A 64,355-nucleotide genomic window follows, 5' to 3' on the forward strand; every position below is an offset into this window, starting at 1 on the left:
GAGCTTCTCCACCCTCCCCACCCCGGCCCTCGCGGGGATGAGGGGTGGTGGGGGTCCCTCTGACCCCCGGGAGCGGGGAGTCCTGAATGTCACCGCCGCCGGCACCCAGAAATTTCTGCGTGACAAGGAGTCTTTACCCCCCCCCGGCCTTATCTCGGCTCCCCCGCCCGGTCCGGGTTCAGAGTCCAGCCCCGACGCCCCATGGACCGGGTACCACGGGGCAACCCCACGGCGGGGGCACAGCCAGGGGGGTGACACCGGTACGAAGACCGGGATCAACCCCGGCCCGTCCTGGCACCCCCGAGCCAGGACATGACCCCTCCAAACCCCGGCGGAGCGTTCCCTTTGCCCTTGCCGGTTCCTGAGCCACAGGGAAGTCTCCCCCCCAGCCCTGCCACCCCCTCCCGGCGCTGTCCCTGGCAGGGGATCCCGGTGTCCCGGCTGATGCTGATCCTGGGATAACCCTGGGAGGGCGGCCAAGCCCCGGTGCTGGCGACCACCGCGGCACCGGTACCCGCTGCACCGGTAACTGCGGCACCGAGAGACAACCACGGCACCGAGAGACAACCACGGCACCGAGAGACAACCACGGCACCGAGAGGCGACCGCGGCTCCGCGCCCCCCGGCCCGCAGGGGAGGACACCGGGGGTCTCCCCCGCAGCTCCATCCCCTCCCCTGCCCAGCCCCGCAGGTGCTGCGGGAGCTCAGCACCGACCCCTCGCACCGCACCGGGGCTGTGCCGGTGCCCCCGGGGGTCTCCATCCCCGGTGCCGCCCCCCCGGGGGCGGCGGGGGCCGGGGGTGGCGGGTCGCCGGTCCCCGGTGCTCACCTGGGCGGGCGGCGGGCGGGCGGCGGGGGACGGTCGCATCCTGCCGGTGGCAGCAGGAAGCGGAACACGGAGGGCGGTGCGGAGCCGCTCGGCTCTGCCCCCTGCTCCGTGGAGGACCGGAGCCGCCGGGATCGCCGGGAGGAGCCGGGATCGCCGGGAGCCGCCGGGAGCCGCCGGGATCGCCGGGACACCGAGCGCGGGCGGAGCCGCGGTCCCCGCACGGCACCGGGGCGGTTCCGCTCGCGGACCCCCGGAGTCCCCACCCGGGACCAGCCCGCGGGAAAAGGGACGGCCCAGGAGGGGTGGGGGGATTCCCGCGAGAGGCAGCACCTCGGGGGTCTCAGGGGGTCACCACCCCACGGGGGTCCCGGGGCTGAGCATCCCTCGGGGGTCTCAGGGGGTCACCACCCCACGGGGGTCTCCGGGCTGAGCATCCCTCGGGGGTCTCAGGGGGTCACCACCCCACGGGGGTCTTGGGGCTGATCATTCCACGGGAATCTCATTCCAGCCCATGGAGGTCTCGGGACTGACCACCAATCCAAGGGGGTCCCAGGGCATTCCCACCCCAGGATTTCCCTCACCCACCCCCCAGCTCTGTTTCCCTCTGCTCCATCAGACCCCCCCAAGCAGCCCCGGCCTCCCCCCCACGCTCTCGAGGAGCAGGACCCCCCTCCACACCCCCCAAAATCCCAGAGAGGCTTCGGCATCTCCACACGGACACTTTAATGGACACTGGATCAGTGTTACAGCAAATTCCCCCTCATCCTCATTCCAGGGGGCTTGGAGTGCTCAAAACTCTCCTGTGGCCCCCCCCCCATGCTCTTCCTGCTCCTCCTCCTCTGGCCAATCCCTGAGACCTTCCATCTCACCTTTAGAATATTCCCAGGAATATTCCTCAGGGGAAGGGCCAGGGCTCCCTGCTGGGGCTGGGGGGCTGCAGGACCCTCAGTCCTGCCCCAGTACCAAAATTCCAACCCCTGATCCCCCCCTCCTGCACAGCCAGGGAAGGAGCCGATTCCCAGGGCCCAGAGTCAGTGATTCCCTGTGTCCTGCAGCTGGAGGAGCAGATTCCCAGGGCCTGGAGTCAGTGATTCCCTGTGTCCTGCAGCTGGAGGAGCCAATTCCCAGGGCCTGGAGTCAGTGATTCCCTGTGTCCTGCAGCTGGAGGAGCCGATTCCTGGGGTCCAGCATCAGTGATTCCCTGTGTCCCAGTCTGGGGGGGTCTCCCTGGGATCCCCCATGCCCCACAGCTGGGGAAGGAGCCAATTCCCACAGTCTGAACTCCCACATTCCAGGCCGGGGGGTGCTCCCCAGGTTCCCACCATGTCCCACATCCAGGGAATCAGCCAGTTCCCGGTGCCAGCCATTCCCTGTGCCCTGGGGGGGCTCCCAGAGTGGGGAAGGAGCCGATCCCAGGGCCCAGCATCAATGATTCCCCTTTCCCTGCTCCTGGGGGGCTTCCCAGGCGCCCCCGTGTCCCGGAGCCGGCGGATGTGCTCATCCAGGAGCGCTGTGAGGAGGGAGGGCCCGCGCTGGAGCAGGATGAGGTCTGGGAGGGCAGGAGGGCCAGGGCTCCCACCGTCTGCCCCTGGGAGGCCTCCAGGGAGGGCAGCTGGGCGAAGTTCTCCACTCCCCGCCGGCTCAGGATCGTGTCGTCGATGCAGGCGCCTGGAAGAGAGCAGGATATGGGATAACAGAGCATTCCACGAAGGAACTGTTTGCTCCTTCAGGCTCCCACCCCTCCAATCCATCGGCTTGGACCCTCCTTCCCAGCCCTGGAGGAGCCCAGTGCCGGGATATGGGGAGCAGGGGAATGCCCTCACCCAGGAGGTTGACCTGTGGGATTCCCTTCAGCACCCGCAGCATCTCCCGGGCCCGGGTCTCCGGGCTCACCAGCAGGATGTTGCGGCACACGAAGAGCGGGAGGAGGTTCCTGTACTTGGACTGCTCCAGCACCGGCCGGACAATCTGGAAAACGCCTTGGGAGTGACGCCTGGAGCAGCCCAGGACGCACCCCTCTCCCCCCACACCTCCCCTCCGGGATGGGCGCCCACCTCGTTGAGCACGAACTTGACCTCGATGTTGTGCTTGCGCAGGTAGTGGCGCATGGTGACCACGTCCTCGTCCGGCATGGAGTTGTACTGGCACACGGCCACCATGCGGCTGCTCCGGAACGCCTGCTCCACCTGCCGCCGCAGCAGCCGGACATAGCCGGACATAACGTCCTCCTGGGCGGGAGGGACACGGGATACAGGGATACGGGGATACGGGGACACAGGGATACAGGGATACGGGGATACAAGGATACGGGATACGGGGATACGGGGATACGGGGATACGGGATACGGGATACGGGGATACGGGGATACGGGGATACGCAGACACAGGGAGAGGGGGAATGGCTGCTGTGACCCCCCCCATGGAGATCCGGCAGCTACAGGTGGGAGGTGATCCCATGGATCTCGAGGTGATCCCATGGATCTCAAGGTGCTCCCATGGTCCATGAGGTAATCCCATGGATCTCAGGATGTTCCCATGGTCAATGAGGTGATCTCATGGATCTCAATGTGCTCCCATGGTCCATGAAGTGATCCCATGGTCCATGAGGTGATCCCATGAATCTCAGGGTGTTCCCATGGACCATGAGGTGATCCCATGGATCTCAAGGTGATCCCATGGTCCATGAGATGATCCCATGGATTTCAAGGTGTTCCCATCGTCCATGAGGTGATCCCATGGTCCATGAGGTGATCCCATGGATCTCAGGGTGTTCCCATGGTCCATGAGATGATCCCATGGATCTCGAGGTGTTCCCATGGTCCATGAGGTGATCCCATGGTCCATGAAGTGATCCCATGGATCATGAAACACTGCCTGGATCTCAAGACGCTCCCATGGATCTCAAGATGCTCCCATGGATCGTGAGATGTTTCTGTGGATCTCGAGACACTCCCATGGATGGGAACCCACCTGGTTTCCAGCACCTGCTGGGGCACCTCCCCGCCACCCACAGCATGCCAAAAAAGGGGATTACCCACCCCGGGAAGGTCTCACACCGGCTCCAGCCAGGCCGTCCGTGGTGTCCCGGGATCGAGGGAACCCTCCCCTCCCCAGACCCTGCAGACCCCGGGCAGGGCCCCTCCTCACCTCCTGCGGGGGGTCCCTGGGCGCGGGGAGGCAGCGGGGGGGCACGGCGGGCCGGGGGGGCACGTACTCGGTCACGGCCAGCAGCTTCTGCCGCTGGAAGTGCATGGCCTTCCAGTGCCGCGTCACCGCCTTGGAGCCGCGCCGGAGCAGCTGCAGCGCGGGCAGCCAGCCTGGGGGGAGCGGGGCACCCTTCCCATCCCTGCTCCCTGCCCCTTCCCATCCCCGCTCCCTGCCCCTGCCCATCCCCGGCCCCTGCCCCTTCCCATCCCCGGCCCCTGCCCCTCCCCATCCCCGCTCCCTGCCCCCTTCCCATCCCTGCATCCCTGCTCCCTGCCCCCTGCCCATCCCCGCTCCCTGCCCCCTTCCCGTCCCTGCCCCTTCCCATCCCCGCTCCCTGCCCCCTTCCCATCCCCGCTCCCTGCCCCTTTCCCATTCCTGGCCTCTGCACCCTTCCCATTCCCGGTCCTGTTCCCCGGTGCTTCTTCCTGTCCCACTCCCATTTCAGTTTTCTGCCCTATTCCCAATCCTGATCCCTGCCCCGTTCTAGTTCCCTGCTCCATTACCGGTCCCCGTCCCTGCCTCGTTTCCTGCCCCATTCCCGTTCCCATTCCCTGCCCTATTCCCATTGCCATTCCCAGCCCCGTTCCATCCTCATTGCCATTCCCATTCCAAGGCCCCGCTCCCGTTCCCATTCCCCTTCCCTACCCCATTCCCCTTCCCTGCCCCATTCCCGTTCCCATTCCCGTTCCCATTCCCGCTCCCTGCCCCATTCCCGTTCCCTTTCCCACTCCCATTCCCCTTCCCTGCCCCAATCCCCTTTACCGGTCCCATTCCCTCACCTCGCAGCCATCCCTTCCCGCCGCTCAGCGCCGCCATCTTGGCCGTGGCCGCGCAGGGCCTTGTGGGAAGGTGGAGGACGCGCAACTTCCTGTCTGCCCCGTCTCCATGGCAACGGCATCGCCACAGCGCGGCCTGCGCGGGGCCGGGGGTCCCTGAGCCCCCAAACCTGGGCAACCAGCCCTCAGAGAGCTCCCTGACCCAACCTTGGGGGTCCCTGAGCCCCCAAACCTGGGCAACCAGTGCTCAGAGAGCTCCCTGACCCAACCCCGGGGGTCTCTGAGCCCCCAGACCTGGGCAACCAGCACCCAGAGAGCTCCCTGACCCAACCCTGGGGGTCTCTGAGCCCCCAAACCTGGGCAACCAGCACCCAGAGAGCTCCCTGACCCAACCCCGGGGGTCCCTGAGCCCCCAAACCTGGGCAACCAGCGCTCAGAGAGCTCCCTGACCCAACCTCGGTGGTCTCTGAGCCGCAAATCTGAGCCCCCAAAGCCTCATGGGACCAGGGGAGCCCCCCAGGAGTCTCTAAGATCCCCAGGGTGGGGGTCCTGGATCGGTGAATCCACAGCCCCCTAGATACAGGGACCCTCTGCCCCACCTGGTGGTCCCAGCTGTGACACCCCACCATCCCAACACTCCTGTCCCCACTGACCCCTCCCATTCTGCAGGTTTCTGGCCCCCCTTTCGCTCAGACCCTTCCCCTTTCAGCCCCACCCCCCCCAGACACCCACCCGAGGGCACAAGGAGGGGACAAGGACCCCCCCAGGCCACCCCCTGCCATGTCTGAGCAGAAGGAGAAGACCCTTTGTGGGGGTGAGTGAGACATTGTGGGATGGGGGCTCCTCCCAGCAGGGAGGGGATGGGGGGGCTGCACCCCCCAGCCTGGACCCTCACCCTGAGATCCCACAGACCGTGAGGGGACATCCCCAGGAGTGACCCTCAGCGACAGCCTCGTCCTCACCAGGAGCAGGTGAAGACCCCACGGACCTTGGGCTGGCAGGGAGGGGGCTCTGGGCACCCCAAAGACACCCCCCCCCTCCATCCTTTTCCTCCAGATCCACGGAGCTGCTGCCCCCCTCCACCATCCGCCTGGACCGGGAGAACATCTCCTGCATCGGGAAGCTCCGGGATCAGGGAGGGATCCACAGCCTCTACCTGCAGCAGGTACAGAGCTGTGGGGCAGCTGAGACCACCCCTGGGCCTGGGGGGACACAAAACCCCCCAGATCCGCTCCTGTCTCCCCTCCTCAGCATCCAGAGGGGAGGGAAAACAGTCTCCCTCCATCCGGGATCTGGTCCCAGTGACCACCCCCCACAGCCCCCACCCCAGAGGTCTCTGAGCCCCCCAAACCTGGAGGAAAAAGAGTTTCCCTCCCATCTGATACCAGTCCCACTGGAATTCCAGTCAGGGTCTGGGATCAGCCGCCTGGTGTTTCCAAACCCCACATGAGGAGCCTCAGGGTCCTCCTGAATTTTGGGGTCTCTCCCTGTCCTCACCCCCTGCAATTCCCTCTCCATGAGGGGACATTCCACCCCCGATCCCAGGACGCTCCCCAAATCCCCAAATTTTTCATGCCGCGGGAAAAACGCGTTGTTATATTTAATTTTCTATTTTCTACTTTATTTTCCGTTTTCTATCTTTATTTTCCAGAACAAAATCGAGAGGATCGAGAATTTGGGCTGTTTTCCCAACCTGAGGTACAGCAGCTCCTGCTCCCAGGGAAATGGCTTTCCATGGGCTCCCACCTTCCCTTGGCCAGGGAGGGGGCTCAAATTCCAGCCCCTGGGAGCTGTGACATCCCCTCCCTCACCCTCCCTGTGCTCTCCAGGTTCCTCTGCCTGGCTGGAAACCGCATCCAGAGGGTGGAGAACCTGCAGGCCCTGCCTCACCTCTGTGCCCTGGACCTGTCCCACAACCTCATCCAGGTGCTGGACACAGGTGGGAAGCAGGAAGGGATGCTGGGGCTGCCAGTGTGTGTGTGGAATATCCATTCCCACCTTCCCTGCCTCAGTTTTCCCAGCTCTGGGGTGTCAGGGCTGCTCTAGGAGTCGCCTTGGGAGTGAGTGAAGAGCTGGGGGAGTTTGGGGGAGCAGGAATTTGGCTGGGCAGGGGTGGGGGGCTCAGGTCCCACCTCAGCACCTTTGTGCTTCCTTTTGTCCTGGCAGAGGAGCTGCCCCAGAGCCTCCAAATCCTGGATTTAACGGGAAACGAGTGCACCCGGCAGCAGGGATACAGGTGGGTCAGGGGGAGAGGAGAACAAGCCCCCCCAAACACCAGGGGAGCCTCTCAGCAGGGTACAGCCCCCCCAAACCAGGAGAAGCTTCAGGGTGAGCTAATTGTGGCCTCCCAGTGCCTAAAGATGGACAGAGACTTTGGAAAAGGGCCTGGAGTGACAGGACAAGGGGAATGGCTTCTCACTGCCAGAGGGGTAGATGGGATATTGGGAAGGAATTCTTCCCTGTGAGGGGCTGGGATGGATTTCCCAGAGAAGCTGTGGCTGCCCCTGGATCCCTGGAAGTGCCCAAGGCCAGGTGGGACGGGGCTGGGAGCAACCTGGGACAGTGGAAGGTGTCTCTGCCCATGGCAGGGGGTGGGTGGTCTTCAGGATCCCTCCCAACCCAAACCATTCCACGAGACATCAAATCCAAACCCCCAAGCCCAGGGATGTGAATCCCTGTCCTGTGCCCGGGCTGGGGGTGGGCTGTGCAGGGGGGACACGGTGCCAGGGGGGTCGGTGCCACCTCAGGTGAGGGGGGACATTGGCTCTTCCCTCATTTTTTCCAGGGAGCTGGTGTCGGGAGCGCTGCCCCACCTCCTGCAGCTGGATGCCCAGCCCCTCCGTGGCGAGGAAGAGGAGGGAGGAGGCTCTTCCCGCGGCGAGGATGAGGATGATGAGCTGCTCCCCCAGCCCAGCGGCCCTTTCACCGTGGACAGAGGTGCCCAGGGGGCTGCAGGGGACACGTGGCACTCCCGGGGACAGGGGTGGCAGTGCCACATCCCCCCTGATCCTTCTCCCTCCTCGCATCCCTGGCAGGTTTCTTCGCGGATCTGCGCCGGGAGCTGGTCGGGCGCTCCCAGCGGAGGAGGAGGGAGACGCTGGAGGAGCACCGGGCGCGGCTGGAGGAGCTGCAGGAACGCCGGGATCTGCTGCTGAGCCGGGATGGGGATGGAGCCCCCGGCCCCGCAGCCCCGCAGCCCCGGCAGGGCCATTCCTGGCCCCGGGCACAGCCAGGGACACCCCTCCGGGGATCCCGCGGGTCCCAGCGAGCTCCTGGTGGTGTCCAGTCCCGGAGCAAAGCTCTGGAGAAGGAGACTGGTGCCAAAGGAACAGGGCAGTTATCCCAAATATCCTGCAGTGGTCGGGAGTAAAGGTTTTGTTCCCACCCCAATCCCGTGTGGATGCCGTGGATCCCCCACCCTGCAGCCATCCCAGGGGTCTGGCACAGGCAGGGCTCCAAATCCCACTCCATATCCCTCTCCTTCCCCCTGCCCCTCATTCCAGGCCATGGACACATCTCAGTGCTTTTCTCCAGGGTAAATTAGGGGCTGGAGGTTCCACACCCCCAGGCAGGGCTGGAGGAAGCAGGGAGCCAGGGCTGGACACCAGGAATGTTCTCTCATTCCCTGCCCAGGAGTAATTCCAGGGGGGAAGCCGAGCCCACCCACCTGTAGGGGGTTTATGTGTAAAACTTCAGCTCTGCCTCCACGCAGTCGAAGAAGAGGTCGGCCAGTTCCTCGGGGTGGGGGGTCTCTGTCCCCTCCAGCAGCGCCTTCATCCCCTCCAGGCCCTGCTTCTCCAGCTCCTGCAGCGTCTCCAGGAGCTTCTGGCCCCGCTCCTGTTGGGATCGGGGAGGGAGGAGAGCTCAGGGAATCTGATCCTCATCACAGGGGGCAGTGCGAGGGTCCCAGAGTGGGGAGGGGTCTGCGAGGTCTGCGGGGTCTGTGGGATCTGTGGGGTCTGCGAGGTCTGCGGGGTCTGTGGGATCTGCAGGGTCTGCGGGGTCTGTGAGATCTGCAGGGTCTGTGGGGTCTGTGGGGTCTGTGGGATCTGTGGGGTCTGTGGGGTCTGCGGGGTCTGTGGGATCTGCAGGGTCTGCGGGGTCTGTGAGATCTGCAGGGTCTGTGGGGTCTGTGGGGTCTGTGGTACCTGGTCCTGCTCCATGAGCTCCAGGGCCGCCTGGTGCCGGCGGTACAGCTCGTGCCGCCGATCCACCGAGCTCTGGAAGCGCGGGATCTGCTTGGCAGGGTCCCGGGGGAAGGTCGGGGACCTCACCTGCGGCACGGGCTTGATGCCGGCCACGAACACGAAGGGCTTGAAGACAGACCTGGGGGAGAGGAGCACCGGCACCAGGGGGGATGGAGGCTCTGCTTCCCGGGAATGCCTCGTCCGGGAGCAGGGCTGGGCCCCCCCGAGGGCCTCACCTGGAGGGGTCGGGGGTGGCGGTGAAGAAGTGGACGCAGGGCAGGGCGGGGTCGCGGGGCAGCACGGCCACCATGCTGCCCGCCGTGCGGAACCCCTCCGAGTCCACGCAGATCCCGCTGGCCTTGTCCCGCAGGATGGACATCAACGTCTCCGCCGTGATGTGACCTGGAGGGACAGGCAGGGACACGGCACTGCTACCCCTGTCCCTGTCCCTGTCCCTGTCCCTGTCCTTGTGCCCACCCCAGTGCTGCCACAGCAGCTCCTTGCCGGTGTGGAACAACCCTTGGCGATCCATGGCTGGCCATCCCAATCCCTGTCCCGCTCCCTATCCTGTCCCTGTCCCCATTCCTATCCTTGTCCCTGTGCCCATCCCAGTCCCTGCCCCTGTCCCCCCCCCTCCATGCTGCTGCAGCATCTCTGTGCCAGCAAAGATGCAGCCCTTGGCAAACCATGGATGACCATTCCCATCCCTGTCCCTGTCCCCATCCCTGTCATATCCCAGTCTCTGTCCCTGTCCTGTCCCCATTCCCATTCCTGTCCCTGTCCTGTCCTTCTCCCTGTCCCCCTCCCTTCCCGTCCTGCCCCTATCCCTGTCCCTTCTTTGTTCCTGTCCTTCCCCTGTCCCGTCCCTATCCCTGTCCTGCCCCTATCCCTGTCCCTTCTTTGTTCCTGTCTTTCCCCTGTCCCGTCCCTATCCCTTCCCCTGTCCTGCCCCCATCCCTGTCACCTTCGTGCTGCCTCAGCAGCTCCCTCCCAGCTCGGAAGCGGGCCTTGGCAGCCTCCATGCGCGGGGGCTGCTGCTCCAGGGAGAAAACCTGGGTGAAGCTGAACTCCCCGTGCCCGCTCCACCAGCCCTGGCTCCGCGCCCGCTGCCGCAGCCCCTCGTGCTCCGCCGTGATCTCGCTGCCGATGCTCAGCTGGTTGGAGATGTTGCGGCTTCCCTCTGCGACAGAGGGGTCAGCTGGGGGGCTGACGGGGGCACACAGCTCCCCACGCTCCCAGTACACCCAGTGCCCGCTCACCAGTGATCCGCTGGGCCGCCCAGTAGCGCCCGGCGGTCTCCAGCACCCAGGCCTCGGCGCGGTCGGCCAGCAGGAAGGTGTTGTGGTACACGAAGGGCACCGGCTCCTCCTTGCAGCTCCCGCCCTGCCCGTAACGCTCCAGCAGCGCTGTCATCACCTCCAGGGCCTCCCGGGCCGAGCTGCCCCGCTCCAGACCCAGCCTGTGCCGGCAGTGCCCGTCAGCCGGGGTGGGGGGGACACGGCGCTGTTCTCACCTCCCCAAGTCCACCCTCACCTCCCTGGATCCACCCTCACCTCCCCAGGTCCATCCTCACCTCCCCAGGTCCGTCCTCATCTCCCCAGGTCCACCCTCACCTCCCCGGGTCCACCTTCACCTCACCAAGTCCATCCTCACCTCATCAGGTCCACCCTCACCTCCCCAGGTCCGTCCTCACCTCCCCAGGTCCGTCCTCACCTCCCCAGGTCCATCCTCACCTCCCCAGGTCTGTCCTCACCTCCCCAGGTCCATCCTCACCTCACCAGGTCCATGCCCAGCAGCGCCTCGTCCTCGCCCACGGGCTCGCGGGTCCACACGCCCTCGTTGCCCACGCACACTCCGTGCTCGTTGGCTCCCATCTCGGCGCCCCAGAGCCAGGCAGGGCGGCTCAGCACCACGGCGTGGGTGTGCTCTGCCTGCTCCACCTCCAGGTACGTGCACTGCGGGGGACACGGGGGGCTGGCACCGGCAGCACTCAGGGCACCGTCCCCTGCAGCCACCCGGGCCCAGGAAGGTGCTCTGGGGGGCTGAGACCTGGCACACTCAGTGCACCTTCCTCTGCCCCAAGCAGGTGCACTGGGACGGATATGGGGGGGCTGAGACCTGGCACACTCAGTGCACCTTCCTCTGCCCCAAGCAGGTGCACTGGGATGGATATGGGGGGGCTGAGACCTGGCACACTCAGTGCACCCTCCCCTGCATCCCCCCTGGCCCAGGAAGGTGCTCTGGGGGGCTGAGACCTGGCACACTCAGTGCACTGTCCCCAAGAGCCACCCTGGCCCAGGCAGGTGCACTGGGGGGACACACGGACGGCCTCGGACCCGACCCACCGTCCCCTGCAGCCACCCTGGCCCAGGCAGGTGCTCCGGAGGGGATGTGAGGGGCTGAGACCTGACCCACTCAGTGCACCCTCCCCTGCGGCCGCCCTGGCCCCAGCACGGTCTCACCTGGACTTTGTCCCCGGGCTGGTGGGTGGCAGCGGGGACATAAACGACCTCCTGGACCTCGTGGCGCGGGCGATCCGCGTTCTTGGCGAAGATGACGGCGGGGGACGCGGTGTGGGGGGGCAGGGCCACGAAGCAGTCGCAGGACGAGGGCACCGGACCCTGCCCCGCCATCCTAAACCCGGCAGAGGGGCCGGGGGGGGACACGCCGAGGGGATGTCACCCCCTTGTGCCTGTCCCGGATGTGTCCCCAGGACCCCTTTGGGGCCGCACTTGGGGGGTCTGTGGGATAACGCGGTCCCTGAAACCGGGGGGACACATCAGTGACCCCACGGCGGGGGGGGCACTGGGGACACCCCCCCCACGGGACTCCGCCGCTCCGGGCACCCCCCCCCTCCACCCAGTCACCGGGACACCCCCGCACCGACCGCGGACGGGACCCCCTCCCGCCCACCCCCGGTGACCAGGGACCCCCGGGACCCCCCATTCCCACAGACCTGCTCCTGCTCCCGCAGCGCCGCCGCTGCTCCCGGTCCCGCCCCTCCCGGTCCCGTCCCGCACCGTCCGTGCGACGGCGGCGCCCGGTGGTCGGAGGCCGAACGGCGGGGACCGGGACGGATACCGGGACAGACACCGGGACAGATACCGGGACGGACACCGGGACAGGCACCGGGACAGGCACCGGGACAGGCACCGGAACCAACACCAACACCGGCACCGGGACAGACACCGGGACCGGCACCGGGACAGACACCGGGACAGACACCGGGACGGATACCGGGACAGACACCGGGACAGATACCGGGACGGACACCGGGACAGGCACCGGGACAGATACCGGGACAGACACCGGGACAGACACCGGGACAGGCACCGGGACAGACACCGGAACCAACACCAACACCGGCACCGGGACAGACACCGGGACCGGCACCGGGACAGACACCAACACCGGGACCCGCGTGGGGAGAGGGGACTGACACCGGCACCCGCATCCGCGTGGGATGGGGAGGGATCGGCCCCCAAAGGACCCCGGGGATGGGGGTCCCAGGTTTCCCCTTCCCCCAGGGCAGGGACGAGGCACCCGGGTATGAGCTGGGGAGGGTCCCGTGGGGCAGAACAACCCCCTCCCGTGGGCAGTACCCCCGTGGGCATCACCCCGCGTGGGCAGCGCCCCGCCCGCCCCGCGCTATGCGGGCGGACCTGCCGGGCAGCGCCCTGCCCGCGGGGGGACCCCGAGCGCCCGCCCGGTGCGGGGGGGGGTTGTAGGTGTAGGATGTGACCCTCGGGGGAGGCTCAGCTGGTCCTCAGCCGGGTCACCCCCACCCAGCACCCTCCAGCAACCCTGTCCTGAGCAGCCCTGGAGGCCCAAGGGGGGGGGGGGGGGTCGGGGAGCTGGACCCTTGGACTCCTTGGCAGGGTTGATTTGGGGGATTGGACCCCTGGATGATTTGGATTTGGGGTGCCGGACCCCCGGGTCCCTTGGCAGGGATGGGTTGGATTTGGGGTGCCAGACCATTGGGTCCCTTGGCAAGGATGATCTGGGGTTGGAGTATTGGACCCTGGGTCCCTTGGCAGGGATGATTTGGGGTTGGAGTATTGGACCCCTGGGTCCCTTGGCAGGGATGACTTGGGGCTGCAATGTCAGACCTCTGGGTGCCTTGACAGGGATGCTTTGGATTTGGGACGCCAGACCCCTTGGGTCCCTCGGCAGGGATGGTTTGGGGCCTCAGTGTTGGACCTCTGGGTCTCTTGGTGGGGATGGGTGGGGGCGTCGCAGTGTTGAACCCTAAATCCCTCGGCAGGGATGGTTTGGGGCCGCAGCATCAGACCCCCGGGTCTCTTGGCAGGGACGGAGCCGGGAGAGCCGGAGCGTGGAAAACACGCGGCGTTTATTCCAGTACAAAACCCAAACCCACAGCCCCGCAGCCTCTTCACAGCACAAACACTCCCCTCGCCGGGCGGGGGGCACCCCTTTGCCCCGGGGCTGCAGCCCCCCTCCCTCTTCGGGCCGCCCCGCTCTCCCCCCCTCGCAGCCGCCCCCCGGTGCCGGTCCCTCCCTGCCCCGGGGAGGCGGCCCCGGGGGTGGGGGACGCGGCGGTTCGGGGCGCGGGGCCGGGATCCCCACGCCGGCAGCAGGCTGGACTGGTTTCCCGGCCGCCGTCCCTCCCCACCCGGTTTTACAGCCTTCATTGCCCCATCGCGGCAGGCAGAGCCCCGGGGGTGCGGGGGCTGAGCACACCCGGGGGGGCACAGCGCACCTGGGGAGGGGGGTACAGCACACCTGGGGAGGGGGGAGCACAGCACACCTGGGGAGGGGGGTACAGCACACCTGGGGAGGGGGGAGCACAGCACACCTGGGGAGGGGGGCACAGCACACCTGGGGAGGGGGGGGCACAGCGCACCCCCGGCTCTGAGACAGGTGAGGCTGAACCCCCAGTCCCGGCGTCACAGCGGGACCCCCTGCTCGGCGGTTCCCTCCCCAGCCCACCCTTGGGGTGCCTCTGCTGTAGCCCCCCTGGGCCCCCCCCAAAAATCCGCAGCACGGGGTCCCCAACAGGCCAGACCCCCCCCCAGGTGCTGCTGGAGCCACTAAAACCCCACAGGTGCAGCACTGTGGCACTTTGGGGAGGGTCCTGAGCCCCCCCCCCGGGGAGGGAAATCCCATTTAGGGGGCACCGCGGGGGAATTTTGTGCTGGAAAAGGCAAATGCCGGAGTCGGGGACGTCCTTCGAGAGCTGCGGGCAGCCCAGGTCACCCGAGTCCTGCAGGGGGACAGTGGTGGCCGTGCCAGGGCTGGGGACGCGTCCTCGCAGACCCCCCCCCAGCGAGACTTCACCTCGTGCTGGGGGGCTCCAGCCCCACGGCTCGTCCCTGCCCCACAGCGCGGGGGGGGGCCGCTGCCAGCCCCTCCCACATCCATGGGGACAGGGACAGGGATGGGGACAGGGATGGGACCCTCTGAGGGGTCCGACCCCCCTCCTCCCCATCCCCACAGCCCACGGCCCGGGACGTTCCCTCTGCCCGAGTGGCAAAGCCTGGCTTCACCTTAATAAAATAATAATAATAATTAATAATAATAATAATTAATAATAATAATAATAATAAAACAATCAAACCCGAAGGTCTTGGGGCGCCCTCTGGGCACGGACCCCACTCGACTTCACCTCTACCCCTTCCCCCCAGACCCCGGGGGGCTCCGAGCCCGGGCAGCCCCCGACACGGCCCCCCCGGAGCCCCCCGGATGGGGCCATGCCGGGAGATCAGCTCCCCCCAAATTTCCCCCCCTCCCCAGACTCCCAACTGGTGTGAACTGGTGTTGGCTGGGGGGCAGAGCCGGGGAGGACCCCCGGGTGCCCCCGTTCCCCCCTCCCACCCCACCCCAGCGCTTCCTCCCCCCTCCCCAAAGCTCCCCCTCAGGTCCCGGGTTCAGCGTCTCCTTCTGTGTCCAAGGGGTTCTGCCAAAATCGGGGGGTAAGACCCCGAAGGTCTAAAAAACCGAGTTTCGTGGACCCCCAGCCAGGGGTGCAGGACAGACACGGGGCCCCCCGGGGACAGGGCGTCGACCCCAGGGGAGGAAAAATACGGGGTCCCTGCTGGGGGATGCCCAGCGGGAGATAGGGGGACCCGGGAAGGGACAGCTATGGGGTCCCCGGGGGGACAGGCAGCATGCACGGGGGGGCCAGGCAGAGATTCCCTGGAGATACGGGACCCCCGGGGGAGGACGGCTACGGGGCCACGGGGGGACAGGCAGCATGCACGGGGGGGGGTCAGTGGGGGTCCCCTGGGCTGTGGGGTCCCCGAGGGACCTGCAGCACGCCCAGGGGGGTGGCTGCGGTCCCCGGGAAGGGACGGCAAGGGGTGGGGGACAGGCAGCTCGGCCCCCCCAGTCCCGGGGTCCGCGGGCAGGGCCGGCCCCGCGGTGCCCGGGGGGGCGGGCGGGGGTCGCGGGGCAGCGCGGCCGTGCCAGGCCGGAGGAATGTGGCCGCCCCGGCTCTCCCGGGCCCGCGGCCGCCCCGCTGCTTCCCGCCCGGGGCCGCGGCGGTGGGCGTGGGAAAGCTGCGGGTGTGCGCTTGGGCAACGGCCCCGCCACGCGCCCCGCGGCCCCCGCAGCCCCCCGAGCTCACATTCACGCAGGACTTCTTTGTTTTCCCCGTTTCAGCCTCCGTTCGGGCCAAAACAACAACAACAAAAAAAAAAGGGCTTCACATCCTCAAGCTCCCGGCCCAGGAGGGGCTTCCCGGGGTGCGGGACCACCCCCCGGCCCAGCATCTCCAGCCGGGGCGGGGGGCTGTGGGCAGCCCCCGACCCGCCCCGCGTGTCCCCCACGTGCCAAAAACTCGTGGGGTGATCAGGAAAGGGGCTGGCGCGGGGCGTGGGGAGGGGGGGCTGAGCCCGCGGTGCCACAGTTTGGAGGGGACCGCGGGGAGGGGGCCGGGGGGCTGCGGCCGCCCTCCCCGAGCGGCGGCTCCCGGGTTTCTCCTCTCTCCCTTTCTCCTTCTCCTTCCTCCCCTTTGGGCTGGACGTGCCCGGGCAGCGCCTGCTCCTTCGGCTCCCATTGATGTTCCTCCCAAACAGCCCCGCCGCCTGCCAGCAGCCTCCCGAAAAAAAAAAGATTTGGGAAGCCGGGGGAGGATGGGGGGGGGGGGGGAAGAGGAGAAGAACCGGGGCGGGAGAGCGGGAGCGGGACAAGTGAAACCGCCTCGGGGCAGCTCCGGCTCCGGCGCTCCCCAAACGCCGCAGCGGGGCCGGGGCTGTGCCACCAGCCTTGTCCCCCCCTCCTCGCCACCGCCCGCTGCACAAGGGGCCAGCCCTGCGCCCACCCCCCCGCACACACACCCCAAATCCCTTCGGAGACCGGCCCCGAAGGGTCCCCCCGGTCCTCCCCGCCTCCATCCGTGTGTGTGTGTGTCCCCCCCCCCGGGGCTCAGCGGCTCAGTTTGTGGGGGCGGCGGCGTTGCCCCCCTCGGGCTCCCTCTTGCCTCCTCCTCCCTTGGCGGCCGACGGGTCCCCGGCGCCCTTCCCCTCGGGCTCGGCCCCGTCCTTGCCCCCGTCGTGGGTCTTCATGTGCTTGCCCAGGTGGTCGCTGCGCATGAAGACGCGGCCGCAGACGGGGCAGGCGAACTTCTTGGCGCCGGTGTGGGTCTGGAGGTGCCGCTGGAGCTCGTCGGAGCGGGTGAAGCGCTTGCCGCAGAAGAGCCAGTTGCACACGAAGGGCCGGTCGCCGCTGTGCCAGCGCAGGTGGGCTTTCAGGTGGGAGGTCTTGGCGTACGCCTTCCCGCAGCCCGGGATGTGGCAGTTGTGCAGGTGCTTGCGCTTCGCCCCCTCGGGGCACGGGCCGCCCCTCTCGGCCTCCTGGCAGTTGGGGCAGCGACACGCCGCCTGCCCCCCGCCCCTGGGCACGGCCCGCCGGGCGCCTTTGGGACGCCCCCCGCCCTCCGCCTCCGGCCCCCGCGGCTCCGGGGGACCCTCCAGCGCCTTCGCCCCCTCGGCGCCCAGGAGATGCTGCGCCGGCGGCGGCAGGAGGTGGGCGGGGGGCGCGCAGAGCTGGTGCTCCCCCCCGGGGCCGTACCCCCCCAGGGCCGGCGGCAGCCCGGGGTGCGCGGGCACCTGCAGCCCCCCGCCCTGCCCGGGGGGCAGCTCCATCCAGCTGGCCCCGGCGTGGAGGTCCCACCAGTTGACGCCCCCTCCTTCCTCGCCGGGGGCGCCGGGGTGGGGGGGCCGAAACCAGGGCTCGTAGGGGTGCGCCATGTCCGGGGGGGCCGGCAGCAGCTTGGCGTAGGCGCCGGGGGCGGCGGGGCCGTCGGGGGGCAGCTCTAACCTCGGGGGGCCATGGGGCTCGTAGGCGCCGGGGGCGGCGAAGGCGGAGTCGTCGGGCCCCGGCAGCGGCAGCTCCGGGGGGGGCAGCGGGGAGGCGAAGTCGGGGGCTCCCGGGGCGGCGGGGGCGTGCGGCTGGAAGGGCTGGAGCGGCTGCAGGTCCAGGTGGGTCGGGGAGGCGCGGGGCGCGTCCGAGGGCTGGGATCCCAGGGAGCCGCAGACCGCCGTCAGCATCGCGGGGCGGCGGCGCGCACAGACCTGCGGGGCCGAGGAGGGGTGGGCGGGGAGGGGAGGGGGGGAAGAAGAGGTGTGAGAAGAGGGGGGGACAAATCTCCGCGCACCCCCCCCCCTCCTCCCCGCCCCTCCGCGCACCGGCAGCGTCTCCCGTGCCCGTCACCCGCCTTTTGGGGGTCACCAAACCGAGGGGGGTTCGCTGCTCTGCAGCCCGATGTGACGCCAGGACGGTGGCACCAGCCTGGGGGGAGCCATCCCTTAACACCCCTCCCTTATGGACCCCGCGCCAGCCCTTGGTGGTGACGGTGGGTCACGGCCCGGAGGGGTCGGTGGCTAATTCCAAAATCCAAGGAAACCGGCAGCCCCTGCCTTGTCACCCCCCCAGGCCGTGTCCCCCAACACCCAAGGGGACGCGAGTGGCATCCCCAAGCCCGTGTCCCGACAGCACCCACGAGACCACCTTGGCTCTCCTGCCCCTCAGCCGGGCTGGGAAACCATCGCCCCCCTCCCTGCTCCTGCCCTAATCCCGCCTGGAAGCCCCCGGGCGTTTTTGGGGGCTGGTTGGCAGCGGGATGAGGCGGAGGAGCCCCGGGCAGGGCCCGCGGCAGCCCTTTGAAGGCGGGCTCTGGGACCCCCCCGGGGCACCCGCTGCACCCCCAGACCCCCGGGCGGCCGCTGCCTCCCCGGCAGGGCGGCCGTGACTCAGCGGGAGCTTTGCAAACCCCACTGGGGACGGGCCCCACCCCGGTGTCGAAATCCACCTGCCGCCACCGGCTCCCGCCCCCCGACTTCCCACCGGCGCCGCGGGGAGGGGTGGCCGAGACCCCCCCCTCACCAAAAAAACCCTCCTGCACCATCTCCTTCTCCCAGCCACCCCCTCCCCGCTGTTCCCCCCGACCCTTAACACACACACAGACCCCCCCTCAGCCCGTGTGGGACAGGGACAGACCCTCAGGGAGACACTCGGAGCGTGCTGGAAGCTTTGGGGTGGGGGATCCCCCGAACAAAGGGGCCGGACCCCCAGAGCCCCCCCGATCCCCAGCACCGAGTCTGGGGCAGGGAGGCTGCCCGGGAAGACCCCCCAGCTGTGTGGGGACACCGTTTTCCCCTGCCAGGTGTCACCCAGGAGGGCAGGGGGATCCCAAGGATCTGGGTGGGAATTGGGGGGGGTCCAAAATCCCCCTGACAGAACCCATCTCTACCTGTGCTGCCAACACCTGGGGGGGCTCAACCTCGAGCTGGTGCTGGGATGAGCCCCCTGGGGTGGCAGCCTGAGCAGGTTTTTGGGGTCCTGCTCCCCAACTGGAGCTCAGCTCTGCCCACCCCAGCCCTGGGGACCATCCTGGGGGTGTCAGGAGAGGGTTGGCACCAAGAGGGTCCATCACTTCCACCCATAGAAATCCCCAGCGGAGTCCTGAGCCCCCCAACCCTCTGCTCCCTTTGGGTGCAAAATTGGGGTCAAATCCACAAATCCCCACAGTGACAGCCTGTCACGGGGCTTTGCGGTGGCAGCTGGAAGGCACAGGGCCCCCCCGGGTCTGGGGACACAGGGGACACGGCAGGGATGTCTCCCAGCCCCCCAACCACGATGGGAGGGGAGGGGACCCTCTGTGGGGGCCCCGGGGAGGTCCCCGTGACACGGCTCCAGCACGGCCACTCCACGGCTCTCCTGGCCCCACTCCCAGCAGTCCCCCTCGGCTCAGGGGTCCCCCCAAGCCCCCCAGTGCAGCCCCACCCCGACCAGTCGCACCATCCCCACCTTCCCCACCCCCCTCCCAGCTCCAACACCAGCGAACAAGGACCACCGCTGGGATGGGGAAGGGGGAAAGCACTGGGAGCACCCCCCGCCGCGGGCCTGCCCCAGCCACGCGCGGAGCCTTCCCGGGACATTTTTCCATGCGGGAAGGATGACAAAAGTCCCCAGGGGGGCCCCCAGCGTCCTTCCTCCCTCCCTCCCTCCCTCCCTCCCTGGCGGGGCCCGACGACGCGCTGGCCATTTCACCGCAGGGAAACTGAGGCAGCGGCGGGTGAAGCGTCCCGTGAGTCACGGCCCGGGCTGGGCACAGGCGGCCCGGCCCGTCTCCCAGCCCCGCCGGTGCCTCGCCCCGCGGCGGGGCCGGGCGGGCGCCGCTGCCCCCCAGCACCGGGAGCCCCGACGGGTGGGCCGGGGGCGGCGGCGGTGGGTTTCTGGGGGGATATCGCGGGTTCGGGGGCGTGCCGGGGGTTCGGGGGGATGCTGTGGGGTGGCGGGGATGCCGCGGGTTCGGGGGGATGCCGCGGGTTCGGGGTTCCCCACTCCCCGCCCAGCCCGCAGCAGCGCGTCCCGGAGCCGCAGCGAAACTCCCCGGGGTTTTTTTTTTTGGAGGGAAACGGTGGCGGCGGGGGGGGGGGGGGGGGTCCAGCCTGTCCAGCCCCCCGCATCTCACCCGCGCACCCACCACGGCTCGGCACCGGCGCGGGGTCCCTGCGGGGCCAGTGGGGGCTCGGCCCAACGGGAGGGGGTCTCAGTCCCACGGGAAGGGGTTTCAATCCCACGGGAAGGGGTCTCAGTCCCACGGGAAGGGGTTTCAATCCCACGGGAAGGGGTCTCAGCCCCGCGGGAGGGGCTGTCGCGCTGTAAATTGGAGCGGGGGGGGGGACACATCGGGGCGTCCCGGGAGGCGGCGGGGCCGGCAGCCCCGGGGCTCGGTGGCCACTGGACGCGGCGTTTCGGCGAGTAGAGACTTGCCGGGGCCGGAGCGGGCGGCCAGTTCCCAGCCGTCGGTCAGGGGCAGCCGGGACCCTCCCGGAGGGTCCCGTCAGGGATCCCCCGCGGTCCCGGGGGTACCTACGGGTCTAGCGGCGGCAGCGAGGTCCCGGTGGGTCCGTCCTCATCGGCGTGGCGCGGGCGCTGCTTCCCGAGGGGACCCCGAGGGACCCGCGCGGCTCCCCAGGGACGGGGCACCCACTGGGCCGGGCGAGCAGGAATGGCCGGGTCCCAGCCCGGCCGCCGGCTCTTCCCTCCGCCCCCCCGCCCAGCTCCACCCCCGGCCCCGGTGATTTTAACCCTTGGAGGCAGAGCCCCAGCCCCGCCGCTTGACAGGAGCCGGCTCCGGTCCCAGGATCCGGCGGATGAAAGCGGAGGGAGGGGACGGGAAGTTCGCAGCAGACACCGCAAACAGGGGGGTAATTAAAGAAGAAAGAAACAACCGCCTCCCTCCCGCGCCCGTGGCCGCCTCCTCCTGCCACCCCCCCGCCACCCCCGGGGACCCCCGGGCACCCCTCCTGTCCTCCCGCCCGGGGGTGACACGCAGACGTGCCCCACCTTCCTCCTGCCGCCCCTCCCGGGGTCCCCCCGTCTGTCTCCCCACTCCGGGGGTGTCACACCGAGGTGACCGCTGCTCCTGCCCCCCAGAGGTGTCACCTGTCCCCGTGGGGGGCTCGGGGCCCCCCCGTTGTGGCTCAGCCCTGTGCCGTGGGATAAATGGGACGGGGACGGACACGGGGGATAAGTTTTGGGGCCGGAGCTGGACCCGCGGCAGGAGGGAGCGGGATGATCGTTGCGGGACCCACCACGACCCAAATGGGATTTGGGGCACCCCCAAAGGGCCCGGGAGGTGCTGGGCTCCCCCATCCCTACTCAGCCGTGGGTGTCCAACCCTCCCCGTCCCCCGTGTCCCCCCCGAGGCTGCCGAGGAACCCCGGCACTGCCGGGTGACAACACCAGTGGAGCCACTTAATCACCGGCGCGTCGTGTCCCCATTTCCACGGCCAAACCCCCGGGGCTTGGCTGGGGGCGGCCACAACCGCGCGGGGACCCTCGGTGGAAGCCCACCCTGCCCCGAATCCCACGGGAAAAGGCTCCGGTGCCTCTCCAGAGCCGGGACCGGGCCGGCAGCGCCGCGATCCCGGCGTGCCCACACCTCCCGGCGAGCCTGCCAAGCACCCGGCCGGGCGGAGGGTGCAGGGAACTCCTTCGCCCCGGGGAAAACTCTCCTGGTTTTCATCATCCCAGGGAATGGCTCCACCGCCGCCGCCGCCACCAAAACGCGGCCGCCCGTGGGGTGAGCGTGGCACCACGGCCTGGCTGGGGCAGGAACGGGGATGGAGCTCCCGGGATGGGGACACCGGAGTGGGGACACTGGGATGGGAAACCCAGGGTGGAGAGTTTGGGATGGGGACCCCTGGAATGGGGACACTGGGATGGGAAGCCCGGGTTGGGGACCCCCGGGATGAGGACATTGGGGTAGGGACCCCGGGAACGGGGATCCCAGGGTGGGGACACTGGGATTGGGACCCCAGGGTGGGAGCAGCGGGATGGGGGCACTGGGGTGGGGCCCCTTGGATGTGAAGGGGCAGGACAAGCAGCTGAGGGGGTTTGGCAGGGCAGAGGTGGGGGGAACACACACAAGTGCTCTGTGGGGCACGGGGGGGATAAGGGGGGGATGTGGGGGGACCCCAACCCTCAGGGTCTCGCTGCCTCTCCTCCCCTTCTGCCTGCCTGGGAGGATCCAGGGGCCATTCCCGGGGCTCCGGAGGAAGGGGGACCCCCAAGTGTTATTGGGGCCGGGGTGGTGGCCCTGGGCTCCCTGGCTGCCCCCCTGGTTGCCAGGTTGTGGCCACCAGCATCTCTCTGGGGCTGGGAGCAGTTTGCTCCAGGCACTGCCCGACCCCCATCCCGATCCCCAAAACCCATCCCAAGCCCCATTCCAGGCTCCATCCCACACCCCAGCCCCACAGGCAGCAGGGACCCCACGGTGGCAATGCTGTCCCAGGTGTCCCCCAGCCTCCAGCTCCCCCACAGCCACCAGGAACAACCTTCCCTTCCCTGTTCCCTTCCCTGTGCATCGTGCACATGTGGCACGTCCCCTGTCCCTTCCCTTGGGGGTCTCCTCCCAGTCTCCCCAGTGCTTCAGGGACGTGTCCCTGCCCGGGGATCCCAGCTGCTGGATGGCTCCTCTCCCAGCTGTTCCCAGCGTGGCTCCTCTCCAGGGAGGGATGTGGGACACACAGTGTGTGTCTCCTGCAGGGACAGGGATCTGGGAAGGCCCCGACCCCCCTCATCCCACTGGCACCGGACCCCAAGGCCCCGCCCGGGACCCTCCAGACCCCTCCCAAAACACCCCGCAGGAGATGCTGGGATGTGTCCAGGGGACAGTGGCTGGAGGGGGCAGTGGCCCAGGGCTGTGAGGAGCAGGGAGGGAGGGATTTGGGGGGGCCGGGAATCTGGGGGGGACTCCTGGAGCCCCCTGAGCAGGGCTGGAGCCTCGGCTGGGACCACGAACGGGGAGGGAATTGCGGCGATGCCGGAGCATTCCAGGGGGGATCTCCTCTGTCTGCAACCCTGAGCCGTGCCTTGAAATTACAACTAATTACAGAGCTCATTTGCATAAATTATAAGGCAAGAGGCAAACGCCTCCAACCCCTCGCAGTGATCAGGCAGCAGGAGCCGCTCCGGGAAGGGATGGGAGGGGACCGAGGGGTGACTGGGGGGGGGTTCTGGGTCCTGCCGGAGCCGGGGTGGGGGCAGGAGGGGTCGGTGCTCCCCAAAAACGCAGCGGGACCCAGTGTGAGGGTGGGCACGAGGCAGCAGCGACCCCCCCCTACCCCCCCGAGCTGCCCCCGGAGCTGGGCACAGCCTTGTCCTGCCCGAGGGAGGGGGGACAGGACCCTCGATGTGCCCCGTGGGTGATGGAGGGGGGTGGGAAGGGCTGGCACGGGGCAGGGACGGTGCCGGATTGGGGTTGGGGACACCCCTGTCCCCAGGGAAATAGGGGTGGGGGATGAAGGGAGAGACAAAGGGATGGAGGGATGGAGGGAGAGAGGAGGAGAGTCACCTCCCGGTCCCCCCAGGAGCAGGGGGACGGAGGGATGGAAGAGCAGGGATGTCCCCCCAAGCTCCAGGGGGACAGAGGGACAACCCGAGCCCCCTCCCAGCCCCGGGGGCCGAGCACTTCAAACGCTCCCGGCTCCGGAAAGGGCGGCAATTTCCTGCTCTGCCATAAAACAAATTGGGGGGGGGGGATCGGAGGGAGGAGGAGCGGGGTCGGGGCATGTCCGTGCAGGGACGGGGGACAGGGGGTGTCACATCCACGCGTGTGACCCCCCCCGGCGCGCCGCGTGCCTGCGAGCACGTCCCTGTGCACCCCCCGCACCCGTGGGTGGGTGCTGATCTCGGGGTGCCCCGGGGGGGTGACCCCGGGGGGGTCTGCAGCGGGTGCCACGGGGCTGCGCCGTCTGGGTCGCCCCGTCCCGAGGGGACACCCCCGGGGGCGGCCGCGGGGCCTCAGACGGGGAGAGACACTCCGGGATCCTCCCCGGAGGTTTTGGGGGGGCCCCACCACACCCAGACAGCCCCGAGGGGGTGACGCTGGGGTGATGTTGAATCCCCCCCCCCGAGGTGCTGGCGGGAGCCTTGGGGGGGACCCCGAGACTGCTGGGGGTGGCACGGGGGGCACGGTGCCAGCTGGGTCAGGGACGGTGGTGGCACTGGGTGGTCACAGCCCTCGTGGGGTGGTCACAGTCCCCATAGAGGGGCCATAGTCACCATGGAGGGGTCACAGTCCCCACGGGGGTGGTACAGTGACAATGGGGCGATCACATCCCCACAGGGGTTTCACAGCCCCCATGGGGGGGTCACAGTCCTCATGGAGGGGTCACAGTCCCCACGGGGGTGGCACAGTGACCATGGGGTGATCACATCCCCCCATGGGGTGGTCACAGCCCCCTCTGGGTTGTCACAGACTCCACTGGGTGGCCACAGTCCCAAGGGATGTCCCCATGGGGTGGCCATAGTCCCATGGGATGGTCACAGCCCCTTTTTGGGGTGTCGCAGCCCCCACGGGGTGACCCCACTTCCCAGGGGGGTGTCACACTCGTCCTGGGGTGCTCCCAGTAAACGGTGGGACACAACCCTATCCCTGTCCCCAAACTGTGCCATCACGGGGACGAGGACCCAGCCCAGTGCCAGCCGTGGTGTCCCGGGGAACGGTTGGCACCCCTGGGAATGGCTGGCACCCCCGGGAATAGCTGGCACCCCCGGGAATGGTTGGCACCCCCGGGAATAGCAGGCACAGCGCTGCCCACCTGCTCCCCGAGGACAAGGGCACCTGCCTGCCTGGCAGAGATTCCTATCGGGATTATCGCGATGGGATTCCCGTGCCCGCAGTGCGTGCCAGGTCACGGCGTGCCCGGAGGGAGCAGTTTCCTCACGGGGAGCAGGAATTACTGTCGGGACTCGACCTCTCCGCGACGCGGCGACGGAGCTGCCGGCTCGGAGCGGGGTTAAATGGGAGCCTTAATTTGGGGTTTAATTAGCCCCGTGTTAATCTCGCCGCCGTATCTGCTCCCGGCCGGCCCGGCTGTCAGTCAGGGCATGGGGAAACCTGCCTGGCACGGCGCGGGGAGCGCCCGCCCGGGATGGGGCACGTGGAGGCCTCGGGAATGGGGGTGTGGGGATGGAGCGGGGACGGGCACGGGGGACACGCGGCTGCAGCAGGGAGGGGACACGGGGGACAGCTCTGGGGACAGGGACGTGGCTGCACCGGGAATGGGGCACAGGGATGCGGTGGGGACGGGGAGCGTGGATGCAGATGGAACGGGGATGTGGGGATGGAACGGGGATGTGGGGATGGGTCGGGGATGGGGACAGGGACACCGGGCTGCTCTGGGGACGTGCGGGCACATCGAGGACAATTCCGGGCTGAACTGGGGACAGGGACATGCGGTGGCACCGAAAACAGGGATTTGTGGCCGCACTGGGAACTGGAACACGGGTGCAGAAGGAATTGGGACGTGTGGATGCACTGGGGACAGGGACACCGGGCTGCACCAGGGACACGGGGACTGGAAACAGGGACACTCGGTGGCTCCAGGGACAGGGAACCGGGCTGGGAAGGGTGAAGGGCACAGGGCCAGGCTGGCAGTGAGGAGGTGCTGCAATTCCCGTCACTGAGCGTGGGCTCGGGCACGAATCCCACTGGCACAGGGCACGGGGTGGGTGGCAGGGGGCTGGGGACAGGGACAGCAGGGCTGGGGACTGCAGGGAGTGGCGTGTCCTCACCCCCTGTCACAGCTCTGGGTCCTCCAGGTGAAGCCTGACCAGGGTCCTCACTGTGTGTCCCCATGTCCCCATCCCAGCCTTGCTGTGCCAACCTGTCCCTGTCCCCCTCTCACTGCACAGACCCTTGTCCCCATGTCCCCATGTCCCTGTGTGTGTCCCTGTGTCCCCATTTCCTTGTGTCCCTGTGTGTGTCCCTGTGTCCCATGTTCCCATCTCAGCCTTGCTGTGCCAACCTGGGCGTCCCCATTCCCCTCTCACTGCACAGACCCCCGTCCTTGTGTTCCTATATCCCTGTATCCCTATATCCCTGTATCCCTGTATCCCTATATCCCTGTTTCCCTATATCCCTGGGTGTGTCCCTGTGTCCCTCTCCCAGCCTTGCTGTGCCAACCTGTGTGTCCCTGCTTGGAAGGTGGCAATGCCACATGGGACGTCCCCTGACAGCCTGAGCTGAGCTTTTGGGGTCCCCCTTGTCCCCTGCTCAGTCTCCCCTGGCCCAGTGCCACGTGGGGTGTCCCCTGGCAGCGCTGGGGTCCCGCTCTGGGGTGCAGGGACACATTTGGGGTGCGGGGCAGGCGACATGGGCACATCCCACACGAGGCCATCCCCGTGTCCCTGGTGACACCTGTGGAGCTTCCCGTGGCTTTTCCAAGCGTGGCCGGAGCCAGAGCCCATCCCAGGGGTGCCCACGGGTGTCCCCCAACCCCACCCCTTCCTTCCACCCCACGATGGAACCCCGGGGGCGAGGGGGGCTCTGCCCGACCCCAACCCCCCCCCAGCTGTGCCCTGGGGGACCCCCGGGTGGGTTTGGGGGTGCCGGGGCGGCGGTGCCAGGCGGTGAGTAAGCGGAGAGGGAGGGAGGGAGGGAGGGGGGTAATTAAAGGGAGGCGCTCCCGCCGCAGCAGGTTCCCACAAATGGGAGGCCCCGCGGCCACAGACACGGCACAACAAAGCACCGGGCAATTATTTGGCTCCACTGGGAGCTGCTGGTCCCGTGGTGGGGACTGGAGAGCCAGCTGGGCACCCCCCGGGCTGGCAGCGCTGGCACCGGGGCAGGGGGGTCGTGGGGTGGTTGGGAGGACACCCCTCTGGAGGGTTTGTGGGGTGAGGGGGGGGACACTCGGGTGTGGGGAGGGATGTGGTGGTGGGAGGGGGGAGGGTGGGGTGGGCACCCTTGACCCCCCTCTGACACCCTGAACCCCCCCACCGAGCACCCCAATCTCTACAAGGGGGCTGGGGACCCCCAACCCCTCTGGGACCCTGAGCCCTACAAGCGTATTGAACACCCCAATATCCTCCAAGAACCCCGAACCCCCTGAACACCCCAATCTTTGTGAGGGGACCCTGAACGCCCCCTGAGCACCCTGAACCCCCCCTGAGCACCCCAACCTCCCCCTCTGAGCATCCTGAGCCCTGAAGGGGATTGAACACCCCTGACCCCCCCAATCTTTGTGAGGGGAGGGGGGACCCTGAACCCCCTGAGCACCCCAATCTTTACTGGGGGACTGGGGACCCCCAACTCCTCTGGCACTTTGAGCCCTGAAGGGGATTGAACACCCCAAAACCCTCCAAGAACCCCAACCCCCCTGAACACCCCAATCTTTGTGATTGGACCCCCACCGGGGGGGTCTGGGGGTCCTTCAGGAGCCACCGCTGGGCGCCACCAAGTTGGGGACCCTCCGGACCCCCCTCAAATCCTCCGAGGGGTCAGTGATGAGGGGGGGGGGTCCCAAGGGGTGGGTGATGGGGGCCTGGGGGTGCCCCCAGGGATCGGTGATGGGAGGAAAGGGGGGAAAGGGGGGTCCAGGCCCCCCCGGGGGTTCCCCGGGACTCCCCCCCACTCTCGGGGGGACTCCGTGACGTCATCAGCCCCAAACGGCTCGCCCCCCACCTTTCACCAATCACAAGGGTGGCTCGGCATAGCCGCGCCTTCCATTGCCTAATCTGCCTGTCAATCAAACTGCCTGTGACCAATCGCGAGGCGCATTTTGGTCAGGTCCCACCCGAGAGGAAGTTGCGACCCCCCCCCACCCGCTGTCACTCAACCAGCGGACACGCACAGCCTGGCCTCCCGCCCATTGGCTTCTTGTGCTGTCAATCAAAAATCCGCTCTTCCATTGGCTCCCCGAGTCCGTCCGTCACCCTGGCCCTCCGCTTTCCATTGCACCGCGGAGCTGCCTATCAACCAGCGACCATTAGCGGATTGGCCGTCCGTCCCCCATCTCTCCACCGATTGGCCAGCGCGGCAGCGAGACGGACGGGGATTGGCTGCGATGCCGCGGCGGGGCGGGGCGCGCAGGGCGGTGCCCGGAGGACGAAGATGGCGCCGTGAGCGGGTCGGAGCCGCCGCCGCCCCCCCGGTCAGTGCGGGCCGAGCGGGGCCGGGGGGTGGCCGGGGCGGGGGCTGCGGGGTCGGGCACCCCTCGGTGGCTCCCACGGCCCGCCTGGATCGAGCCCCCGGTCGGGAGGGCCGCGCTTCCGGCGCCGTTGGCCCGGTCGGGGGCGGGCCCGGGCCCTCGGACCCGCCTCCCCCGGGACCCGCCGGGAGGGGCCGTAGGGGGGCCCGGGGTAGGGAGGGGGGTCTGTGGGGTCGCGGGGGGTCACCTGGGGATGGGAGGGGTCAGATCTGAGGGTCCCCGGGCCAAGGATGCCCGGGATGCTCTGCTGGTCCCCGGGGATGGGGGTGGCTGTTCCCGGGATGCTCGCAGGGTCCCCGGGGGCGAGGGGGTCAGTTCTAGGGGTCCCTGGGGATGGTGGTCCCCAGACTGGGGGTCTCCGGACCACTGAGGGGGTCTCTGGAGATGGGGGGGTCAGGTCTGGGTTTAGAGGGGGATTCATCCCCCTGGTGGGATTTGGGCAGGTTCCAAAGGTGGGATTCATCCCCATGGGGGGATTTGGGCAGGTTCCCAGGATTTAAACCAACCCCCTCCCAAATCTCGGATTATTCCAAGATTTCCTGCCGCTGAGATGTAAATCCGCAGGTGCTTGAGCTCCTCTGGGCTCTGAGTGCCCGGTTTTCCCTGTTTTTCCCTGGCAAACAAACGGAGCTACTCCTCTTGGATTCGTTTTTCCCGTAGCTGTGTTTGGATCCAGAATCCCGAGGGTTTTTTTTTTTTTTGGAGGGGGGAATTGCTGAGTTTTCCATGGATTTTTAGGGGGCTCTGATTCACCTGGAATCCAATACAAGCGAGGTACACCCGGGGGGATCCCACTGGATCTTATCCCTCTTTATTTGTCCGGGATAATGGGATCTGTCCCGGGCTGTGTCTCTGTCCTGCTTTGCAGTCAGGGCTGTTAATCCCCAGCTCGGCCCTAATCCTGCTCAAAGGGAGGGTGCAGCCCTGCAAATTCCCTGCTTTTCTGGGAAGAAGGCTCCAGGTTTTCCAGGAGAAACATTCCCTTTCATCCCAGGCCAGCGCTGGGCACCAATTCCGTCATTCCCAGGAGGCTGCAAGGGAATGGGAATTCCTTTGCCAAGGAATGAGGTGACTCATCCCCGATTCCCAGGCTATTCCAGGAGCCTGGGACTCCCACCTGGCTCTTCCCAGGGATTTATGTGCTGTGGGAGAGCCTGGAAGGGAGCCTTGGACCTGGTGCTGGCCCAGGGAAGGCTCCACATTCCCAGGGGGGAAAAGTGTGTCCCGGGATATCCCAGGGATGTGGTGGGAGCTGGGGGGGGGGTCTTCCCTGTGGTTTCCTTGGAATTCAAGCTGCCTGTGACACTGGGGGGGTGTGATGGGGGTAAATCCCAGCAGGCTTCCCAGGGATCCACAGCTTTTTCCAGGAGCCTTGGCTGCTCCTCCATCCCTGGGCATCCAAACTTCCCTGCAATCCCATTCCTCTGGACATCCAGAATCTCCATAAATACCACAAGGCTGCATTTGAGATGCCCTGAGTGATCCCAAAGCATCTGTATCCCTCAGCTTCCCTGTTTGGAGTCAGGATGTTGCCAGCAGTGGGAATAAAGACCGTTCAAGCTCAGACATGTCCTCCCTGGCACCTGATCCAGGGAATTTTTCTGGAGCAGCTGCCGGATGGGGAATTCACCAAGGGAAATGTCAAAGCTGAAGTGTCTTCAAATCCAGAACAAAAGATTCAGCAAGTTTGTGAGGATTTAGGGGCCTCTTTCCCTTGGTTTAAACCTATAAATGTTAAAAAAACCCCACGAATCTTTCCCAAAAACTCTTATCCTTTTGGGATTCCCCGAGTTGGAAAAACAGGCAGCAAGGGGTGGAAACGGGGAGATTTTGGCTCTGTGGGCACAAACCTTCTGCTTTGAAGGGTCCCTTTTTTTTTGGGAGGGGGTCTCTGTCGGCCCAGGGAGGGGCTGTGGCTTCAGGAATGGGGTGCAGGAAAACGAGGGTGTGGAAAACAAGGGAATGCTGGCTGGGAATTCCCTCGGCTGGCAGACGGAGCGCGGGGAGGTGGTGACACGTTTCTGCAGCCCCTTTGTCACACCACCCCCCCTCCGAAGGACTGGGTGAGGTGGGTGGCACAGGGAGAAGGGGAAGGGTACCAGGAGGATCCCATGGGATTGGGGGGGTCTTGGAAAGGGCTCCCTGGGCTGATCCATGTGCTCTCTCCCGGCAGCTCCAGGGCCAGCATGGCCGCGACTGCCGCCGTCAGCCCCAGCGAGTACCTGCAGCCGGCTGCCTCCGGCACCCAGGTGGGTCCAGGGCGGCCTGGGACACAGGGATGTGGCCTGGGATGTGGGAGGAACCAGGAATAGCCGCTGGGGATGTGGCAGGAGAAGGGTTGGTGGCAGGACAGGCTGGGGAGCCGCGCTCGGGGCTTCTTCCCGCTCCCGACAGCAGCTCTTCCACGGGGTTGTCCCAGGGCTTGTTCCCAATCCCAGCACCAGCTCTTCCACAGGGTTGTCCCAGGGCTTGTTCCCAATCCCAGCACCAGCTCTTCCACAGGGTTGTCCCAGGGCTTGTTCCCAATCCCAGCACCAGCTCTTCCACAGGGTTGTCCCAGGGCTTGTTCCCACTCCCAACACTCTTCCACAGGGTTGTCCCAGGGCTTGTTCCCACTCCCAACACCAGCCTTTCCTCCTTGCTCACTGTTTCCCTTCGGGATCTCTCAGGTCCGGACCACAAGGTGCTCTTGGAATTCAGGCTGAGGGGCTGGGATGGGGTAAATCCCAGCAGGCTTCCCGGGTATCCACAGCTTTTCCCAGGTATCCCCAGCTCTGTAGTGGCCATAGGGACTCATGGATGTGATTTAAAGGCCATCCTGGTGGCTCAGGCTGTGATGAGGGGCAGCTAAAGGGTAATTAACCACCTCCCTTAACGAGGAGGGTCTCAGCATGGGCTGGGCTGGATTTTGGGGTATCTGGCACAGCTCCCCATCCCTAACTTCCCTGTTTTTCCTGTCCCCAGGACTCCCAGCCCTCTCCCCTGGCCCTCCTGGCAGCCACATGTAGCAAGATCGGCCCCCCCCGCCGTGGAAGCCGCCGTGACCCCCCCGGCCCCCCCCCCAGCCCACGCCCCGAAAGCTGGTGCCCATCAAACCCGCCCCGCTGCCCCTGGGCTCTGCCAAGAGCAGCATCGGCATCCTGTCCTCCAAAGGGAACCTCTTCCAGATCCAGGGCTCCCAGGTGGGCACCTCCTACCCGGGGGGGCAGCTGGTTTTCGCCATCCAGAACCCGGCCGTGCTCAACAAGGGCTCCCGCTCGTCTTCTTCCTCCTCCTCCTCCTCCTCTTCCTCCTCCTCCTCCTCCAACATCCAGTACCAGGCGGTGCCCGGCGGGGCACAGACCATCCAGGTGCAGCCCAACCTCGCCAACCAGATCCAGATCATCCCAGGCACCAACCAGGCCATCCTCACCCCTTCCTCCTCCTCCTCCTCCTCCTCCTCCTCCTCTTCCTCCTCCTCCTCCTCCTCTCACAAGCCCGTGCCCATCAAACCTGCCCCGGCGCAGAAGGCGGGAGCGTCGCCGGGCGCGGGCGGCGTGGTCAAGTTACCCAGCGGCGGCAACGTGACTCTGACCTTGGCCAGCAACAGCCTGGTGGGCCCCGAGCAGGGCGCCCAGGCCCAGCTGCTCACGGACAGCCCTTCCAAAGCGGGCAAAAAGCCCCGGAAGAAGGCGGCGTCTCCCGCCCAACCCGCCGCCGCCGCCGCCGTGGCCGTGGCCGAGCAGGTGGAGACGGTGCTGATCGAGACGACGGCGGAGAACATCATCCAGGCCGGCAACAACCTGCTGATCGTGCAGAGCCCCGGCGCGGGGCAGCCGGCCGTGGTGCAGCAGGTGCAGGTGGTGCAGCCCAAGCAGGAGTCGCAGGTGGTGCAGATCCCACAGCAGGCCCTGCGCGTGGTCCAGGCGGCCTCGGCCACGCTGCCCACCGTGCCCCAGAAGGCCTCCCAGAACTTCCAGATCCAGGCGGCGGAGCCCACCCCGACCCAGGTACCACCTCCCCAGGTACCAGGCTCTACCTTTGCCTTGCCCACTCCCACCCAGGTACCACCTCCCCAGGTACCAGGCTCCACCTGGGCCTTCTCCTCGGCCTCACCCAGGGTTTGAGAGCTGAAGGGTTTTGAAGGAGGATCTGAAGGGTTTTGAAGGAGGAACTGAAGGGATTTTGGGAGGGTTTTGAAGGAGGAACTGAAAGGTTTTGGGCCCATCCCTGGAAGTGTCCCAGGCCAGGTTGGACGGGCCTTGGAGCAACCTGGGCTAGTGGAAGGTGTCCCTGCCCATGGCAGGGGAGTGGAACTGGATGAGCTTTAATATCCCTTCCAACCCAGAGAAGTTTTGGCTGTCCCCATCCCTGGAAGTGTCCAAGGCCAGGTTGGATGGAGCTCTGAGCAACCTAATGGAAGGTGTCCCCGGGTGGGTGGAACTGGATGAGCTTTAAGATCCCTTCCAACCCAAACCCATCCACCATTCCATGATCCCTGGGGTGTGTGTTGGAGAAGGGAAGAGGAACCATTCCCGATCTCACCCCCCTTCTCTGCCGCCCTCAGGTCTACTTCAAAACCCCCTCGGGGGAGCTGCAGACCGTGGTGCTCCAGGAGGCCTCAGCCATGGCCGTGGCTCCGTCGGGATCGTCCTGCAGCAGCCCCGTGTCCCGCAGCCCCGGCCCGGGGGGCTCCAGGAAACCCCCGCCCCGCAAGGAGCGCCCGCTGCCCAAAATCGCCCCGGCCGGGGGCATCCTGAGCCTGAACGCTGCCCAGCTGGCAGCCGCTGCCCAGGCCATGCAAACCATCAACATCAACGGGGTGCAGGTGCAGGGCGTGCCCGTCACCATCACCAACGCCGGAGGTGGGCTGGGATCCGCCCCGGAGCGGGACCGGGGCGCAGGGACACGCGGGGGGGGGGTGGCACCTCCCAGAGCTGGGAATCCCCTCCTGGAGCAGACCCCCAGGGTCGCTGTGCCCTGGCAGCAGCTCCTGTTGCTCCCTGGGTGATTCCTGGCATGGATTTTGGGGGGTCCCAAGCCCACCCTGGTCGGCTGGCTCGGGGAGGGGGGTGGCAGAGGTGCAGGAACCATCGGAGGCTTCCCAGGAGCCCAGCCCAGCTCCATCCCCTCGGAGCTCTGCAGGGGGGACACTGAGCTGGGCCCAAGGCCTTGAGGGGGCTTTCTTTTGAGGGGCCTTTTTTTTGAGGGGTCTTTTTTGAATTTCTTTTTTTTTGAGGTGTCTTTTTTGAATTTCTTTTTTTTTTCTGAGATGTCTCTTTTTGTAAGTTTTTTTTTTTTTTAGGTGTCTTTTTTTTTAAGGTGTCTTTTTTGGAGGTGTCTTTTTTTTGAGTTTTTTTTCTTAAGTGTCCTTTTTTTGAGGTGTCTTGTTTTTGAGGTGTCTTATTTTTGAGATATCTTTTTCTGATTTTTTTTTTGAGGTGTCTTTTTTTGAGGTGTCTTTTTTTTTTTGAGTTTGGTTTTTTTTCGGAGATCTTTTTTCCCTGGAGCACCAGGACCCAGAGGGACGTGGTGCAATGGGATTATCCCTCCTGCAGCCTCCCCTGCTGTGGCTCACACTTCCAAATCCCAATCCCAGCGCTGGGACATCTCCCTGCATCCTCTGGGAGCCGTGGCTGCTGGTTTGGGCTCCAGCAGAGGGAATTCCCTGTGCTTCCAGCTCCATAGCCAGGGATCACCATTCCCAGGGATCTTCCCACCTCCTGGGATCTTCCTTGAGCCCAAACCAGCCAGACCTGGCCCAGGAGCCACAGAGAGCCCTGGGGATTCCAGGACAGCCTCCGTGTCCCTGCTCCTGCCACCAGCCCTTCCCGGGGAGCTGTGTCTGTGGGAAGTTCATCTCCTTCCCCAGCCAGCCAGACCTGCTGCCTGGCCGTGGTTCCTGTGCCAGCAGCACCTCGGTTTGGCACGGGAGAGCTGTTCCTTCTTGCTCCACCAAAGGCCGTGTCAGCAGAAAACCCGCCGTGGTTTCCTGCTCCACCTTTGGCCGCTGCTCCCCCGGGATTGGCTTCTGGGGGGGGGTGGGTTTAATTGGGACAGGGGAGATGCCGTGGGCAGATGTGGAGGGGACTGGTAGGACCTGCTGGCTGTGGGTCTCAGAGAGGACATTCCCACCTCCAAAGTGCCACCAAAGAGCTGCTCCGACCCTCGGCTCGGCGCTGATTCCCGGGGAGGTGTCCCAGCTCCGCCCGCGCTCCCCCCTCTCCGACATCACCCCTCTGCTTTGCTCTGCTGCCAAATCCCACTCCTCCTTTCCCTCCTGCTGCTCCTCCTCCTCCTGCTCCTGCTGCCCTGGGAGCAGCGATCCCGCTTTGCTGATCCCATCTTCTTCTTTCCAGCTCTCCGGGTGCCGCCTCCTCCTCCGCCAGCGCCGGGGCCTGGAGCGGCCCCCTGAGGGCCCCGGGGGTAAGTCCCGTTCTTTTGCTCAATATATTGCACGTTTTTTCAAAGTTTCTTTTTTTATTTCCTCCTCTGAGAGCCCAACAGTTTTTTTTTCCCTGGAAGGGGTCCAACCAAAAACCGAAAACTTTGAAAAACCGCACAGTATATTCAGGAAAAAGGGACTTACCCGGAGGGGTGTGGGGTGGGGGGTGTGGAGCTGTGGCTGTGCTGCATGTGGGGCGGGGTGGGATGAATTTTGGGGGGTCTTCCCTCCAGCCAGCCCTTGCAGAGGGTCTGGCAGAACCCAGGGAAGGAGCGTGGCTGGCTGCTGATCCCCCTTTTCCTCCCCCAGGCCAGCAGCAGCTGACGGTGCAGAACGTGTCCGGCAACAACCTGACCATCAGTGGGCTGAGCCCCACCCAGATCCAGCTCCAGATGGAGCAGGCGCTGTCTGGAGAGATCCAGCCCGGAGAGAAGAGGAGGAGGATGGCCTGTACCTGCCCCAACTGCAAGGATGGGGAGAAGAGGTGAGTGGGAAGCAGCACATCCCATGGGAACACCACCCGAGCCTGGCCCCAGGTCACGAACCAGGTGTTGAAATTATGATGAATTACATAAAATTATTGCTCCTCTCAAACTGAGGTGCAAACAAGACCCAGTGTCAAGAGTAGGGGTTTTATTTAACAGTAAATGTGAGGCAGAGAAAGAGAGAGAAAGAAATAGGGGAAAAAAAGGGAGGGGAAGAAAGAAAGAAAAGGGAGTGGCAGAGAGAGATGAGGGAGAAAATGTGTCACCACTGTGGAGCCTGCAGTGCCCCGGGGGTCTTTTGGTCTTCCTGGTGGTGAGGGTCCCACAAAACATGGAATGCAGTGGAGATGGGTTAATATCAGTTCAGGAGATGGATTAATATAAATTCAAGGGGTGGATTAATATGAATTCAGGGGATGGATTAATATCAGTTCAGGAGATGGATTAATATCAGTTCAGGAGATGGATTAATATCAGTTCAGGAGATGGATTAATATCAGTTCAGGAGATGGATTAATATCAGTTCAGGAGGTTCCAGGCACCTCCCCTGGGGGTGGGGGAGCTTTGCAATCTCTTGGGACAGGCTCTGGATTTGTTGCCTCACTTGGATCAGGTCCTCTGGTGGTGGGAGGCCTCAGGGATGAGTCTGGGGGTGCTTTGGGGGTCTCTGATGGTTTATGAGCCCCTTCTGAGCTGCCCCTCACCTGAGTGTGTCCGTGGTCTTCCCAGAGTGGGGGGTTCACTCCTTTGCTTTGGATTTCTCCATCACACCCCCAAAACCCTTCTCCTCTGGTGGAAACTGTTACCTGGTGGATACCAGCAGGTTCCTGGGGAATATTGTCAGATTGATTTCACCAAACTGCCCAGAAAAAGGGGGGGATAAACATCTCCTGCTCTCAGGGGGCACCTCTGGGTGGTCAGAGGCTTTTCCTTGTCACACCAACCGGGCTGGGGAAGAGGCTGAAACACTGCTGAACCAAACAATCCCTGGATCCAGGGTAAATAATCCCTAGATTTGGGAATGGCACCAGGCAGAGGCTCCCCCTGGGCTGCAGAGGTGGTACAACAAGTCAAATCCTGGGTACTGTTATCCCAGAATTAAAAAGGCCGGAGCTGTCCGAGGAGAAACAAAACGCTCCAAGTCTCGCTTTGCTCTCCTGAAAACGGGATGAGCTTGGGATAACCAAGCTGAGCCTTGGGATAATCAGACAACAGGCTTGGCTCAAGTTCCCCACGAGAGTTTAAACCCGAGTTTGGGGGCACTGGGGGCTGAGGTGCCTCTGTTTGGGGCATCACCAACATTCCCTTCCCTCCCTCCGCAGGCCGGGGGATCCAGGCAAGAAGAAGCACATCTGCCACATCCCCGAGTGCGGCAGAACCTTCCGGAAGACGTCCCTGCTGAGGGCCCACGTGAGGCTGCACACGGGGGAGAGGCCCTTCGTGTGCAACTGGGTGTTCTGCGGGAAGCGCTTCACGCGCTCCGACGAGCTGCAGCGGCACGCGCGGACACACACGGGTGAGGGGTAAACCCTGGGATAAACCCTGGGATAAACCCTGGGATAAACCCCTGGGATAACCCCCAAATCCTGGGATAACCCCCAAACCTGGGACACACACGGGTGAGGCGTAAACCCTGGGATAAACCCCAAATCCTGGGATAAACCCCTCTGGGATACCCCCAAATCCTGGGATAACCCCTCTGGGACACACACGGGTGAGGGGCCCGGGTCCTGGATAAACCCCTGGGATAACCCCTCTGGGATACCCCCAAATCCTGGGATAAACCCCTAGGATACCCCCCAAAACCTGGGATAAACCCCTGGGACACCCCCCAAATCCTGGGATAACCCCCAAACCTGGGACACACACGGGTGAGGGGTAAACCCCTGGGATAAACCCCCTGGGACACCCCCCAAATCCTGGGATAAACCCCTGGGATAAACCCCTGGGATAAACCCCTGGGATACCCCACAAACCCTGGGACACACACAGGTGAGGGACCCCAAATCCTGGGATGAACCCTCTGGGATAACCCCCAAATCCTGGGATAAACCCCTGGGATACCCCCCAAATCCTGGGATAACCCCCCTGGGACACCCTCCAAATCCTGGGATAACTGCCCTGGGATACCCCCAAATCCTGGGATAACCCCCTGGGATACCCCCCAAATCCTGGGATAACTCCCCTGGGACACTCCCCAAACCTGGGACACACACGGCTCAGGCACCCCAAATCCTGGGATACCCCCCAAACCTGGGACACACACGGGTCAGGGACCCCCAAGGACCCCCAGAGACCCCCAAAATCCTGGGATAGCACCCCTGGGCCACCCCCAATCCCTGCCCCAGCCCCCCCGGGTGATGGACCCCCCTGAGTTGTCCGTGTGGGTGGAGTTCCTGGGAGTTCCTGGGAGTTCCTGGCAGGATTTTGGGGGGGTCTCCACTGCTCTGGGGTCTCCTGGTGACGGAGGTGCCGTGGCAGGGGGAGGGGGGGGATCGAGGGGGTCCTGCCCTGGTGGGGTCCCCACTGCCCTGCCCTGGCAGGGGGACACAGGTACAGCCCCACCTGGCCAGGGGGGTCCCTGTGCCACCCCCTGGCACCCCCTGAGTGTCCCCTCTGCCCGCAGGTGACAAGAGGTTCGAGTGTGCCCAGTGCCAGAAACGCTTCATGCGCTCCGACCACCTGACCAAGCACTACAAGACCCACCTGGTCACCAAGAACTTGTAGGGCCTGGAGGGGGGACCCACCCCCCCCACTCCCCACACCCCACAGCCAGGCCCAGGAGCACTCCAGAGCCCCCCTCCCCAGGAAGTGGGACCCCAAGGGATGTCCCCAAACCCTCCCGTGCCCCCCAGAGGTGCCACCCGGGGTCAGGGGGTGGCCCAGCAGCACCGGGAGCCCTCCCTGGGGTGTCCCCCAAAAGGAGGCAGGGCAGGGGGGAGAGGCCCCACAGCACATTCCTACTTTGTATTTAAATCTATAAATAGCTATAAATATCTATATGCCCCCTTTGGAAGGTCCCCTTTTTCTATGGAGATCGTTGCCTTACGCTCCCGATTCCCAACCCTGTGGATCATGAGTGCTTTTCTAATCTCTATTTAACCCCCTTTTCCTCCTCAGATTTCCCAAAACTCAAGGGGTTTTTTGTTTTGGTTTTTTTTTGGTTTTTTTTTTGTTTTGTTTTGTTTTTTGGGGTCTTTGGGGGTTTCTTTCCTTTCCTTTCCTTTCCTTTCCTTTCCTTTCCTTTCCTTTCCTTTCCTTTCCTTTCCTTTCCTTTCCTTTCCTTTCCTTTCCTTTCCTTTCCTTTCCTTTCCTTTCCTTTCCTTTCCTTTCCTTTCCTTTCCTTTCCTTTCCTTTCCTTTCCTTTCCTCTCCTCTTTCCTTTCCTTTCCTTTCCTTTCCTTTCCTTTCCTTTCCTTTCCTTTCCTTTCCTTTCCTTTCCTTTCCTTTCCTTTCCTTTCCTTTCCTTTCCTTTCCTTTCCTTTCCTTTCCTTTTTTTGTTTGTTTTGTTTGTTTGTTTGTTTTTCTCTCCCAAAACTCAAGTTTTTTCTGGTTTGTTTTTGTTTGTTTGTTTTATTTTGTTTTTTCCCCCTCCTCTTAAAAATTTCCCTCTCCCGACTTCTCAATTCCCAACCAACGTGGAAAACGTTTTCCTTCGGAATTTTGGGACTCCCTCCCCTGTGCCCCCTCTGTGTACAGTGTACATTGTATCATAGATTATATTGCTTTGGAGCTTTTAAATTAAACGAAAAAAATCCACTTTATTTTTTAGTTGTAACGAGCCCGAGGGTGTTTTTCCCTGGATTATGTGATTGGATCTGTTCCTGTTTTCTGAACTGTACCTGGAGACAGCCAGGAGCTTTTCCTTGCTAAATAAATTTAGTCACCAGAGGCAAATGCTTGCTGTGCCACCAAGGCTCCTTTCTTTCCGGGGCTGGGAATGTTCCGGATCCAGTGGGGTGTGGGAGGGAGTCGAGGGCAGGAGGAAAGTGGGATTTATTGGCAGGGATCCCAGATATTGATGGAAATGGATTTATTTACAGGAAAACAGTCCTGGAGCTTCTGCTCCCATGGATTGCCAGGTCAGGAGTGTGGGTTTGTCCCCAAGGTTCCCTGTGCCCAGTGTCCCCAAACCCCTGTGTCCCCTCTGCCCCCACTGTCCCCCAGGCCCCAATATCCCATCCCTGTTCCCAGTGTCCCCAAATCCTGTGTCCCCCCTGCCCCCAGCCCCCAATATCCCATCCCCATTTCCCTGTGCCCAGTGTCCCCAAACCCCTGTGTCCCCCCTGCCCCCAGTGTCCCCCAGACCCCAATATCCCATCCCCATTTCCCTGTTCCCAGTGTCCCCAAATCCCTGTGCCCCCCCTGCCCTCTGTTTCCCTCCAGTGTCCCCATGCCTTGTCCCCGCTTTCCCTCTCCCAGATGTCCCCAAATCCTCGTCCCCCCCATCTCCCAGCCCCTCTCCCTTGTCACCATCCCCCCCAGACCCCAATATCCCATCCCCATGTTCCCTGTCCCCGCTGTCCCCAAATCCCCATGGCCCCCAATTGCCCCCCAGCCCCATGTCTTGCTCAACCTTCCCCGTCCCCACTGTCCCCAAATCAGTGTCCCCCAGCCCTCAGTGTCCCCGAACTGTCCCCCAGACCCCCCCATATCCCGTCCCCCCCTCCCCTGTCCCCCCCCCCCCCGCGGTCTCTGTCCCTTTAAGAGCCCCCCACGTGTCTGTTTATACCCGACGCCACTTCCGGGTCCTCTCGCCCCGCCCCCTCCCTCTCCTCCAATCGGCTTCCAGCACTCCCAGCTCCGCCGCTTCCTATTGGCTGTGGAATGGAGGCGCGGCCGCGGTTGGCCCCGCCCCCGGCGCGGGGGAGGCCCCTCCGGGTGGGTGGCGATGGATCTGGAGGGGCTGCGCAAGGAATACCGGGGGGACACCGAGGTGGGACGGGGGGGACACGGGGGGCTGGGCCGGGGGGACCCCCAGGGTGTCCTTAGGGCCGGGGGGACCCCCCTTCTGTAAGAGAACCCCCCCACCGGGGTATTCCCTCCTCAGTCCTCCCCCGCAGTGTGTCCCCAAGGCACGGGGACCCTCCCCAGCCAGGGTGACCCCCCCAGGATGTCCCCAAGGCCCTCAGGACCCCCCCACCGTGCTGGCAGTGACCCCAGGACCAGGGCACCCCCCACCCCGAGCTGTCCCCAAGACTTTGAGTGACCCCTTACTTTGTCCCCAAGACCTCTGTTGACCCCTTAAGTTGACCCCAATATCTGAGATGACCCCCCTAGACTGTCCCCAAGACCTGAGATGACCCTCTAGCTTGTCCCCAAGACCTCAGGTGACCCCCCCCAGGTTGTCCCCAAGACCTCAGGTGACCCCCTAAGTTGTCCCCAAGACATCAGGTGACCCCTTAACTTGTCCCCAAGACCTTGAGTGACCCCCCCAGACTGTCCCCAAAGCCCTGGGGTCCCCCCTCCTTCCCCTCACAGCTCCCCCCGTGTGGGTGTCACCCCCTCCCCTGCATCCAGCGGGACCCCCCCGTGTCCCCCCACCCCAAAGCGTGTCCCCCACGCCCCACACCTGTCCCCCCGTGTCCCCAGGCCTTCGAGGAGCAGCACCTGGTGTCCCACGATCCCATAGAACAATTCCAAGCCTGGTTCCAGGAGGCCCGGCAGTGCCCGGACATCGGGGAGGTCAACGCCATGTGCTTGGCCACCTGCTCCAGGTGACACCGAGGGGGGTGACACGGGGGTCCCCTGGCCTTGGGGGGGGGGTCCTGTCCTGTCCTCACCCCCCCCCTCCTCCTTCCAGGGATGGGAAGCCCTCGGCCAGGATGGTGCTGCTGAAGGGATTCGGGAAGGACGGATTCCGCTTCTTCACCAACCACGAGAGCAGGAAGGGCAAGGAGCTGGTGAGGGCTGAGGGGGGGGCTTGGGGGATGGTTTGGGGGGGGCTCTGGGGGCGCTGGGGGGTTCTGAGGGGCTCTGGGGGTGCTGGGTGGGCTCTGGGGCTCTTGGAGGGGCTTTGGGGGTACTGAGTGGGTTCTGGGGGTGCTGGGGGGCTCTGGGAGTGCTGGGTGAGCTCTGGGGGTGCTGAGTGGGCTCTGGGGCTCTTGGAGGGGCTCTGGGGGTGCTGGAGGGGCTTTGGGGGTGCTGGGGGGGCTTTGGGGGTGCTGTGGGGTCACTGGGGGATGCTGGGGGGACACTGGGGCTCTTGGGGGGCTCTGGGGGTGCTTGGAGGTTCTGGGGATGCTGGGGGAACTCTGGGGTTGCTGGGGGGCTCTGGGGGTTCTGGGGGGTCATTGGGGGTGCTGGGTGGGTTCTGGGGGTGCTGGAGGGGCTTTGGGGGTGCAGGGGTGGGTTTGAGGGTTCTAGGGATGCTGGGGCGAGCTCTGGGGGTGCTGGGTGGGCTCTGGGGCTCTTGGAGGGGCTTTGGGGGTACTGAGTGGGTTCTGGGGGTGCTGGGGGGCTCTGGGAGTGCTGGGTGAGCTCTGGGGATGCTGGCTGGGCTCTGGGGCTCTTGGAGGGGCTCTGGGGGTGCTGGAGGGGCTTTGGGGGTGCTGGAGGGGCTTTGGGGGTGCTGGGGGGGCTTTGGGGGTGCTGGGGGGTCACTGGGGGTGCTGGGGGGACACTGGGGCTCTTGCGGGGCTCTGGGAGTGCTTGGAGGTTCTGGGGGTGCTGGAGGGGCTTTGGGGGTGCTGGGGGGCTCCGGGGGTGCTGGGTGGGCTCTGGGGGTGCTGGGGGAACACTGGGGGTGCTGGGTGGGCTCTGGGGGTTCCCCAGGGTGGCAGCACCTTCCCAGCCCCTCTGCACTGTCCCTGTGATGCCAAACAGCCCCGTTTTGGGGCCCCCCCCCGTGGGGGCACCTCCTGCTGCAGCAGATCCCGGGGTATCCCAGATTTCTGGAGCTGGGAATGCTGTGGGAGCGCTGACAGCTCCCTCCCCTTCCCCCCAGGAGTCCAATCCCTTCGCTTCCCTCGTCTTCTACTGGGAGCCCCTCAGCCGGCAGGTGAGGGGGGGTCCCCTGGGGGGGTGGGGGGAGCACAGAGAATTCCTTGGAATGGTGTCCAGGGGGACCCTGGGGCTCCCACGGAGCGTGGGGGGGTCACACTCGGATGGGTCCCACCCCCTGAGGGTGAGGTGTGATGAGGGGTGGCCGTGTTTTGGGGTGGGAAAGTGAGGGAGTGGGGTGGGAAAGTCAGGGAATGGGGTGGGAAAGTCAGGGAAGGGGGTGGGAAAGTCAGGAAATGGGGTGGGAAAGTCAGGGAATGGGGTGGGAAAGTCAGGAAATGGGGTGGGAAAGTCAGGGGAATGGGGTGGGAAAGTCAGGGGAATGGGGTGGGAAAGTCAGGGGAATGGGGTGGGAAAGTCAGGGAATGGGGTGGGAAAGTCAGGGAATGGGGCGTTTCCCTGCGCAGGAGCCCCTTTGGAGCTGTTGTCCAGGTCCCAGGTGATGGTGGTGCCTGTGTTTTGGGGGGAGCAGTCAGGGCATGGGGTGTTCTCCCCCTCGGGAGCCCCCTGGGAGCCGTGTCCCGGCTCTGAGCCGCCCTTCCCGCCCCAGGTCCGGGTGGAGGGCTCCGTGAGGCGGCTCCCGGAGGAGGAATCCGAGCGCTACTTCTACTCCCGGCCCCGGAGCAGCCAGATCGGGGCCGTGGTGAGCCGGCAGAGCTCCGTCATCCCCGACCGGGAGGTGAGCCCGCCCTTCCCGAGGGAACCACCGGGGGCTGCCCCGTCCAGCGCCCCCCTCACCCCTCCCCGTTCCCGCAGTACCTGAGGAAGAGGAACGCGGAGCTGGAGGAGAAATTCCGGGACACGCCGGTGCCCAAACCGCACTACTGGTGAGTGCTGGGGGGCTCTTTGGGGGGGTTTCCTCGCCCCCTGCGCCCCCCTAACGCCCCGCGTGCCCCTGCCAGGGGTGGGTACATCCTGGAGCCGGAGGTGGTGGAGTTCTGGCAGGGCCAGACCAACCGGCTGCACGACCGGATCGTGTTCCGGAGGCTCCGGGATCGCTCGGCCCCGCTGGGGGCCATGACCCACCCCGGCCACGGGGACTGGGTCTACGAGCGCTTCTCCCCCTGAGGATCCCCCTTCTGGAATGCCACCTGTGCCAGAGCCACCCCCTCGCCAACCCCTCGTGGGGTGCTGGGAATCGCGTCCGACCCCCCCAGGAATTCCCGGCGCCTTCCTCCGCATCCAGTGCTGCTGGGGGTTAATTAATCGTGTTAATGACTGTGGAGAGACCCCAGTTGTGACCCCAGTGATCCCCCCCCCCCCAGTCCTGCCACTTCCACTGCCTGTGCTCCGCGTTTTAGCTGGAATCATGGAATGTGCTCAATTCCCAGTGCATTATTGCTCTTGTTTAATTGATTTATTTCATTAATGTCACCACGGTGTCACCCCTGGCTCTGTCCCAGCACCAGTCCTGCCACTGCCACTGCCTGTGCTCAATGTTTTAGCTGGAGTTGTGTTTTAGCTGGAGTTGTGTTTTAGCTGGAGTTGTGTTTTAGCTGGAGTTGTGTTTTAGCTGGAATCATGGAATGTGCTCAATTCCCAGTGTATTATTGCTCTTGTTTAATTGATTTATTTAATTAATGTCACCCTGGTGTCACCCCTGGCTCTGCCCCAGCACCAGTCCTGGCCACTGCCACCACCTGTGCTCCATGTTTTAGCTGGAATCCTGTTTTAGCTGGAATCCTGTTTTAGCTGGAATCATGGAATGTGCTCAATTCCCGACGTATTATTGCTCTTGTTTAATTGCCTCATTAATGTCACCCCGGTGTCACCCCTGGCTCCGTCCCAGCACTGTGGGAACCCCCCCCAACCCTCCCCCTGTCCCCTCCCTCCAGCTGAGCTTGGAAAAATCCCATCCGGATGTCCCCGAGGAGGTTTTGGGTTAATTGTTACCCACACGGGGCCGGGCTCTCCTGGGACAGCCGGGAATCCCGGCCCTGGAGCCGGCCCTGGGTCACATCCCAGTGAAACCAGGCCCTCATAACCTTCCCCCTCCTTCCCTGCTCCGTGTTTGCCATCCCAGCCTCTGGATGGTGCTCCCCCGGTGGGAACCACATGTGGATATCACTGGGAAAAGGGGTGTCAGGGACCCCAAAATGGGGTAAAAACCAGCTTCAGTTGGCCCCAAAATAGGGTAAAAACCACTAAACCCACCCCAAAATGGAGCTGGAGAACATCAAACCGCCCCTAAAAAGCCCCCGAACCCCTCAAAAGCGTCCCTGGAGAACCTCAGACCGCCCTTAAAAATCATCTGGAGACCTTCAAACCACCCTAAGGAGCCCCAAAACCACCCCTGAAGAACCTCAAACACCCCCCCCTTCCCAAAAAAGCCCCCAGTCCCCCCAAAAAGGTTCTGGAGACCTGAAAACCACCCTGAAAACCCTTCAAAGCTCCTCCCCCCCCCAAAACCCCCAAACCTGCTCCTGAAGAGCCTCAAACCACCCCAGAGAGGGTCTGGGGGACCCCAAGCCACCCCAAATGTGGTTCCCACCCTGAATGGGGGGAAGGGGGAGGCTGTCACAGCCCCTCCCAGTCGTACCCATCCCTCGGCACTGGGAGGGACAGGAGGGGACAGAGGCACAGGAGGGGACAGGGGGTGTCCCAGGAAGGGGCTGGGACCCCCCCCAGTCCCGGCGGGAGGAGCAGGACCCGAGCCCAGACCCCCCGGGCTGGGCGTTAATGATCCCACGGGCTCCTCCCTCCTCTCCCTCGTCGCTCCCTTCCCGGGACAAAGAGCAGCCCGAGAGCAAACACGGCCCTGGCACTGCCCCCGTGCCGGGAAACGGGCACTTGGCACCCGCCGGGCTTTTGTCGGAGCTGGGAAGTGCTCGGAGCCTGCGGAGTTGGGGCACGGCCGCGCCCTGCGGGGCAGGGAGGGCACCGCGGGCACCCCCCGTGTCCCTGGAACCCCCCCGTGTCCCTGGAACCCCCCCCGTGTCCCTGGAACCCCCCCGTGTCCCTGGAACCCCCCCGTGTCCCTGCTCCAGGGGGTCGGGCATTCCCCGGGATGGATTCCCCGGGGTGGCTCCGCTCCCAGTGGGGTCCTGGAGGGATCCAGAGCCCTCCTCCCACCCTGCCAGGCTGGATCCAGGGATCTGCCGAGCTCTCCCTGGAGCTGCCTCTGCTTCCACCCCCGCGGGGTCAGGGATTCCCCGGGATGGCTTTGCTCCTGCTGGAGTTCTGGAAGGATCCAGAGCCCTCCCACCCAGGGGCTGGGATCCACCAAGATCCCCCTGGAGCTGCCTCTGCTTCCACTGCCACGGGGGCAGGGATTCCCTGGGATGGCTTTGCTCCCAGTGGGGTCCTGGAAGGATCCAGAGCCCTCCCACCCTGCCAGGCTGGATCCAGGGATGTGCTGAGCTCTCCCTGGTTTATTAACAGCAGTTAATTGGCAGCAGGTGCCAGAGCTTCCAACACCCCCAGCAGCCAGCAGGAGCCCCCCGGGGTCGGCTCCCCCCTTCCAGCAGCGGGGAGCGATTCCCTGAGGAATGTTGCTCCTCCCGGGAGCCCCCCGTGGAGGCAGCTCCGGGGGGATTGGCCCAGCGGGGCAGGGAAGTGTCACATCCCGAGTTTTGGGGCTGACTTGGCAAGGACACGGCGTGGGACTGGGAGCTCGGGATGGGGAATGGGATGGGGGCAGAGCTGGGTGGGCTCTGGGCTCGGGGGGAGTGTCCTCATCCCAGTATGAACCAGTCAGCCTGGGGAGGGGCGGGGGGAGGGACGGGCTCAACCATCCCGGGTCCGTGATTATCCCTGGGATAAACCCCCTCCCGAGTCCTCTCTCCTCCCGGGGCCGCGTGGATCGGCATTCCCGGGGTGGCCGGAGGGTGACATCCCGCCGGGTCACTTCTCCTCCCTCTCGGCGGCCCCGCAGAGGTTCGGGTGCTCTGCCAGCGTCGCCCTCACTTTCTTCTTCTCCTTGAAGCGCCCCGAGTGGGAGACCTTGACGTGCTTCCCCTTGGTGCTCTTGTCCACGAGCTTCTCCAGGCGGGCGGCGAAGCCGGGGGGTCCCTCGGGGCCGGTGCCCTCCTGGGGGTCCCCCCCGGGGGCCGCGGGGCCGTCGGGGGTCTCGTAGAGCACCGTGGGCGCTGCCTGGCGCTTCCTCAGGAACGTCAGCTTCCACCAGCCGTGGCCGTCGGCCATCCTGGAACGGGAATTCGGGGGGGGGGTCGTGCTCCCTCCTGTGTGTGTGTGGGGGGTTCCTCGGACCCCCGGGACGTGATTCCAGAGGGATGGAAGCCGGCGCTGGCTTCGCTTGCGGTGCTTCCCCGCTGGGATCGGCGTGGGATCGGGGATGGGGGAGCACCCCGCGGGTACCAGGAAGGGATGCTCCATGGCTCGGGAATTCCGCAGCGCCGGGAAAAGGCCGCTGGCAGCGCCCGGGAGGTGCCTTATCAGCCACGTGTAGCGGGGCAGGGAGGGAGCCCGGTGAGCAAACAGGAACAGGAACTGGGAGCAGGTGGGAGCTGGGGAGGGGCCGGGGTCCCACCCCGGGACTGGGGTTGCCTCTCGCTGGAGGGGACGGGCGGGAGCGTTGGAAAGGCTTGGGAATGTTCCGGGAACGCTCCAGGAAGGCTCCAGCGATCCAGGAAGGCTCCCGGAGCCGCGCGTGGCTCCAGGGCAGGAACCCAGGAAGGCGGAGGAGCCAAAAGCTTCCCTGGCCGCGGGCAGGGACGGGATTCCCGGCGCCCTGTGCCCATCCCGGGGGTCGGCGCAGCCCCGTGTCCCCCCCCACGGGGCTGGGCCACCCCCACCCCCTGCCCGGCCCCTCCCCACTGTCACCCCCTGGCATCAATTTGGGGGGATAAAAAACCTCCCTTGTCCTCGCTGGAAATGGGGGCGAGGTCACAAAAATTAGGGCCACCAGTGGGGTGGTGGCCCCTGTGTCCCCCCACGCCCCCCCCGTGCCAGAGCCAGGTGGGACCACCCCCGACTGGTGTCCCCGGGGTGTCCCGGGGGTGTCCCCGGGGTTCCCACACCCCGTCCCCACCTCGGACACCCCGTCCCTGTACCTGCTGCTCCCACGCCCGGGGTGTCCCGGGGGTGTCCCGGGGGTGTCCCGGGGGTGTCCCGGCCGGGGGGCGCGGGCAGGTGCCGTTCACCTGCCGCCGTCCCGGTGTTCCCGTCAAGGTGAACCCGCGCCCAAACCCCTCCTGCCGGAGCAAACAGCGGGGCCGGGCCAGGCTCGGCTGAATATTCATGACGGGGAGCGGTGCCAGCGTCCCCCGGGTGGCCCCGGGTGGCTCTGAGTGGCCCCGGGTGGCTGCCACCGCACCAGGCTGGCCGTGGGGGCTCCGGTGTCGCCGCCCCGACGGCCCCGAGGTCGGGCAACCCGGGGGTCCAGGGCTCCGGCTGCCGGTGGGATCTGCCGAAACGGGGCCGGTTCGTGCCTCCCGCTGCTCCCCACGGGGTGTCCCCGCACGGGGTGTGTCCCCACGGGACGTGTCCCCGCGTGGGGACGAGCTGGTGGCTCCCTGACTCTGGACCTGGGGGTGGCACGTCCAGGATCCCTCGAGAAGCACAAGAGCCAAGATCCCCATGGGAACGGCAGAGGGTATCCCAGGTCCCTTGGGGATTCCTGGGAGGGGATAAAAGTGATCCCAGATCCCGGGGGGGAGTCAGAACTGATCCCAGATCCCTCATGGGTCCCTGGTGGAGAGTGAGAACTGATCCCGGGTTCCTTGTTGGGACATCCAGTGGTCCCTGAGGGATCTGGGATCTGCTCTAGGAAACCCCCCCAGAGATCCCCAAGGGATGTAGGGCAGGCTCTGGGGATCCCGAGGGGATCTTGGTTCTGTGCTGGGGCATCCAGTGCTTCTCAAGGGATCTGGGATCCCCGAGGGATCCGGGATGCGCTCTGGGGACAACTGGGGATCCCCCCTGGATCTGGGGTGTGCTTGGGACCGTGAGGGGCGGCTGTGGGGGTTCCCCGGGGGATTCCCGGCTCTGTCCTGGGGCTCCTCCGGGAGCAGGATCGGGATCGGGACCCTCCGAGAGAGACCCCGTGCTCCCATTGGTCCGGGCTGGACCCGCCCCTTCCCCTCTCCAGCCAATCGCGACGCCGGCACGTGACGCTGCCGCCGGGATGCCGCGTTCTGATTGGCGAGGAGGCGGGCCCTTTGGACAGAGCACGTTTTGATTGGCTGAGGGGCGCGCGCCGAGGCAGGGGATTGGCTGCGGCGGGGGAAGGCGGAAGCGGCGCTAATGGCGACATGGAGGTGTGGGATCGGGACGGGATCGGGATCGGGAAAGGGGCCGGGAGCGGGGCCAGGGCCGCGTTCGGGGAGCGGGGAAGGGCCCCAGGCCCGGGGCAGCGGGGACAGGCCGTACCCGGGCGCTGGAGCGGGAGGTCTTCCCCCTGACCCCGATCCTGGTGCTGCTCCTGGTGCCGATCCCGGTCGGGCTCCTCCAGCCCCGCTCCCTCCGTGTCCCCCCCGCAGGTCCCTCCCCAGGACTACCGGAACGTGCCCATCGACATCCAGACCAGCAAACTCCTGGGTGCGGGAAAGTCATCCCGGGATTTGGGGACCCCTCTGTCCCCTCCGGAGCCGGGGAGGGAGCCGGGAATTCATCCCAGTGTTTGGCCCTCCACTCTGGCTTCCCCTCTTTCCCCTTCAGCCATTTACAAACCGGGGAATTCATCCCAGTGTTTGGCCCCCACCCCAATCCCCCCTTTCCCCACCAGACCTGGAGAAGATCTGGGAATTCCTCCCTGTCTTTGCCCCCCCACCCCGAGCCCCCTTTTCCCCTCCCACACCTGAGAACGAGCCGGGAATTCCTCCCACCGTTCCTCCCCCTGGAACACGCAGGGTCTGTGCTTCCTTCCCACCCCTGGAGCCTCTCTTGGGGGGGTCACCCCCACCTTGTGCCCCCCAGGTGACCCCCTGTTCCCCCCTGTCCCCCCCTGTCCCCAGACTGGCTCGTGGACAGGCGCCACTGCAGCCTGAAGTGGCAGAGCCAAGTGCAGCTCATCCGGCAGCGGATCGACGTGGCCATCCAGGACATGCCGGAGAACCAGGAGATCAAACAGCTCCTGGAGGGATCCTGTGAGTGGCATCAGGGGGCTGGATCCCTTGGGAGAGCCGGGAGACGGGCTGGGAGCCTGTTCCCAAGGGTTTGGGGGGGGTTTGGTCTCCCCTGAGCCAGGAGATGGGAGCTGGTGGGGTCGGGAGTTGGGGCTGAGCTGGGAGGAGGTGACACCCCCTGGACTTCCTGGGGTGATCCCAGACTTCCCAGTGATCCCAGCCCACCCCCCCACCCCAGACCTGCACTACTTCCACTGCCTGAGGATTGTGGAGATCCTCAAGGGCACCGAGGCCTCCACCAAGAACCTCTTTGGCCGTTACTCGTCCCAGCGGATGAAGGTGAGACGGGGCTGGGAGCCTTCCTCACCATCCTCCCCTTCCTCACCCTCCTCATCTCTGCCTCCTTTTCCTCCTTTTTTTCCTCCTTTTCCTTTTTTTCCTCCTCTTCCTCCTCACCTTCCTCATTATCCTCTGCCTCCTCTTCTTCCTCACCCTCCTCATCCTGCTCTTCCTCCCCCCCAGGACTGGCAGGAGATCGTGACCCTCTATGAGAAGGAGAACACCTACCTGGGTAAGGCAGGGGGGGCTGGGGGGCTCAGGAGGGACCCTGGGGGGGTTGGTGGGATCTCCAGACTGGGCTGGGGAAGGGGCAGAATGTGCTGGAATTCCAAATCCCACCGGGATGGAGCTCTGAGGGGTCTGGGATGCCCCAAGGCCCGTGTGAGTGGATGGAATTCAGGCTCCAGCCTGGGATGGGGTGGGCAGGACACGATGGGATGGGACCCCCAGGTTGTCTGGGGCATCCCAGGGACCCCCACGGGTGGGTGGGATCCAACCCCCAGACTGGGACGGGGAAGGGACGGGATGTGCTGGAATTCCAAATCCCGCCGGGGTGGAGCTCTGAGGGGTCTGGGATGCCCTGAGACCCCCCCGGGTGACCCCCCCTGCCCTGGGTGCCCCCCCAGCTGAGCTCTCCAGCCTCCTGGTCCGCAGCATCAGCTACGAGATCCCGTCCCTGCGGAGGCAGCTCGGGAGGTGCCAACAGGCCCAGCAGGACTTTTCCCGGCGGGAAGAGGAGTGTCAGGTGGGAGCAGCCGAGCTCAGGGAGCGCTTCCTGGCCTCCTGCAAACAGTATGGAATCACTGTGAGTGCCTGGGGGGGACCAACAGCCCCGAAACCAGCCCCCAGCCCGCCCCAAAGCAGCCCCCAAACCCCGAAAACAGCCCCCCCCAAAATGGCCCCAAACCCCTCTGAAAATAGCTCCCAGCCCAAAAGAGCCCCAAACCTTCCAGAAACAGCCCCAAACCCTCCCAAACAGCCCCACCTCCCCAAAACGGCTCCCACCTCCCAAAAAACAGACCCCAACCCACTGAAAACAGCCCCCCCCCCAAAACAGGCCCCTCACATCCCAAAACAGCCCCCAAACCCTCCCAAACACCCCTTTCCCCCAAAAACAGCTCCCACCCCTCAACAACCAGCCCCAAACCCCACAGAACAGCCCCCTCCCACCCCAAACCACCCCCAACCTCCCCTCTAAAGAGCCCCTGACACCCCCAAACAACCCCCTCCCACCCAGAGCAGCCCCCACTCCCCCCATCTGTCCTGGGAGGGCTGAGACTGGCAGCAGTGTCCCTGTGGTGTCCCTGTGGTGTCCCTGTGGTGTCCCCGTGGTGTCCCCACTCCCAGGGCAGGAGCTGGGGGTCCGATGGTGACCCCACGCCCCCCCATGTCCCCGTCCTGCCCCCAGAGCCCCCCGAGGGGGGGCTTTGGCTGCCTGTCCCCCCCCCAGTGACACGTCCCCTGGTGTCCCCAGGGTGACAACGTGCGGCAGGAGCTGCTGGCCCTGGTGCAGGACCTGCCCTCGCTGCTGTCCCGTGTCGGGGACGCCGTGGGGGACCTGGGGGAGGCCATCGAGCTCTACCAGGCCTGTGTGGGCTTCGTGTGTGACAGGTATGGGAACAGGGGCACAGGGACAGACCCTCGGGGACAGGGGGACAGACCCTGAGGGGACAGACCCTAGGGGACAGGGACAGGGGGACAGACCCCCAAGGAGAGCTCCTCCTGCCCCCTGTCCCCAACGAGGAACTGTCCCCCAGTCTGGGGCTCTCTGGGTGGGGTTGGGTGGTCCCCCCCATCCCTGATGTCCCCCCATGGTGTCCCCAGCCCTGCTGAGCCTGTGCTGCCTCAGGATGATCCCCTCCATCCCTGGTGTCCCCCTCATGTCCCCAGCCCCTCGGAGGTGGTACTGCCTCAGGATGATCCCCCCTCATCCCCGGTGTCCCCCCATGGTGTCCCCAGCCCCTCGGAGGCCGTGGTGCCCCCCCCATCCCCGCTGTCCCCCCGTGCCCCCAGCCCCTCGGAGGCCGTGATGTCTCACCCCATCCCCGCTGTCCCCCCGTGCCCCCAGCCCCTCGGAGGCCGTGGTGCCCCCCCCATCCCCGCTGTCCCCCCGTGCCCCCAGCCCCTCGGAGGCCGTGGTGCCCCTGCTGCGGCACGTGTGTGCCCGCGGGAACAGCACGGTGCGGGAGTGGCGGACGGGCCGGGAGCCGCGGCGGGTGGAGCGGCCGGAGCTGCGGGAGGAGGAGCCGGAGCCGCCCCGGGAGGACACGGTCAGACCCCCTGAGGGACCCCAAACCCCTCTGCGGGGCCTTGGCGGGGCCCGGCTGTTCCCCCTCCCTCCCTAAAGCTTTCAGCGGGGTCCTTCCCACAGATCGACTGGGGGGATTTCCCGCTGGATCCCCCCCCGGGAGGGGACGGAGGAGCTGCCGAGGGGGGCGAGGAGATCGACTGGGGGATCACGGTGGAGCCCAGTGCTCAGGTGTGTGACACCCCCCCGGGGCTGGGATTGCCCTGCTCCAGGGCCTGGGGGTGTCCCGGCCCCATCCCTGTCACCAAGTGCTCCAACCCCACCCAAAACAGCCCCCAGACCCTCCCAAACAGCCCCCAAACCCTCCTAAACAGCTCCTAAACCCTCCCAAACAGACCCCTTCTCCCCAAAACAGCCCCCAAACCCTCCTAAACAGCCCCCAAACCCTCCCAAACAGACCCCTTCTCCCCAAAACAGCCCCCAACCCACACAGAGCAGCCCCCAAACCCTCCTAAACAGCCCCTAAATCGTCCCAAACAGCCCCTTTCTCCCCAAAACAGCTCCCACCCACCAAAACAGCCCCGACACCCCTAAAACAGCCCCTAAACCCCCCAAAACAGCCCTGGGGGGTCACAGTATCCCAGTCCCCAGCCCTGTGACCCCCCCTGGCTGTTCCCCCCGGGATCAGACCCTGCCCCAGGGCCCTGAGGGGTGTCCTGGGGGGTGTCCTGGGGGGTGTCCTGGTCCCCCCACCCCACCCCAATGTCACCCCTATGTCCCAGCAGGAGGGTGGCATCGACTGGGGGGCTGGAGGGGACGAGGAGGTGCAGATCACGGTGCTGGAGGCTGGTGCTGAGGGTGAGCAGGGCTTGGGGGGGGCCCCAGGGGGGCCAGGCAGTGCCCCCCACACCCTGTGCCCCCTGCCCAGCGCCCCTGGGAGTGCCCAGAGGGATTTGGGGATGGAGCAGAGGGCAGGGTGCTGTGCAGGGACCTTTGGGTGCTGGGTGGGCAGGGACAGTTGGGGTCCTGAGCCCCCTGACAGTGCCATGGGGTGATGCTGAGCTGGGGTGGGGGGTCCCTTCCCTGCCCCCCAAATCCCTCAGTGCCCCTGGGAGTGCCCAGAGGGATTTGGGGATGGAGCAGAGAGCAGGACATGGTGCTGGATGGGGACCTTTGGGTGGGCAGGGACAGTTGGGGTCCTGAGCCCCCCGGGGGGCCATGGGGTCCCATCCCAGCCCCCCTCACCCCCCCAGTGCCCGAGGAGGGGGTTGCCCGTGGCTCTGATGCCCTGACAGTGCTGGAAAACCCCGAGACACGGAACCAGTTCATTGATGAGCTCATGGAGGTGGGAGGGGGTGGGATGGGGCACAGGGAGGTGGGTGTGGGGTGGGATGGGGCACATGGGGGTGGGTGTGGGGTGGGATGGGGCACAGGGAGGTGGGTGTGGGGTGGGATGGGGCACATGGGGGTGGGTGTGGGGTGGGATGGGGGGCACGTGGAGGTGGATGTGGGGTGGATCTGGGGGTTCCTGGCCCCGTGAAATCCACTTGGGGGGATGTGAGGGCTCTTGACCCCCTGGGATCTTTTTCTGAGATTTCCTGGCCCCATGAGGGGCACGTGGAGGTTGGGGTGGGGTGGGATGGGGGGCACATGGGGGTGGGCATGGGGTGGGATGGGGCACAGGAAAGTGGGTGTGGGGTGGGATGGGGCACAGGGAAGTGGGCGTGGGGTGGGATGGGGCAGCTGGAGGTGGGTATGGGGTGGGCTGGGACATGTGGGGTGGGTGTGGGGTGGGATGGGGCAGCTGGAGGTGGGTGTGGGGTGGGCTGGGACATGTGGGGTGGGCTGCAGCAGGGCCGGACCCGCAGCCATCCCGTTCCCGCAGCTGGAGCTGTTCCTGGCCCAGCGCCTGGTGGAGATGGAGGACGAGGCCGACATCGTGGCCATGAGCCAGCTCCAGCTGGCCCCGGCCCTGCTGCAGGGCCAGACCAGCGCCCACGTGGGCTCCCTGCTGGGCACAGCCCGGGCCGTGCTGGCACAGCTCTGCTCCCGCAGCGTCCAGCACCTCTGCATGATCCTCGCCTCGCCCAGGTGCCAACCGTGCATGGGGAGGGGGCCTGGGGGACGGGGGGGAGGTGTCCCGAGGTGGGGATGGCACTGGAGGGGCTCTGGAGGTGCCCTGAGATGGGGATGGCACCCAGGTTTGATCTGGAGGTGGAGGTGTCCTGGGATGGGGGTGGCACCTGGGGAGGATCTGGAGGTGTCCTGGGATGGGGGTGGCACCTGGGGAGGATCTGGAGGTGTCCTGGGATGGGGATGGCACATGGTGTGGCTCTGGAGGAGGAGGTGGGGGTGTCCCAGGATGGGGGTGGCACCCAGGCTGGATCTGGAGCAGGATCTGGAAGTGTCGTGAGGTGACGATGGCACCTGGGATGGTTCTGGAGGTGTCCCAGGATTGGGGGTGGCACGTGGTGTGGCTCTGGAGGTGTCCTGGGATGGGGGATGGCATTTGGGGCAGATCTGGAGGTGTCCCAGGACAGGGATGGCACCTGGGATGGATGTAGAGCAGGAGGTGGATCTGTCCTGGGGTGAGGATGGCACTGGGGTGGATCCGGAGGTGTCCTGGGCTGGGGGTGTCTCTGGGGTGTCCAGGGGGGCTGGGGGTGTCTCTGGGGTGTCTGGGGGTGTCCCCAGGCTGTCTGGGGGGGCTGAGGGCTGGCTGTGCCCCCCAGGTACGTGGAGAGGGTGTCGGAGCTGCTGAAGCAGAAGCTGAAGCAGGCGGAGCTGCTCCTGGCCAAGAAGGAGGTGATGGCCCAGAAGCGCCGGGAGGCCCTGGCAGAGCAGGGGGCCCTGGAGCCCAAGCTCGACCGGCTGCTGGAGAAGACCAAGGAGCTGCAGAAGCTGGTGAGGGAGGTGGGGGGACCCCCCCAGGACCCCCCGTTTGCCCCCTGCCCGCCCTGAGCCCCCCGGTGTGTGTTGCAGATCGAGGCCGACATCTCCAAGCGCTACGGAGGGCGCCCCGTCAACCTCATGGGCATCAACCTGTGACCCCCCCAGAGGGGCAGGGGGGGCTCCTGCCCCCCAGAGCCCCCCCTTCACACCCCAGAGGTGCTGCTGGGTGGCCCTGGCCTCGCTGAGGGGGGTGGATTTGGGGGAATAAAGCAAATTCTCCCACTCATCCATCTGGATTTTTGGGGCAGAGGAGCCCCTAAACCCCCCAAGGGTGGTCCCAGGGATGTGAGACCCCCTCCATGCTCTGGCCCTGGGTTGGCCCTGGTGGGGGGGCAACCCTTCTCTGGGGGGGTGGATTTTGGGATACAAACAAATTCTCCCACTCATCCATCTGGATTTTTGGGGCAGAGGAGCCCCTAAACTTCCCAAGGGTGATCCCAGGGATGTGGGACCCCCTGTCCTTGGGGTGGCCCTGGGCGGGGGAGGGGAGCAGAAAAACCCTCCTGGGGGGGTGGCTGTTGAGGAATAAACCCAGTTCTCCCACCCCTCTGGATTCTGGGGGGAGAAGAGGAGCCCCTGAACCCCCCGAGGGTGATCCCAGGGGTGCTGCAGCTCCACGCCCTGTCCTTGGGGCGGCCCTGGAGGGGAAGGGGAGGGCCGAGCGGCCCCCCCGTGCTGACAGCCCTGCCCGGGGGGGGGCGGCGGGGGGCGATTGGATTTTAATTTCATAGCAGAGCAGTTGATTCATGGCCGGGTGTCGCCGGCGGTGACGCCTGTAATGACTTTCCGAGGCGGGCGGCCGCCGACTGACACCGCTCATTATTCCTGGCGCTCGTTAGCGCGGGGGGGCCCCGCGCCCCGCCGGACAGTGAGCGATGGCCCCCCATTAATCACCCCCCGCATCGCCCCCCCCGGCCCTACTGGGCTCTACTGGGACGTACTGGGCTGGGCAGGGCTGGAGCCCCGCCCCCTCCTGGCATCTTTAGGGCGGGGTCTGCCACGCCCTCTAACGTCACGACAGGACACTGGTCCCCGGAGGGGTCTTGTCCCACCCCCCCCGACACGTCACAGCTGCTTATGGGGCTGGGTCTGCTGTGGGACCACCCCCCAGGCCGGGGATGGGACCCCCAATGGGGCAGGGGGGTCCCAAATGGAACAGGGGTTTCTCAATGGGGCAGGAGGGTCCCCAATGGGGCGGGGGGATCCCCAATGGGGCAGGAGAGTCCCAATGCGGCGGGGGGGGTCCTAATGGGGCAGGGGAGTCCCAAGGGGGCAGGAGGGTCCCTAGTGGGGCAGGGGGGGTCCCTAATTTGACAGGGGGGTCCCCAATGGGGCAGGGGGGGTCCCAATGGGACAGGGGGTCCCCAATAGGGCAGCGGTGCAGTTCTGGGGGTTTGTTCCCACTGGTGGTGGGTGTGGGGCACAGGGACCCTCATCCCTAGGGAGCTGGGGGTTCCTGGCCCTTTGGAATCCACTTGGGGGGATGTGGGGGCTCTTGACCCCCTGGGATCTTTTTCTGGGAGTTCCTGACCCCTTAGGACCCACTTGGAGGGATGTGGGAGCTCCCGGCCCCATGGAATCCAGCTGCGGGGGAATGTGGGGGCTCCTGGTCCTATGGACCCGGTTGTGGGGGGTTCTGACCCCATGAGATTCAGCGGTGGGGCTGAGGGGGCTCCTGCCCCGTGGGGTTTGGGGGGGATCCTGTCCCCTGTGGGGCTGCGGGGGGGGCTGTGCCGTTTACACCCGGACCAAGACGTGGGGCTGTGTGGGACCTCTGTCTCCATCCCTGTCCCTGTCCCCATCCCCTTCCCCATCCCTGTCCGTGTCCCCATCCCTGTCCCTGTCCCCATCCCTGTCCGTGTCCCCATCCCCGTCCCTGTCCCCCCCAGTGTTGGCCTCACGGGGTGCAGCCCCCCTGGTGCCTCACTCGGGGGTCCCAGCCCGGCTCCAGCTCTCCCCCCCCCACATTCCCGTCCCACCCCCTCCCGGTGCCCCCCCCGGGGGTCGCGCCGAGACAGCCGGGCTTGGGGGAGCCCCTCATTACCCCGCTAACGGTGATTAACGGGCTAATTAAGCGGTGTCTGCCGCTCCCTTGGCTGCGGGCGGAGCCGGGGGGTGCGGAGGGTCCCTCCGTGAGGCCGGGGGGGGTCCTGGGGTGGGGGGTCTGGGGGTCACCGTCACCCCCGTCTCCATAGCGAAGGCATCCGGCGCGGGGGGGTCCGGCCATAAAGCCCCTTTATCCCTGGAACTAACGCCCCCCCGCCGCGGGGGTCGCTCGGCCCCCGGCCCTTGACCCCCCCTGACCCCCCCCCGGGACCCCCGGCCCGCCCCGCAGGTCCCGGCGGGGGCAGAGGGCAGAGACCCCGCGGGGGGTTTGATGGGGAATTCAATGGGGTCAGGCGCTGCCCCCACCCCATATCCCGCCATCGCCCCCCACCACCACCCAGTGGGCCCCCCCCCAGCTTTTGGGGCTTCCTTAGGGCCTTATGAATATCCTTCCCCATGGCGGGTGAAGGATCGGGTGAAGGATCGGCCGGCGCCGCCCGATCGCTGTTCCCATTATCCCGGACATTCCCGGGAGACAACGACGGGAAGATAAAACACTCCCGGCCCTCCCCGCTGCTGGGGTGGGATGGGGGGGCTTGGGTGGGTTTTCTGCCCGCTCCCACCCCCGTCTGCGTCCCGTGTGCCTTGGGATGCGGGGATGGAGGGATGGAGGGGATGTGGAAAGAGGGAGCACAGACCAGGGACAAGGACCAGGGGCGTGGAGGGGACATGGAAAGAGGGGACATGGACCAGGGGGACACGTGGAGGGAGGGGAGAAGGACCAGGGGGACGTGGGGAGAGAGGGGACAGGGACAAGGGGGACACATGGATGGACGGGACACGAACAGAGGTGGGGGGGGACAAGTGGATGTCAGGGACAAACAGTCCAAGACAAGGAGCCACTCCCCAAATTTCTGGGGTCCCCTGCAGGTCCCTGTGCCCTGTGTGTCCCTGTCCCCTCCCTGGCTGTCCCCGGCTGCAGAGGGGGGTCCGCGGCCCTGGGGGGGGCTCAGGGCTGGGTTTGCTCCAGACAAAGGGATGGGACAGGGCTGGGAATGGGGATCAACCCCCCCCTCCAGCCCTGATGGAGCCGGGGAGCGGCTCCTCCTCCCCCCGCCCCCCCGGGGGCCCGGCTGCCGCTCCATCTCACCTGCCAGGGAGGGATTTAATTACCAATTAAGGTCCCTCCATCTGTCCCGGCCCTGTCCCCGCGTTCCCGCTCCCGTCACATCCCTGACATCCCGCTCGCTCCATTAACTGCCGGGCGCAGCCGGGAGCCGGCGCGGGGGCGGCCCCGCGGCCCCACCATCTGGGGGGCGGCCCGTGCCCCCCTCCCGCTGCCCCCCAACCAGCCCCAACCCTCCCCAACCACCCCCCTGGAGTCCTTGTGTGTCCCGTGCATCCCCCCCATCCATCCATCCATCCATCCATCCATCCATCCATCCATCCATCCATCCCTCTGTCCCTCCAGCTATCCTTGCATTGTTTCCTGCATCCCTCCATCCTTCCCTGCATCCCTCCATCCTTCCCTGCATCTCCCTCTTCCTCCCTCCACCTCTCCCTCCATCTTTTCCTGCATCCCTCCATCCCTCTGTTCATCCCTTCCTCCATCCCTGCATCCTTTCCTGCATCCCTCCCTCCATCCCCCTTTCCATCCCTCCCTAATTTCTTCCTGTGTGCCTCCATCCCTGGATCTCTCCATCCCTCTCTCCTTGCATCCCTGGATCCTCCATCCCTCTCCCCTGCTCAGGTCTCTCTGCATCCCCCTCCTCACCCCCTCCAGCCCCTCTCAGCCAATTTTTAGGGACAAGCAGCCTCTCCCACGGTCTCCAGTGGGGTGTGGATGACAGAGGGGCTCGGGATGGCACCCCCTGCCCCCCCTGGAGCCCCTCAAACCCCCCCCGGGGGCAGAGACACCGCAGCTGCTCCGCGGGCTCGGAATTTCCTCGTTCAAACAACACGGGAAGGGCCGACAGATGCCCCGGAGCACTCGGGGACCGATGTGTCACCCGGGGGGGGGCCGGGGGCAGCTGGAGCCGGCTGGGGGGTCCCGGGCTCTGGGGGGGTCCCGCAGATCCTTGGAAAGGGGCAGAAATAGGGAGAAGGGAAGAGCTGGAGCACCGAAGAGGGGAAAAGCCTCGGGGTTATTTTTGGGGGGGTTCAGGGTGCCGCCCCCCCAGCCCGGCAGCACCCGTGGGTGTGATGAGCTGGGGGGGCTCAGCCGGGGGGCTTTGGGGGGGTCATCGTGCAGCTGAGAGTGGCCAGGAGGGGGGTGCAGCCCCCGGCCGGTCTCTGGGGGCTGCTCGGACCCCCCGACCCCAGAGGAGGGGGGTCCCCGGCCCCGCGGCCCCCCCGGCCGGGCCATCCATCACCGCGACAGCCCGGGGGAAGGCGAGGGGGGCTCCTGTGCCCCCTCCCCGCCCCGGGGGCTTCTTTCCCCTCCTCTCTCCCTTTCTCTTCCCGTCCTCCCCCCGGCCGGGAGACAAAACCCGGCTGACAGGACGGGGCCGGGCCATCCATCAACGCGCCCGCTGGAACCACCTCTCGCCCCCTCCCCGCTAATGAATCTCCCCCCCCCCCGCCCCCAAACGGGCACCACAGGGACCCACAAAACAGCCACCCCCCGGCACAGACACCTCCGGCACGGGCACCCCCAAAACGGGCACCCCCGGCACTGCGACCCCCGATATGGGCACCCCAAAACAGCCCCCACACCCCTCCGGCTCGGCACCCCCCGGCCTGGCTGGGTGACCCCCCCCACTCCGGTCCCCTGGACCCCCGGGCCCCCCCCATGTTCCTCCCCACGGGCTCGGGGTCCCAGCTCGGGTGGGGATGGGGCAAGGGAAGGGGGGACGTGGGTTTGGGGGTGACACGGGCTTGGAGGGCACTGGGTTTGGGGGCGTCAGGGTTTGGGGGTTCCATGGGACTGGAGGTGACAAAGGTTTGGGGTGCCATGGGATTGGAGGTTACAAAGGTTTGGGGTGCCATGGGACTGGAGGTGACAAAGTTTTGGGGTGCCATGGGATTGGGGGTGACTTGGGATTGGGGGTGACTTGGGATTGGGGTTGACAAGGGTTTGGGAATCGCTGTGTTTAGGGGTCTCAGGGTTTGGGGGTTGTATGGGACTGGAGGTGACAAGGGTTTGGGGGTCCCATGGGACTGGAGGTGACAAGGGTTTGGGGTGCCATGGGACTGGAGGTGACAAGGGTTTGGGGTGCCATGGGACTGGGGGTCACTGGCTTTGGGGGTGCCAGGGTTTGGGGGCGGTGCAGCCCCAGCCTGGCAGGATTTGGGGCGCAGGGCGGCACAAACGCTGAATTTTGGGGGTGGGGTCTCCCAGTTGCGGGGTCGGCGTGGGTTTGGGGCGCAGTGGGGTCGCGGGGGGGGGGGGTGGGGTGGCAGAGTCCCGGGGACTCCCCCGCTCCCCGCGTGTCCCGGATCCCCTCCGCGAGTGACACTCGAGCCCCCCCAGCCCCGCGGCCCGGGGGAGGCGAAGCCCCTTTGTGCGGGGGTCCGCGGGCGGCAGAGGCCCCTTTGTCCCCGTGTCACTCGGGGGGCACCAGCTGTCACCGCCCGGCTCCCAGAGGGGCCTTCGCGCTCCTCCTCCTCCTCCTCCTCCTCCTCTTTGTTCTCCGCCCGCCCGGGATGGGGAGGGAGGGGGGCCGGGGGTCCCCACCCCAAGGGACAGTGGGGACACAGAGCCCCCCCCCAAAACGATGGGGGGCCGGACACCCCCGGGGGGCAGAAGGGGGCTCAAGGACGGGGGTGTTTGGGGCGCGTTTCATCCCCCGCCCCATCCCCGGGATCCGCGGGGTGACTGTTTTGGGGGTTCGGGGTGGGTGGGGGGTCCCACCGAGCCTTTGTCACCCACGGAGGGGGGGGCAGGTCCGGGGCAGTCGGTCCCTCCTGGGAGGGGACACAGCGGATGTGGGGACACCGGGGGGGGGTCTCCCGGAGCTTGAGGGGCTTTGGGGGGCACAGAAAAGGTCTGGGGGGGGTCTCAGCTGTGGGGACATCTGCGGGACCCCCCCCGAGGGGACACGGGCAGCTCTGCCAGCTGCTCCCCCTGCCCGGCCCCGGGGGGGTCCATCCATCAACGTCTGCCCCCCCCGAAGACCCCCCGAGCTGGGATGGATGAGGGGAGTGGGGGGGTCCGAGGGGCGTGGGGGGAGAGTTTGGGGTGTCACTCGTGTTTTGGGGGGGACACGCACACCTTTGGGGGCGCGTGGCTGCACGGGGGGGTGACCACAGCAGGGTTTGGGGGGGCACCAGGGAGTGAGGTGGGGAAGGGGGTCCATGGGGGGCGTTCTCCGGTTTGGGGTGTCCCGGGGGGACCCCCAGGCTGGGGGGGCAACGCGGGGGGGGGTCAGAGGGCTGGGGTGGGTGGGGGGTCCTAAAGGAGGGGAGTCCCTGCGACTGGGGGGGGGCATCGCTAGAATTGGGGGGGTCTCCATGGGGAGGCTCTTTGGGATGTGGGGGACCCCAAGAAGGGGAGGGGGCTCTGAGAGGTAGAATTTGGGGGGTCTCAGGGGGTCCCGGACTGGGGGTGACCCGGGCGGGGGGGTCCCTGGTTTGGGGGTGTCCCCAGGGAGGGTCCCGGGTTTGGGAGGGGTCAGAGTGGGGGGTCCTGAGTTTGGGGGGGGACCCGGGCGGGGGTCCCGGGTGGGGGGGGGCTAAGGGGCGGGTCGTCCCTGTTTCGGGGGTGTCCCCAGGGAGGGTCTCGCGTCTGGGGGGGCTCAGAGTGGGGTGGTCCCGGTTTCGAGGGCGTCCCCGGGGGGGTATCAGGTTTGGGGGGGACCCGGGCGGGGGTCCAAGCGCTGCCCCTCGGCCGCCGGCAGGGGGCGCTGCAGGACCGCGAATGCGCGAGGTGGGGGGCGTGGCTACGGCGAGAAGGGGCGTGGTCACGCGCATTATAAGGAGAATAATCGATACGGGGGCGTGGCTATGCAAATGAAGGGTCGGGATGGCAGGGGAAGGGTGGGAGGGGGTCTGTGGGGTGGGTGTGCCAGGGTTGGAATAACCCCACAGCGAAGGGGTCCCCAGGCCGGGGGTCTGTAGGGTGGGGAGGGTCTGTAGGGTGGGGGGTGGTCCCAAAATGAAGGGGTCCCTGGGCTGGGTGTCCCAGGGTGGGGTGTTCCTGGGAAGGGGGCGATCCCAAGGTGGATGGGGGGGTCTCTGGGCTGGGTGGGGAGGGTCTGTAGGGTGGGGGGGTTTCAGTAAGGGGGGTTTTGACCCCTCTGGAGGGTTTGACCCCTCTGCTGGACCCCATTGTGGTGGCTTGAAATGCCCGATCCGTAGGGATTGGGATTTAACAAAAACCCCATAAATGTCAGTTTTGTTTCCAAAGGAAACACAGCGAGGAAGGAAAGACTCTCCGGGTGAGATCGGGGACCCTCCACCCCACAGGGATTGGGGAGGGAAACTTGAACTGTGGCTGGATCCAGCTGGGAAGGAGTGGGAAGGACAAATCCCTTCTCCCTCATTAGTGCCTAATTATTGCCTCGTTATTATTAATGTGGGGGCGGACACGAGACCTGCGAGGGGCTCCTGGAGGATCCCGGGTGATCCCACCCCTGGGGCACAGCCCCCCCTGCCCCCACTCCCATTCCCTGCCTTTTCCCGGCGTGGAATTTTCCGGTGACTCACCGGTTGCACCCAAATCTCCCCGATTTGCTTTAAGCTCTGGGGCTCTGCAGCGTTTTTTCCCATGGGAATGGTGGGGAAGGGGCTCCGTGCCCCCCTAAAGCAGCACGGGGTGGGGGAGGGCTGGGCACAGGGACAGGGACACCTGCCAGGCCCCAAATAGTCCTGGGGGGGGACACTAAAAATAACCCCTGAGGGACAGCCCGGCTCGGATTCCCATTTGGAAGCTGCCCATGGCACTGGGGAGGGTTTGGGGGAGCTGAGAGACCCTCTTTTCCCTCGTGGGGTGCAGTGGGGGGGGAACTGGCACCAGAATAAAGCCCTGAAGTGATTCAGCCCCACTGTGAACCCTCAGGGGGCTTCGGGGGGGGCAACACCCCAAAATCTCCCATTTAGGGTGGGCAGAATCCCAGAATCTCCAACCCAGGGTGGGCAGTACCCCCAAATCTCTCCTCAGGGGGCATCAGGGTGGGCAGGACCCCCCAAATCTTCCACCCAGGTGGGCTGGGGGGGGCAGAACCCCAAAATCTCCAATCCAGGGAGCATCAGGGCGGGAGGGACCCCAAAATCTCCCCCCCCAGGGGGCCGTGGGCTGAGGGGCAGCCCGGAATTCGGGGGGCTCTGCTCCCCGTGGGGCCGTGCCTGTGGAAATTCCCGGCTGTGGCTCGACCACACCCCGGCTCCCGTGGGTGTTCCATGGATTGTTTTCCATCGGGAGGAGATCAGGGACGGGGAGCAGCCGGGGCAGAGCAAACCCATGACCCAAACCCGCTCGGATCCGGGCACTTCCAGCCTCCTGAACACAATCCTCCGGCTGCTCCCTGCTGTCCCTGTTTCCCTGGATGCATCCCAGCCCTCAGCACTGGGGTTCTTTAGCTTTTGGGGGGACACACAGCCTGTCCTCCCCCTCTCCCAAGCCTGGGAAAACACCCCCAGTCTGGGAAACCTCACCCAGCCCGGAGCCCACGCCGATTTTTCCATGTGGTGGTGTGGTTTTTTTTTTTAGGGATGAACTATTGTCTCTGGCATCCTGTTTGTCCCGGGGCAGGTTTCTGGGGCAGGGAAAAGGGTGCCTGGGATTGGCAGCTGCAGGAATTGCAGGCAGGGGTGGTGCTGCCTGAGCCTCCCACCTGCCCACCCCGTGGGTGCTGGCACCGATTCGGGCAGGAATCTGGATCAGGCACGGGCAGGAATGCCACAGGGATCCATGTGGGAATGTGGGAAGGGGTGAATAACCCGCTCGGAGATGGCAGGTTTGAACACTGGCCCTGCACTGTGGTTACTTAAGGAGCTTTAAGGGTGGTTTTAGGGGTTGATCACCCCAGAGAGGTGACACAGAAGCACTTTTCCACCTCCTCTCCTGCAGATCCAGTGGGAAAACCCGGCCTGGGAGCCCCTGGCTGCCTGGAGAAGGTCCTTGGGCATCTGGTGAGGTGACTGGGAAGACTCACAGCCTTTCCCTCAGCTTCTCACTCTCTCCAAAGTCATGGAATCCTTGATTCCTTGGTCAAACTCAAACTGGCTGATGGGTCATCCATGACCAGCAGCCTTGGAACGACCCAAGGATAGGGACAATGTTTTGGTGCCATCCAGAGCCAGGGGCAGCCCTCAGGAGGTGGCTGTGACACCTCCCGGGTGCCAGCTCTGCCTGGGCACTGGGGAGCCCCATCCTGCTCCAGTTCTCCCTCCCCAGGGGCATCTGGCACTGGGCAGCCCCTGCCTGGGCAGTACCCCCAAATGTCTCATCCAGGACATCAGAGTGGGCACTACTCCCACCAGATGTCCCTGCTGAGGTGGGTCCAAGTGGCTCTGGGGACCCGCGGGGCCCTTCAGGAGCATCACCATCCCCAGGGCGTGTGGCTGCCCAGGGCGGGCCATGCGATGCTCTGGGGGGGGAAACCAGGCTGAGGAACTCCCTCAGAACCACCCCAGAACACCTCCCCGCCGCGGTGTGGCCCCCTCAGAGCGGCCTCTGCCCCCGGGGGGATTTGGGGGGGGGTCACCGGGTCCCCCGGGCCCGCGTCGAGGCCTCGCCTCTCACTGGAGGCCTTGGGGCGCCCGTTGCCATGGCAACCGCTGCGGGCCGCGAAGGCGGGCGTTGCCGCAGCCCCGCGGCGATTGGTGCGCGCCGCCGCCACTCAAACGCGCCGACCCCTCTCATTGGCGGACGCCGGCGGGGGCGGGGACTCGCGCGCCATTGGGCGAAGGCAATGCCACTCAAATCG

The 64,355-nt window shown here is 65.9% G+C and overlaps 8 protein-coding genes and 1 long non-coding RNA gene across 14 annotated transcripts; 5 read left to right on the plus strand and 4 right to left on the minus strand.

The window, feature by feature from the left end:
- Nucleotides 1-1,537: 1,537 nt before the first annotated feature.
- Nucleotides 1,538-4,939, minus strand: MRPL10 (mitochondrial ribosomal protein L10). The gene is given in 6 exon segments (XM_051775564.1): nucleotides 1,538-2,369; nucleotides 2,372-2,497; nucleotides 2,653-2,797; nucleotides 2,884-3,057; nucleotides 3,977-4,146; nucleotides 4,816-4,939. Coding segments are annotated over 6 exon segments (1,002 nt in total). The 5' UTR covers nucleotides 4,853-4,939; the 3' UTR covers nucleotides 1,538-2,019.
- A 435-nt stretch (nucleotides 4,940-5,374) lies between these two features.
- LRRC46 (leucine rich repeat containing 46) lies at nucleotides 5,375-8,464 on the plus strand. The gene is made up of 8 exons (XM_051775571.1): nucleotides 5,375-5,626; nucleotides 5,723-5,783; nucleotides 5,869-5,977; nucleotides 6,464-6,510; nucleotides 6,642-6,751; nucleotides 6,979-7,048; nucleotides 7,598-7,749; nucleotides 7,848-8,464. The coding sequence occupies exons 1-8, from the start codon at nucleotides 5,593-5,595 to the stop codon at nucleotides 8,180-8,182; spliced, it is 918 nt and encodes a 305-aa protein (XP_051631531.1). The 5' UTR covers nucleotides 5,375-5,592; the 3' UTR covers nucleotides 8,183-8,464.
- SCRN2 (secernin 2) lies at nucleotides 7,980-12,006 on the minus strand. 3 transcript variants are annotated; one of them, XM_051775565.1, is made up of 9 exons: nucleotides 11,956-12,006; nucleotides 11,462-11,759; nucleotides 10,773-10,954; nucleotides 10,259-10,458; nucleotides 9,964-10,179; nucleotides 9,236-9,401; nucleotides 8,961-9,138; nucleotides 8,480-8,649; nucleotides 7,991-8,126 (listed from the first exon to the last, which is right to left on the minus strand). In XM_051775565.1, exons 2-8 carry the CDS (start codon nucleotides 11,630-11,632, stop codon nucleotides 8,491-8,493), a joined length of 1,272 nt encoding a protein of 423 aa, XP_051631525.1. In that variant the 5' UTR covers nucleotides 11,633-11,759; nucleotides 11,956-12,006; the 3' UTR covers nucleotides 7,991-8,126; nucleotides 8,480-8,490. The 3 variants fall into 3 exon arrangements, with proteins under 3 accessions (XP_051631527.1, XP_051631525.1, XP_051631526.1); XM_051775566.1 differs by having other exon boundaries at nucleotides 11,462-11,633; nucleotides 11,956-12,003; XM_051775567.1 differs by lacking the exon at nucleotides 11,956-12,006 and having other exon boundaries at nucleotides 7,980-8,113; nucleotides 11,462-11,882.
- LOC127465107 (uncharacterized) lies at nucleotides 11,182-11,553 on the plus strand. Its single transcript, XR_007901846.1, has 2 exons — nucleotides 11,182-11,302; nucleotides 11,375-11,553. It is a non-coding gene; the product is annotated as an uncharacterized LOC127465107 (long non-coding RNA).
- Nucleotides 12,007-16,268: 4,262 nt separating the features above from the next.
- On the minus strand, nucleotides 16,269-20,637 carry SP6 (Sp6 transcription factor). Of its 2 annotated transcripts, none has more exons than XM_051775569.1 (2): nucleotides 20,341-20,637; nucleotides 16,269-17,533 (listed from the first exon to the last, which is right to left on the minus strand). In XM_051775569.1, exon 2 carries the CDS (start codon nucleotides 17,507-17,509, stop codon nucleotides 16,394-16,396), a length of 1,116 nt encoding a protein of 371 aa, XP_051631529.1. In that variant the 5' UTR covers nucleotides 17,510-17,533; nucleotides 20,341-20,637; the 3' UTR covers nucleotides 16,269-16,393. The 2 variants fall into 2 exon arrangements, with proteins under 2 accessions (XP_051631529.1, XP_051631530.1); XM_051775570.1 differs by having other exon boundaries at nucleotides 20,337-20,637.
- A 7,213-nt stretch (nucleotides 20,638-27,850) lies between these two features.
- SP2 (Sp2 transcription factor) lies at nucleotides 27,851-38,772 on the plus strand. The gene is given in 9 exon segments (XM_051775577.1): nucleotides 27,851-27,910; nucleotides 30,141-30,216; nucleotides 30,932-30,985; nucleotides 30,987-31,022; nucleotides 31,024-31,956; nucleotides 32,514-32,811; nucleotides 34,701-34,875; nucleotides 36,199-36,392; nucleotides 37,503-38,772. Coding segments are annotated over 8 exon segments (1,854 nt in total). The 5' UTR covers nucleotides 27,851-27,910; nucleotides 30,141-30,153; the 3' UTR covers nucleotides 37,604-38,772.
- A 949-nt stretch (nucleotides 38,773-39,721) lies between these two features.
- On the plus strand, nucleotides 39,722-43,413 carry PNPO (pyridoxamine 5'-phosphate oxidase). The gene is made up of 7 exons (XM_051775575.1): nucleotides 39,722-39,811; nucleotides 40,468-40,592; nucleotides 40,679-40,778; nucleotides 41,822-41,875; nucleotides 42,428-42,556; nucleotides 42,634-42,704; nucleotides 42,780-43,413. Exons 1-7 carry the CDS (start codon nucleotides 39,767-39,769, stop codon nucleotides 42,943-42,945), a joined length of 690 nt encoding a protein of 229 aa, XP_051631535.1. The 5' UTR covers nucleotides 39,722-39,766; the 3' UTR covers nucleotides 42,946-43,413.
- Nucleotides 43,414-45,210: 1,797 nt separating this feature from the next.
- On the minus strand, nucleotides 45,211-47,185 carry PRR15L (proline rich 15 like). Its single transcript, XM_051775576.1, has 2 exons — nucleotides 46,890-47,185; nucleotides 45,211-46,021 (listed from the first exon to the last, which is right to left on the minus strand). The coding sequence occupies exon 2, from the start codon at nucleotides 46,018-46,020 to the stop codon at nucleotides 45,721-45,723; it is 300 nt and encodes a 99-aa protein (XP_051631536.1). The 5' UTR covers nucleotide 46,021; nucleotides 46,890-47,185; the 3' UTR covers nucleotides 45,211-45,720.
- Nucleotides 47,186-47,992: 807 nt separating this feature from the next.
- On the plus strand, nucleotides 47,993-54,673 carry CDK5RAP3 (CDK5 regulatory subunit associated protein 3). Of its 3 annotated transcripts, XM_051775573.1 has the most exons (15): nucleotides 47,993-48,095; nucleotides 48,318-48,375; nucleotides 48,792-48,923; nucleotides 49,141-49,241; nucleotides 49,425-49,473; nucleotides 49,868-50,046; nucleotides 50,716-50,852; nucleotides 51,364-51,511; nucleotides 51,613-51,720; nucleotides 52,272-52,347; nucleotides 52,743-52,834; nucleotides 53,375-53,580; nucleotides 54,222-54,393; nucleotides 54,472-54,537; nucleotides 54,578-54,618. In XM_051775573.1, exons 1-14 carry the CDS (start codon nucleotides 48,090-48,092, stop codon nucleotides 54,535-54,537), a joined length of 1,530 nt encoding a protein of 509 aa, XP_051631533.1. In that variant the 5' UTR covers nucleotides 47,993-48,089; the 3' UTR covers nucleotides 54,578-54,618. The 3 variants fall into 3 exon arrangements, with proteins under 3 accessions (XP_051631533.1, XP_051631532.1, XP_051631534.1); XM_051775572.1 differs by having other exon boundaries at nucleotides 54,472-54,673; XM_051775574.1 differs by having other exon boundaries at nucleotides 52,275-52,347; nucleotides 54,472-54,673.
- Nucleotides 54,674-64,355: the final 9,682 nt, after the last annotated feature.

Source organism: Manacus candei, unplaced genomic scaffold (genome assembly GCF_025592945.1).
Source record: "Manacus candei isolate 608988 ecotype Guabito, Panama unplaced genomic scaffold, ASM2559294v1 h1tg000313l, whole genome shotgun sequence".
NCBI classification, from domain to species: Eukaryota; Metazoa; Chordata; class Aves; order Passeriformes; family Pipridae; genus Manacus; species Manacus candei.

Coding starts and splice junctions, on each gene's coding strand:
- LRRC46 (XM_051775571.1), top strand. CDS start 5,593: ATGTCTGAGCAGAAGGAGAAGACCCTTTGTGGGG. Junction 5,978..6,463: donor ACAGCCTCTACCTGCAGCAG/GTACAGAGCTGT, acceptor TTTATTTTCCAG/AACAAAATCGAGAGGATCGA. Junction 7,750..7,847: donor CCCTTTCACCGTGGACAGAG/GTGCCCAGGGGG, acceptor CATCCCTGGCAG/GTTTCTTCGCGGATCTGCGC.
- SCRN2 (XM_051775567.1), bottom strand. CDS start 11,632: ATGGCGGGGCAGGGTCCGGTGCCCTCGTCCTGCGACTGCTTCGTGGCC. Junction 10,459..10,772: donor CTGGGCATGGACCTGGTGAG/GTGAGGATGGAC, acceptor CTGCCGGCACAG/GCTGGGTCTGGAGCGGGGCA. Junction 10,180..10,258: donor GGCGGCCCAGCGGATCACTG/GTGAGCGGGCAC, acceptor CCTCTGTCGCAG/AGGGAAGCCGCAACATCTCC.
- SP6 (XM_051775569.1), bottom strand. CDS start 17,509: ATGCTGACGGCGGTCTGCGGCTCCCTGGGATCCCAGCCCTCGGACGCG.
- PNPO (XM_051775575.1), top strand. CDS start 39,767: ATGGATCTGGAGGGGCTGCGCAAGGAATACCGGGGGGACACCGAG. Junction 39,812..40,467: donor AATACCGGGGGGACACCGAG/GTGGGACGGGGG, acceptor CCGTGTCCCCAG/GCCTTCGAGGAGCAGCACCT. Junction 42,705..42,779: donor GTGCCCAAACCGCACTACTG/GTGAGTGCTGGG, acceptor TGCCCCTGCCAG/GGGTGGGTACATCCTGGAGC.
- PRR15L (XM_051775576.1), bottom strand. CDS start 46,020: ATGGCCGACGGCCACGGCTGGTGGAAGCTGACGTTCCTGAGGAAGCGC.
- CDK5RAP3 (XM_051775572.1), top strand. Junction 50,047..50,715: donor GCAAACAGTATGGAATCACT/GTGAGTGCCTGG, acceptor TGGTGTCCCCAG/GGTGACAACGTGCGGCAGGA. Junction 54,394..54,471: donor CCAAGGAGCTGCAGAAGCTG/GTGAGGGAGGTG, acceptor TGTGTGTTGCAG/ATCGAGGCCGACATCTCCAA.